The 70,409-nt window shown below is 36.1% G+C and overlaps 9 protein-coding genes across 10 annotated transcripts in view; 5 read left to right on the top strand and 4 right to left on the bottom strand.

Moving 5' to 3' along the window:
* Window positions 1-307, top strand: part of LOC111466934 — a 4,815-nt gene extending 4,508 nt beyond the window's left edge. Inside the window, exon 6 of the mRNA XM_023111621.1 lies at window positions 1-307. This exon is cut by the window's left edge and continues 23 nt beyond it. The gene's annotated coding sequence lies outside the window, so the exon portion shown is untranslated.
* Window positions 308-613: 306 nt separating this feature from the next.
* LOC111466931 (autophagy-related protein 9) lies at window positions 614-8,231 on the bottom strand. 2 transcript variants are annotated; one of them, XM_023111617.1, is made up of 10 exons: window positions 7,804-8,231; window positions 5,655-6,273; window positions 5,232-5,552; window positions 4,823-5,045; window positions 4,390-4,569; window positions 4,099-4,305; window positions 3,489-3,566; window positions 3,345-3,415; window positions 2,401-2,511; window positions 614-1,675 (listed from the first exon to the last, which is right to left on the bottom strand). In XM_023111617.1, exons 2-10 carry the CDS (start codon window positions 6,230-6,232, stop codon window positions 853-855), a joined length of 2,592 nt encoding a protein of 863 aa, XP_022967385.1. In that variant the 5' UTR covers window positions 6,233-6,273; window positions 7,804-8,231; the 3' UTR covers window positions 614-852. The 2 variants fall into 2 exon arrangements, with proteins under 2 accessions (XP_022967385.1, XP_022967386.1); XM_023111618.1 differs by having other exon boundaries at window positions 8,011-8,231.
* A 2,373-nt stretch (window positions 8,232-10,604) lies between these two features.
* Window positions 10,605-14,171, top strand: LOC111466932 (CDT1-like protein b). Its single transcript, XM_023111619.1, has 7 exons — window positions 10,605-10,990; window positions 11,097-11,216; window positions 11,638-11,872; window positions 12,302-13,138; window positions 13,257-13,452; window positions 13,547-13,637; window positions 13,755-14,171. The coding sequence occupies exons 1-7, from the start codon at window positions 10,638-10,640 to the stop codon at window positions 13,810-13,812; spliced, it is 1,890 nt and encodes a 629-aa protein (XP_022967387.1). The 5' UTR covers window positions 10,605-10,637; the 3' UTR covers window positions 13,813-14,171.
* A 2,312-nt stretch (window positions 14,172-16,483) lies between these two features.
* On the top strand, window positions 16,484-18,970 carry LOC111466933 (pentatricopeptide repeat-containing protein At1g06143). Its single transcript, XM_023111620.1, has 2 exons — window positions 16,484-18,539; window positions 18,635-18,970. Exon 1 carries the CDS (start codon window positions 16,619-16,621, stop codon window positions 18,389-18,391), a length of 1,773 nt encoding a protein of 590 aa, XP_022967388.1. The 5' UTR covers window positions 16,484-16,618; the 3' UTR covers window positions 18,392-18,539; window positions 18,635-18,970.
* Window positions 18,971-32,710: 13,740 nt separating this feature from the next.
* LOC111466949 (LOB domain-containing protein 29-like) lies at window positions 32,711-34,425 on the top strand. Its single transcript, XM_023111644.1, has 2 exons — window positions 32,711-33,023; window positions 33,906-34,425. The coding sequence occupies exons 1-2, from the start codon at window positions 32,745-32,747 to the stop codon at window positions 34,341-34,343; spliced, it is 717 nt and encodes a 238-aa protein (XP_022967412.1). The 5' UTR covers window positions 32,711-32,744; the 3' UTR covers window positions 34,344-34,425.
* Window positions 34,426-38,404: 3,979 nt separating this feature from the next.
* LOC111466950 (LOB domain-containing protein 16-like) lies at window positions 38,405-40,422 on the bottom strand. The gene is made up of 2 exons (XM_023111646.1): window positions 40,029-40,422; window positions 38,405-38,882 (listed from the first exon to the last, which is right to left on the bottom strand). The coding sequence occupies exons 1-2, from the start codon at window positions 40,380-40,382 to the stop codon at window positions 38,556-38,558; spliced, it is 681 nt and encodes a 226-aa protein (XP_022967414.1). The 5' UTR covers window positions 40,383-40,422; the 3' UTR covers window positions 38,405-38,555.
* A 3,486-nt stretch (window positions 40,423-43,908) lies between these two features.
* On the bottom strand, window positions 43,909-51,809 carry LOC111466943 (poly [ADP-ribose] polymerase 1). The gene is made up of 20 exons (XM_023111637.1): window positions 51,480-51,809; window positions 50,056-50,105; window positions 49,785-49,968; window positions 49,277-49,463; window positions 48,881-49,181; window positions 48,462-48,657; window positions 48,230-48,391; window positions 48,078-48,138; window positions 47,916-47,979; window positions 47,571-47,822; window positions 47,181-47,418; window positions 46,961-47,073; window positions 46,811-46,887; window positions 46,525-46,685; window positions 46,206-46,397; window positions 46,019-46,127; window positions 45,798-45,880; window positions 45,567-45,704; window positions 45,295-45,477; window positions 43,909-44,212 (listed from the first exon to the last, which is right to left on the bottom strand). The coding sequence occupies exons 1-20, from the start codon at window positions 51,621-51,623 to the stop codon at window positions 44,165-44,167; spliced, it is 2,943 nt and encodes a 980-aa protein (XP_022967405.1). The 5' UTR covers window positions 51,624-51,809; the 3' UTR covers window positions 43,909-44,164.
* Window positions 51,810-54,031: 2,222 nt separating this feature from the next.
* LOC111466952 (bet1-like SNARE 1-1) lies at window positions 54,032-56,604 on the top strand. Its single transcript, XM_023111648.1, has 6 exons — window positions 54,032-54,184; window positions 54,337-54,442; window positions 55,394-55,544; window positions 55,979-56,035; window positions 56,115-56,174; window positions 56,263-56,604. The coding sequence occupies exons 2-6, from the start codon at window positions 54,429-54,431 to the stop codon at window positions 56,350-56,352; spliced, it is 372 nt and encodes a 123-aa protein (XP_022967416.1). The 5' UTR covers window positions 54,032-54,184; window positions 54,337-54,428; the 3' UTR covers window positions 56,353-56,604.
* Window positions 56,605-61,450: 4,846 nt separating this feature from the next.
* Window positions 61,451-62,092, bottom strand: LOC111466951 (transcriptional regulator TAC1-like). Its single transcript, XM_023111647.1, has one exon. It carries the CDS (start codon window positions 62,082-62,084, stop codon window positions 61,536-61,538), a length of 549 nt encoding a protein of 182 aa, XP_022967415.1. The 5' UTR covers window positions 62,085-62,092; the 3' UTR covers window positions 61,451-61,535.
* Between the last annotated feature and the right edge of the window lie 8,317 nt (window positions 62,093-70,409).

The raw sequence follows: 70,409 nt of genomic DNA, 5'->3' as shown, positions 1-70,409 counted from the left end.
GACAAAACGAAGATCATTCGAATTGTATACTGCTCAAGACATTGAAAAGAAACGTTCGGAAAAGAAATGACTAAGATATAATGCACTTTAATGCTTCCCTTTGCATCCACAAAATGTAGCATTGAATGTTCAAGAAATTTGCAGGAAGAGCCTGTTGAAAGGCTCGGGTTCTTAAGCAGAAGGCTGAATTCACGAGGTAGACGATACCACCTTGTAATTGAAAAATTATCTGATGAGGTTGTCACAATGTAGCTTATAGTTTTTCACCATTGATGTATGAATGAAAATATCTTAAATTTATAGCTCATGGTTATTAGGAGACATACATATTTTTTGATCCACAGCTAACCGCTATTACTCAACAAGTGTGAAGTGTCCGAGTGTGATGGGCACAGCTTTCTTGCTATTGGGTTACTACATTTTCATCAGTAAATGCTGCCCTAACTTGCACGAGTTTAGTTTGCTGAGGTTTTCAAGTTTACATGCCGAACCACATGAATATCCCCTCATAGCTCTCTCCAACGATGTGGAATCGACTTGTAAAATTCCAGCGGTGAAGGTAGTAGTATCTATGGCTGCGTGGTTTGTCTAAGCGAGTTTGAAGAGAATGAAATGCTAGGGAAGAATGAATTGGGTGTCATTAATAACTTGAATGTGCCATTACTTGCACATTCGCATGGCCCCAAGAGGCTTCAAACCAAACAGAAGAAGCCTACAAGAATGTTTTGTTTGATGAATTTATGTACAGAAAAAGAATTTAAGGATTCTGCTGTAAAGTTGGCAGAAACATAAAAGAACCCTGAAAATCAATTATGCATCCCTTAGCTTCCACATATAAAGTATAAGCACCTATTACTCGAACCTTGTAGATTCGGGTTTTAGAGCGTCTGGAGTTCCGCTGTACACATCTCCGAAATGAAGATCCAATTCTCCAGTCTCTATGTCTTCTAAGTAGGTGGCTCGGGACAGCTTTCCAAACTCGCTCCATTCCATCTGTTGTCGCTCCTCCGAGCTTCTTTCTGAGATGTTATCGTAGCGACTTTTCATAGTAGTGTGCCTATTGAAATCAGGAGGCTCCATGAAACTTGTTTCGGGTTGATCCCAAGATGCGATATTTCGATCCCACCACTGAGTTTTAGTATCAGGATTTGCACTACTGATAAAATCTTGATGCTGAAATATGCTTTCACGAACGAAGGGAGCTGATGTGGAAGCCCCAAGATGAGATTGTGATCGATCCATGGGATGATCTTCCTTCCAGTAATCTTCGTAGCTCTGTTCTTTTCGAGTGAAGTTGGGTGGCGTCCAATAAACTTTCGAGTTCGGCTCCATTGATTCAGATGGTTCTTCAGGGATGTCTCCCGAGTTACTGGCTTTATCTCGTGGTGCGTTTGTATAATAATGATCAAGTAGGTAAGGAAAGTTTCTATGGTGTTCATCCAGCCATAGAAAATCCATCCAATTAGCAGCTGCTGAATTTGGGCGGGGTAGTTCCCTCGAAAAAACCCTGTTCCTGTCCCGATGACCGATTGAACTGCGACGCCCTTGATATATTTCTTGTGGCTGATATACATGTCCCCGACGCTGCAACATTCTCTCCCGAAAAGTCTGTAGATTTGACAGGAACTGCTTGCCCTGAGCATTTGGTTCCCATGCAGGATAGCTACTACAGAAACTGCAGCAAGAAACACTTCAGAGAAACTAACTTGAATGCAACATTTTCAGGATTCCCACACAAAACACGACACTAATCAAGTTCATGAATGGACAACTGGGCCAGCTAATCTTTAGCAAAACTACATTCTATCTTGTTGGTCGCTCAAATCAAAGCAAGTTGAACGGTTGAAACAAAGAAAGAACAAGAGATGTTTATATCGGAGAAGAAATATCGAGCCAGCTCTCCTTTTATCATTTACATATTTTTCACCCAAATTTATTGTATCAGTCCAAGCCCACATCGGTTGGGGACGAGAATGAAACATTCTTTATAAAAGTGTAGAAACCTCTCCCTAGCAGACACATTTTAAAAACCTCAAGGGAGGAAAATAAAACATTTTTTATAAGGGTGTGGAAACATCTCCCTAGCAGACGCGTTTTAAAAATTTTGAGAGGGGAGAATGAAACATTTTTTATAAGGGTGTGAAAACCTCTTCCTAGCAGACACGTTTTAAAAACCTGAAGGAAAGCTCGAAAAGGAAAGCCCAAATAGGACAATATCTTCTAGTAGTGGGCTTGAGCGGTTACATTTATCCAAACAGCTAAAAGTAAGAACAGGGCGTCAGAAATGCATTTAAATCAGAAGATTTAGGAGAAACAATTCCGAGAATGAAATTTGGCATAACGAAACGATCTGAACGAGCAACGACCACATAAAATGTCCAGAAAAGCTGATGATTGTACCTTAAGAATGATTTCTCCAATTTCCCCTGGGAGCTTCTCTCCGCACCTGGTGCGTTATGTGGTGACCCATAGCTGCTATTTCCATGTTTAGGGAAGTCAAAGGTACTGAAACTGCAGAAGACAAGGAAACATCCAAAAATTATAAGAACCTAAATTTTAGGGGTGGAAAAAAATGTATATCAGAAGCCTGAGCCATATCACATGTAACGATTCTAGCCCACCGCTAGCAGATATTATCCTCTTTGGGCTTTCTCTTTCGAGCTTCCCCTCAAGGTTTTTAAAACATGTCTTCTAGGGAGTGGTTTCCACACCCTTATAAAGAATGCTTCGTTCTCCTCCCCAACCGATGTGGGATCTCACAATCCACCCCCCTTCGAGGCCCAACATCCTCGTTGGCACTCGTTCCCTTCTCCAATCGACGTGGGATCCCCCAATCCACCCCCTTTCAAGGCCCAATGTCCTTGCTGGCACACCGCCTCTTGTCCACCCTCCTTCGGAGCTCAACCTCCTTGCTGGCACCTCGCCCGGTGTTTGGCTCTGATACCATTTGTAATAACCTTAGCCCACCGCTAGCAGACATTGTCCTCTTTGGACTTTCCCTTTCGGGCTTCCCCTCAAGGTTTTTAAAACGCATCTGCTAGCGAGAGGTTTCCACACCCTCATAAAGAATGTCTCCCCAACCGATGTGGGATCTTACAACACATTTCTCAGAGAACGAGATGTAGAGTCGGGCCTCTTAGCAGAGATAGTAACTAACGGGAGGGGTGTATTTAGATGAGTATATAGGAAGTCCGTGAGGACGGTGGACGACATATGCTTATCTTTGAATTTCCCCCCGGCTTTACATCTCTTAAGTCTTTTGAATCTCATTTGACTCTTTCATTCAGGAACAGTTAAATGTAAGGAAAGAGTAAAGATGATGATAATATAAGAAACACAATAACCTGCAAACATGACCAACACCTTCAATATGGACTGTGAAGTCTGCAATGAACTGCAAAATGTCATCCACCCTCTGCAAATATAAAAACATCAGTGACTGAAAGACAGTAAAATGAGCTCTGATATGGTCTGTAAAAGCTGCCAACCTCCGGAACAACAAACACAAGCAAGAATGGGGTGAGAAAAATGGAGACCATCTCCTCAAGTAACATCATTCCTGTATACTGCATCAGAGAAGGACCGTGAGAGAGAAAGAGAGAAGATTACAACCTCAACGACAACAACGAAAAACAAGAAAAGAAAACACTTAGGTGAGGCTTAGATTGTGAGTTCGTAAGTGCAGCGACGTCGGTGACGAAGTCGTGTGATGTAAGAGAGTTTTAAGCAACGGGGAACTAAAAGAATACGAGCAAGAAATTGGGTAACAGAGGTGGTCAGTTATGGAAGAGAAGGAGCTCTTCAACTGTAACAGCCCAAGCCCAAGCCCACCTCTAGTAGATATTGTCCACTTTGGCCCATTTCGTATCGCCATCAGCCTCACGGTTTTAAAATGCGTCTTTTAGGGAGAGGTATCCACACCTATAAAGAATGTTTCATTCCCCTCTCCAACCAATGTGAGATCGGGATCTCACATCAACCCTCCCTGAGTCATACTTAGTTTTATCATAAGATTGGGATGATCTCAAGTGCGAAGTTACCAGTTTTAATTCTCTTACCAGCCACACAGAAAACGAAATGAATCGCTAGCAAGTTTACCTGGAAAAGGGTTTCAAATTCTAGTCGAACATGCTCAGAATTTTCTTTGCCACGCCATCTCTTCGGCATATAATGAGTATGCTGGACGACGATAGACATTGCCCCCTCAGGATCTAGAACTAAAATCTCATCTGTAACAGCAGCCCGACTAATAGCAGTTATCGTTCCAAAAACAGCAGCATACCATAGGAGGTTGCGGCCGAAAATCTGAATGGTAAAAGAATGCATTTAGATCAAAGTGCATAGTGAACACATCATTTCATGGCTAGGAGTAAATGAAATGTATATTACATGGCCTTCCAGTAAAGATTCGTCCAGAAAAGCAATGATAATCAGAATAGCAGCAAAGCCCCCAAAAACAAAGGAAATGAACTTTGCGATTATCGAAATAATCGGTGAGGGAAATTGCTTTAGGTACTCCGAAGCATGAAGCACGCTGCTATTCATCCGGTGCTTGAACAAATGTTCGACCTGCCAAACACATAGCAGCAATAACATTATATGATACATCTTTAAGAATAACGAAAATCTCGTTCTGTTATTTCATAATCATCATATGTTACACGACATATTACAACCTAAATCTCTCCTTTTTTTTACGTCATAATCATCGACTGTCGCAAGTTATAGCCTAAATGCGGTCAGCACAATAGCAGATAGGATAATCGAGCACTTGGATAAAGAGATAAATTTTACTCTTGTAAAATCGAACGAGTCATTGTACCTCATTAAACTCCCTAAATATCCACTTCGACAAATTTGACCACCTTCGAGATGATGCTGTACTCGGGTGGTTATAGAACTGTTCGGCGTGCCTCAGAAAGAGGTATACCAACATGAATATGACAAGAAATGGAGAAAGTAGGAGCATCACTACTCCAACTACCGCAAGCCTTTTCTTTAATGTTCTAGGATTGGATATGAACTCCCTTCTCACACAGTAATTACTGCAACAGGAGTATGTTTCAGTCAGTAGATATTCTACATCACAAGCAGAAAATCGTTAAAATGTTCGAGATCTTATCAACAATCGTTAAAGAACTTGTATCCTTTCGTATTGTTTGATCCATCTAAGACCTAGCCATAGCCATTTTCTAAATAACATAGAGAAATAATTCCAGTAACAAACGTACCGATCGAACATGCTCTGTAGTATGCACCAATTCAACGTCCATTCAAGACTTTTTGTCAACGTTAAACGGTAATGATTTCTGGACAAGTCAAATTTCATAGCTGGGCCAGCACCCGGGACCCATTGCGAGATTGGAAAAGCAAGTACTCCTTTGTTAAGCATCCCAATCAGGTAGTTCTCTTTTCGCATCAAGCGCATGACCACATCATGAGCAGAGAGATCCTTAGCCACACAGAGTTGACGAGTACTTTGGAGCTCGACAACCTTCTCGAGAATTGTTGCCCATGGCATAGTTTTGATTTCATTGTCGGATATGTGAAGACTTCACATAAAGAAAAACTGGTGTCAATATGAATCTAAGAACACTCATAAACTAGGTTAAGTAAAGTCATTTATAAGCATTGGTAAAATTTGTTCAACGAACCTGTTGTAGTAAAAGTGACGGATTCCTAGAATGTCCTTTAGCTGAGCAAAAAACCTTAAAAAGCAAAAGGTCCAATAAACAGAAAATATGCCCAAATATCCAATGATTATAGCTTTCGAAACTGTCATATGGCGTAAGGGGTGCTCGTGAAGAGCTTCCTTGGCAAGATCACATGGTTTAGTTCCAGACTCCACTGCATCCATCCCACACTTGGCATTACGAAGACCGTTCCAATCAACGAATAGTAAGAAAAAAGCTGAGAAACATATGGTAAAACCAAGACTCAAAAGCTCTACTATCCACTTTGTTATGATGCACCAAAGCCCTTTGTCACAGTAATAGCTATAGAGCCTTTCAAAGAATAGGTCCAAGTCAGCTATTGGTTCCACGTTTAAGCGTTCCCCATCGAGAAGCTCGGTAGGGCTCTCACTACCAAGATTTGGCACCCGTCCAAAGGTAGATAGTTCGATCTCTGGCGCCACATCCTTAAGCAACGAAGATGTTAAAGACGATTCACCACGGGCTTTCCATCTAAAAATTCCAGCATTATCTGCATCCCGTGTTCCACTGAGCATCATTCACTAAGATGGACAGTGGGTCGATACAGCAAGTCCATTAACTGAAAGTAGTTGAAAGAGATAGCAATAAGAAAAGCTTGAGCTACCCAGATCAAAATAATAATGTATGACGGAAGATAGTTTAGAGAGGAAAAATATAACAAAATCCAACTATCATGTTGTATTTAACTTCAGATGGTAAGTATAGCCATTCACATAAAACTTGATACCAAAAAAATGGTCATGTCAAAAACACTTTAACTAGCAATTTAATAAGAGTTTAGACAATCTGAACGTGTAAAAATACTTCAAGAAAACGAAGAGGAAGGGTCTTTAGGATGAAGTTCCCGAACGAGTTAATCTTAACTCATTCACCAATTATATCATTTATCCAAGAATCGACAAGGCCGAAAATGGAAGTTAAGAATTACGTAATCATCCTCCAAGAATCCACCCCACCCCCCTCCTTCGGGGCCCAACATCCTTGCTGGCACACCACAACGTGTCGACCCCCTTTCAGGACTTAGCCTCCTCGCTAGCACATCGCCTGGTGTCTGGCTTTGATACCATTTGTAAAGGCCCAAACCCACCGCTAGCAGATATTGTCCTCTTTGGCCTTTCCCTTTCAGGGTTCCCCTCAAGGTTTCTAAAACGCGTCTGCTAGGGGGAGGTTTCCACACTATTATAAAGAATGTTTCGTTCTCCTCCCCAACCGAGGTGGGATCTCACAATCCACCCCTCTTCGGGGCCCAGCATCCTCGCTGGCACTCGTTCCCTTCTCCAATCGATGTGGGACCCTGCAATCCACCCCCTTTCGAGACCCAGCGTCCTTGCTGGCACCCCACAACGTGTCGACCCCCTTCAAGGTTCAACCTTCTCGCTGGCACACCACAACGTGTCGACCCCCTTCAAGGTTCAGCCTTCTCGCTGGCACATCATCCAGTGTCTAGCTCTAATACCATTTGTAACGGCCCAAGCCCACCACTAGTAGATATTGTCCTCTTAAGGCCTTCCCTTTCAAGCTTCCCCTCGATGTTTTTAAAACACGTCTGCTAGGGGAGGCTTCCACACCCTTATAAAAAATACTTCATTCTCCCTCCTCCTCCCCAATCGAGGTGGGATCTCGCAGAAGCAAGCTAGGGAAGCACAAACGAAAGATGGAATACTTGAAAAGTCTGAATATAGACAATTATGCATTTAGAGAAAGGAGTGGAAGGGGGGAAAGAATCCAGATGGTCTTGCAACACGAATCAAAGGCCGAATCCAAATGGTCTTGCAACACGAATCAAAGGCCATAATCAATAGCAAAAAAATACACAAAACCCACAAATCATTGAGAGGGATAAACAGAAAACGCCAGAAATTTGCTGATGAAGAACGCCAGAAAAAGAAATACATGAATCATCAAACCCCATTTTAAGTACAAAAATTTCAATTCTCGTCTACAAATTCAAAAGGAAGCTAGTTCTAAACGCTCCAATTCACAAACATTCAAGCTCAAACAAAGAACATAACATGATAAACACAAACAAATGATATCAAAAAAATCAAAAGGAAGCAAAATAAGGAACAGGGTTAGCCACAAACATTACCTTCAAAAGAAACATGAATGAAGGGATTGAAAGCAGATGAAGATAAGACAAACCCAAGTCAAAATTAGTGGTTCAGATGATCGGGAGAGATTAAAACCCCCAAAAACAGCAGCCGGGAATCAAAGAACTGAAGGAAATCGATAGAAACAAGGCGAAATCAAAGTGGAAAATGAAAGGGGTTGCGTGCAAGGGAAGAAGAAATTTTACAGAATTAATCGGGTGTTATGAGTTGGACTGAGTCGAGAGTTCGATTGTGTGCTTCCAATCTTTACATAGCTCGAATTTCGGATTAAGAAACAAAAAATAAATAAAAATGAGAGTCCCTGAAGAAACGTGAAGTCGGGTCGTCTCTTTGCTTCTCTTCTCGGTAGCCTTAATCGAACAGTCTGCTCATTTGGGTTGCTCCACTTTTTGTATATCACCTTCAAATCATTAGCTTAATTAAAAAATAAGGGCTCACATTCTATAACTCAGATCAGATATTTTCAGTTTAATTTTTTTTTTTAATATTTTATTTATTTAATACGTCTCTAAATTTAAATCTCTTAAATTTTAATTCATTTATTATACATAAAATTAATAGATAATGGAATATTAAATATTTTTTTTACGATTTAAAGACATATGGGTCACATAATTGAAAATTAACATACATATATATTTTTTTTTTAATTTAAGGATAAAATAGTATAACTATTTAAATAGAATCTTTTTTTTTTCAATATATATTTATTATTGTTGTTGTTGTTATTAAAAAGGATTCTTTATATTGAAATTGGGCTGCTATATGGGCTCTGGGCCCAAAGGAACATGCTACAACTTGGTTGGTGAATGGTGAGTGCAAGGCCCAAAACTCATTTGACTTTTTTTTCTGTGGTCAACCCAACCAATGATTATTATAAAAATTAATAATTATTATAAAGATTAAAAATATTTAACGTTCGTAATTAATGTTAGTGATGCGTTGTGACTGATAAATGTTTGATATTTGAATTTTATGAGATTTTAGTTATTAATTTAACGTTTATTGTAGATAAATAGTTTTTTTTTTAAATGGTATTTAAAAAACACCCGACAACCCAATCTGAAAATACAAGGCTCGATTGAGTTGGATTGTGAACTCTATTTGGGTTGCTCTCTCGTTGTTGAACACTCCTATGTTATCATCTCTTTCAATGAATCCACGATGACGACACTCGCCACCATGACCATTCATCTAATTTAAGATCCATATCGACGATGTCTTATAAACACCCAAACTTATTAGTGGTGGTACATGTCTTCAACGTGAGTCACGTACAAGCGACAATGACAACGTGATTTCCTCTCTCTAGCACGTTTCTTTGGAAAAGTGTAATCTTCGATTGAGGTAAAATATAACATCAAGAGAATTTTAAAAGTTCATACAATAATTATTATAACACCACCTTTTCTCGATGTTTTTCTCGACATATGGATTGATATTTTCTCAACATTTAACATCGAAAAATGCGCCAATATATCGAGGAAATCATGACATTCCTTACAATCATTCAAGTTTGTTATTGTGCATAATTATACAACTAGATGAACATATAATTTGCAAGCTCTAATGATACAAAATTAATTAATTAGTCTATTAACTTAAGTTCACTTCCGCCTATGGTTAGGGCTGCACTATTATGCATTGCACAACACATTGTTACAATTTGGGCATCAATAAGGTACATCTTCCGTTTCAATGGTTTAATCATAGGAACTTTATGATTAAGCGTGTTTTGTTGGGTGACCTATTAAGATTTTTCCTAGGATGCACGTGAGTAAGAATAAACCACGTTGGAAGAACTCATGTTAGTTCGTGGGGACATCATTCACTCTAATAAGCAAGGAGTAAGTAACGCATCTATGTTGTAAGGGATGTAGGAGAATGTCAGGGCCACGAGGTGCTGAATCTTAGGCATGAGATGTTATATTATACTTTAAATATCACTGATCTTCTAATAAATAATTTATTGATTATGATCTAACCATAAACTATATTTCTCTTACGTCCGATAACTATTCATTAATATAATATATATATTTATTATTTTATATCCTTTCCATTTTTTCTCCATCAAAACTGATTAGGGATAAAATTTAAATATTATCATAAGCTTTACATTTAAGGCAACAAATAAATTCTAAAATTAGAAAAAAATCGAGTGGTTTTTTTGAAAGAAAAAAAAAAAAAAAACCAATCGTAAAAAAACTATTGAAGTTAAATTATAAATAAAGTGATTTATGAACTTTAAAAAATATAAAATAAATCTAAAAAATTTGAATTTTATATTTAATAAATCGTTAATAAATTTGACATTCTTTAAAAATTAATTGATATATTAGCTATAGATTTAAATACGACACTACATTAAATTTATAATTTTAAAATTAAGTGGGTAATAAATCAACAAAATTATTTAAAAAATTATTCACACAAAATATAATTAAAGAAAATCCAGGCTGGCCCACGTTCCTCAAGATCGAAGGGAATCCAAACAATCAGGATAGACTAATCCATATTCCGAACAAGCCGAAAGAATTTGGCGGGAACCAACGTTCCCTCAAGCTGGCTTATACGTAGTCCCAGTAAATCCGTTCGTAGTCCGGCTATACTAACCCAGCTCCCAAACATCATCGGACATTTGCGCGGGATCGAACGGGCTGTTTTGGCGGGAGACCACGTGGCAGGCCATAGAGCAGCGCTAGCTCCCCATTCCCGCCAAAATTCATTCCATATATAAAAGCTCCTCAGATTTCATACCCTAAATCACCTCTTTCTCTTTGCCCTTTCCCATCTCTTCCAATCGGTAACAATGGACGCCTCCGAGAAGATTTCTTCTCCATCATCATCTTTACCCTTCAAATCGAAGAAAACTTTGCGCTCCAACTCCAAATCCTTACTTCAGGATCAACAATCTTTGAGTTCCAAGACGCCGGAGAAGTCGGCGGAGCTCTCTACCAGAACTAGGAGCCGTAAGGTTGCGCTTTCAATCAAAGAGGTGCGGCGAGCTGCCGAGAGTGTCCGTGAATCTAATCGTCAGCTGCCTCGTGATCTGACCACTGAAGGGAGTAAATCGGTCAGAAGGCAGATAGATTCGTGGTCGAATGAAAGTCCATCTAGTAGATTCAAGACTTCGGTAGATAAGTATAAGAAGTTGCCTGAGAAGTAAGTCTTTCGTTTCTTGATCTTGAATTTGGATTATGATGGCTGGTTGCTTTTAGATCTAGTATCAATGTTTAGTGAATGAATGTTGTTACTTTGGTGTTTGCAGATTTGAATTTCTGAGCAAGTTCTTTGATAGCTTGGACTCTGTAATGCGGTTGTTACGATTTAAAGGTGTGGCATCCAACTTCTCTAATGTGTGTCCCAAGATCGAAGTCCTTACTGATAGGTACTCATTCTGCCTTCTACATTGACTTTTCCTCTCCTTCATCGGATGCCATGGTCAATTTATGTGTTGATACTGTAGATAATTTAGTATTTTGAATCTTACTTAGGTGCCTAAGTAACACTGAAGAAGTTTGTTAGATCCTCTATTGTCAGCTTGTAACAAAATAATGCTTGTTTGTAATGATAATTAATTAAGAAACGACGCCTATGGACTTTGTTCTAAATATATGATTATTTTTTTCGTGAAGTGCAATTGTCTTTGTTCTGATATAGGAAGTTAAGCCTCATAAGATTGATTTCAAAACCTTCATTCGTACTTAATTTTTGGCCATTAGTTATTTGACTTATTTACTACTCATGAGAGCATCTCTAGACCTTGTGTTGTGTTTTCCGATTCTGAACTTTGATGGCTGCGAGTGCAGGAGGTTTTCATATGGTCATTTGGCCCAAATGAAGTTTATTGTACCTGAAGCAATAGAGCTTAAGAAGGTCCTGATCTTTGATGAGCGGACCAGTTGTATGAAACCAGATCTTCACATATCTTTCAATTTTGGCGTGCTAGATAATAAGGATGACGTTGAAACAGGAAACCAGTATATGCAATTGAGAAAGTTGTTCAAGGCACGGCTTTCAGAGTTTGCAAGTTCCCATCCAGAGGTATGCTGCAGTTTCCTTCTCTGATTTGTGGATGTAGTATTTGTTTGTGTTTGTGGTCATGAATCCTAGAATGTTAATTCTCTCTATAGTTACTGGTCTTAAATGTGAACTTGGGATCCCTTTATTATTTGCTAGTGCTTGCTCTGATTTCTAGTTGCTACAGAATGTCTTAAAACAGAATGCATTGATGATGCCTGCTGGATGTGCTTGTCCCAATTTGTGTAGTGTAGGAATTAAGTTGGTGATCATATCAAGGATTGATAGCATTCTGGTCACTGAAGTTTATGGTTATCATTTATTTGATGACCACTCTTGATGGCTTGATTTTTCTTATTCAATTTGGAAGTCAATCTTCTCCTGTAGTATTTTGGAAGTATTGTATCCCACGTCTTCAAATTTTAACATTCTAAGATATGTTTTTATATTCAGATTGATGATGTTCCAAAGGATTTGCTTCCAAAGCCATTCAATTGCTCAAGTCAAGATCTTTTTCCAAAAACCAACTTTTTATCATCTGTCAAGGCACCAATTGAGCAATTGGCCGCTGAGCAACCAGCAATTTCATCAACAAGTGTTGCAGAAGATCATTCAAACGAAAATCAAGGTTTTCGGATAATTAAATCTACCATGACTGTTACTGGCCCAAGTAAACAGAAGGAATTAATGGGGTTATCTCATTTTTCACCATCTTTTACCCGGCGTTTCTCTCAAAAAGGTAGCAGAGAAATGGAGAAAACTGGCCAAGCTTCTAAGCGTTCTGATCAAATTCCATTTGGTTCCGATGCCGAGACAAAAATCGAGACAGAATCTTCATCTATGCTTTTCTCCCCTGTTAAACTACCTTCCAACTCAACCTGCAATTCAAATTGTCCTGAAAACTATGCTTCTCCACTTCGTTCTTCAGCATTTCCCCTTCCCACTACTCCCAGTAATATGGCAGCTAGAGTAGCCATTACAAATGAAGATGAGCCAACTGCAAAAACTAGTGATATAGAATCAACTCCTGCAAAGCTTGTTTCGACCCCCGCTCGTCTGATGGCTAGCACACCTGCAATGGCTCCACCAAAAAGAAGTTCCATGAGTCCCGATGATGATGATTCTTCTCGCTCAGCAAACAAGTTGGTTCGACGTCCTCCCCGCTCTAGATCACTTGTATTTGACACTCCCACAAAGGAAGATAAAAATGATGATCAAAAAGATCTTACAAGATGTGCATCACCTGACGATGACATTTTAGATATTCTACCTCAGAGCCTTGTGCAATCGGTATGACCATTCCCTATCTTATAAGCAATTCTCTCTTATTTTGTGCTTGATTGAAACTTCCATTTGCAGTCAAGCATGGCAATTTATGTTAATAATTTCTCGTGTTCTCAATTTGCAGATCAGAGAGAAAGAAAGGAAGATCAAAGAAGAACAAATGCCGGCAATATCTCAAGCTAAGAGACGACAGAAAATGATTGCCAGCCTACCCAAACTCTTCAATGCTATCTTCTTCTTGTTCCACAAGCGCACAGTTATTACCAGGGAGGAGCTAATATACAAAATAATCGTTGGCAACATGGACATTGTTGACAAAAGTAAGCAAATAACGCACCTATTATAATTACATTCCATTTTATTTTAGCTTGTCTGGAGCTGATTCTGATTCATTTCATATGTTCTTACTTGTAGAGGAAATTGAAGAACAGATAAATTTGTTGCTAGAACTGGTTCCCGAATGGATTTCTGAGAAGTTGGCATCCAGTGGTGATGTATTACTCTGGTAAGCGTTTCTTACATAGTATTGGAAAATTATCATAATAGACCTTCTGCAAAAACTTGATGATTCTCCGACGAGGGGTTACTTAAATGCAAAAACCTGTCTGGTTTCTTATTGCAGCATCGATAAATTATCGAGTGCCGAGACGATACGCGCTCGACTTGCAGAAGCTGAGTGAAGAACTTTGGAGCTGAAAAGTTGCTTGTTGTTGTTGCACGCCAGCGATGGTCCATTTTGTTTCCCAGCATCTAACCTCGTAGTGTAGTGGTTACACAATTCAATTGCCAAGCTCATAGCCTCAGTAATGTAAATTAACCATAAACCTAGAATACGAAAGTCCTAACTTGAATGAACACCTTTTGTTTTGATTGATTCATTACCCTTCACAGAATTGGTGTCACCTCATTGTCTATCTGTGCGGATATATAGCACTAGGAGGGTAGTTTCAAATATTCATGAAAGAAAGTAACATATTATTTATGAACATTCAGTATTGAATTCAAGGAGTATGTACTATTGTAGCATTATAAATCTTTTACATATTCTTTCCAAGAGTCACTTCTAAATATTTTTTTAAGAGTCTTAAGCCATTGTTAGTCGATATTGTTATGTAAAGAATGTTTTGTTCTTCTTTTCAACTAATGGAGATTTCACCATCCACCTTATTTGGGTATGACTGTAGTATCATTGTAACAGTCCAAATTCACCACTAGCAGATATTATCCTCTTTGGACTTTTCCTTTTAGGTTGCTCCTCGAGGTTTTTAAAATGCATTTGTCAAGAAGAGCTTTCTTGTTAAGAATGTTTTGTTCCCCTCTAGGATGTTGCAGATCAGGATTTGGAATGTGTATCCATTACCTAAATGCTCAAACATTCTCTTAGGTTTACTTACGATTACGTTATTTCTTATTTCTAAGAGTAAAAACGGTCTCTCTAGACCAACTTGAGTTCTTTCCATATATTTTTTCTTCGCTCATGCGTCTTTAAAAAATTCTAAGGAGATCAACCTACATAAAATTGCTCGAAAATGAAGATGTATTTTGTATACATATATATTAATTTTCAATTCTTTTAAGTCAAATCATATCTTTAAGATTGCGTTCTTATTCGATATAGTCTCGGTTCATTCATATACTCTTTCTTTACTCGGGTGTCACAATTCTAATACATTTAGCAACGAAACTATAACAATGTACAGCCAAATGAAAACAAGATGTAATGTCTTGTAATACTCACCTCCATTTGGCTCATAATTCTTCTAGCAAAGCAAACAAGCTTCATTTTACGTCTCCAATAAAGAAACTTATCTAAATTTAAAGGCTAATTTGAAGAATCCAATGGAGTTCTTGGAAGTTTGCTCCCATTGATATCTACGAACAAGAAAAAAGACAGACAAAACCAAGATTCTCACTACAAAAACCAACTGAAAATGGTTGGTTGAGTATTGGTGAGTGAAGCAAATGAGGCCCATACTAGAATTTAGAACACCACAACACCCTTCTCTTGGCAAGAACAATTGGGGTGGAGCTTCTCCTTTGCTAGCTAGAAACATACCCCATGAGACTCTTGAACTTAGGTATCTCAAGCTCAACTCCGCTCATACTCGAGACGAAATCTTTCCTCTTCTAGAAGAGGATGAGAATAGCTATTACTTGCCCGTCTCGTACACGCCTCGACTACGACATCTCAAGAAGTCGAGGTACGTGAAAGGGAGTTTGTTTTTGTCGAAGTTGTCTTTACCGTGGAGAGGGAAGAGGAAGACATTGTTGGGATCGAACTCGAAGAAGAAATGGTTCAAGGGATGGGATTATCAAAACCGATGGCCTCAAGGCTGGTGCTAAGGTTCAGTTGATCATCTTATTATACGAACTCATGGAATTCTTGAATCAAATCGAATAGACATCCTTGTTGATATATATAGGCAAAATGATGTTAAATTCAGTAGTTTACACATGGTTAGTTGGGTATTAAAAAAATTATAATTATCCACGATGCTATATTAATAACAAAAATTTAGTAGAACTCAAATATCAAATATTCACATGTCACCAATGCATTACTAATACTAGTGACATCAGTTACAAACGTCAAATATTTTTCATTTTCATAATAATCTTAAAAGTAGGGTAGGGGCAAGGTTCTAACCCTATTTTTAAGTTGTCGGGTTGTTTTTTTTTTTTAATATTACAAAAAATCACACTCATATACAATAAATGTTGCATTAATATTAAAATCTCATAAAGTTTAAATATCAAACGTTCACAAGTCACAACATATCACTAATATTGGTTATACATGTCAAATATTTTTAATTTTTGTAATAATCTTAAAATTAAGGTAAGATTGAGTAATTAGGCTGTAACTGTAATTCTATTTTTGAGTTTAAAAAATATTAATCAGCAAACTGACCTAAATTTTGAGTTTTTCAAAAATTGAATCCAACCCAAATTTAAAATTCTTTTTTTTAGCTCAACTTAGTTTTATATTTTATGTCGGATAGTTCGAGTCAGTTAGATTCTCAACTAATATATGTTGGATGAAAGTCCCACGTCGGCTATTTTAGGGAATGATCATGAGTTTATAATCAAGAATACTATCTTCATTGTTACGAGGCTTTTTAGGAAGCCCGTTTATAATCAAGAATACTATCTCCATTGTTACGAGGCTTTTTGGGAAGTCCAAAACAAAGCAATGAGAGTTTATACTAAAATCGTACCATTGTAGAGAGTGTGTCCATATAAGAATAATATAAGAATAATTAGAAACTAAATGCAACGAAAACAGAAAAAAAAAAAAACTAAAATGGGATTTAAATTCTATTTTGTCCGTTAAAAGGGAAGAGGGCGGGAGATGAGAGAAATTAAGAACAAGGAGGATGGAGTTCGCGTTCACCCACTCCAAAATATACGCAGAAAAGCCGATCTCTCGGCCTCTCTAGTTTCCAGAATGGTTCAGCTAAATGGCGATGGAGAATAGCTGCAGCGATGTTTTCAATCACGCCTACCAACGCTCTTAAACAGATAACAAGAAGCATTAGCAACTTCGTAAGTTCTTCAACCTCAAGAACTCTTCAAGGACCGTATGTTCCTACTTTCAAGCAAACTCTTCTTGATCGAATCAAAAACTGCTCCACAATAAACGAACTGGATGGTATTTATGCTTCAATGATCAAAGCTAATGCAACCCAAGATTGCTTTTTAGTGAATCAGTTTATTAGCGCGTCGTTAACATTCAACTCTGTAGATTACCCTGTTTTGGCCTTTACCCAGATGGAAAATCCTAATGTCTTTGTGTATAATGCGATGATTAGGGGATTTGTATATTGTGGGTATCCATTTCGAGCTATACAATGTTATGTTCATATGCTAGAATCGCAGGTTTTGCCAAGTAGTTATACGTTTTCGTCTTTAGTTAAAGCTTGCACCTGTATGTGTGCACTTGATTTGGGACGGATGATCCATTGTCAAATTTGGACGCATGGGCTGGAATTGGATGTGTTTGTTCAAACTTCTCTGATTGATTTGTACTCAAATTTGGAGAGATTTGGGGATGCGCGAAAGGTGTTTGATGAAATGCGTGAAAGAGATACTTTTGCATGGACTACTATGGTTTCAGCTCTAGCTCGTGCTGGAGATATGGATTCAGCTAGGAAGTTATTTGAGGAAATGCCTGAAAGCAATACTGCAACTTGGAATACCATGATTGATGGCTATGCAAGATTGGGAAATGTGGAGTCTGCAGAGTTTCTCTTCAATCAGATGCCGGCTAGGGATATAATCTCCTGGACAACTATGATCACTTGTTATTCTCAGAACAAGCAATATGAAGAAGCGCTGATGATTTATGGCGACATGAGATTGAATGGGATTATTCCCGACGAGGTAACAATGTCGACTGTTGTTTCAGCTTGTGCCCACGTTGGAGCTCTTGAGCTAGGAAAAGAGATACATCATTACGCAATGTCTCGAGGGCTTAATCTCGATGTTTATATTGGATCTGCATTAGTTGATATGTATGCTAAGTGCGGGAGTTTAGATCGATCACTTTTGGTTTTCTTCAAATTGAAGGATAAAAATTTATATTGCTGGAATGCAGTAATTGAAGGGCTCGCTGTTCATGGATATGCGGAGAAGGCGCTGAGGATGTTTGTTATCATGGAGAGGGAGAAGATCATGCCCAATGGTGTTACCTTTATTAGCATATTAAGCGCTTGCACACATGCTGGATTAGTTGTAGAAGGCCGAAGTAGATTCTTGAGCATGATTCGTGATTACGGTATCCATCCCGAAGTTGAACACTATGGTTGCATGGTTGATATGTTGAGTAAAGCGGGATTGCTCGATGAAGCGTTAGAATTGATTAACGGTATGGAATTTGAACCGAACTCTATCATTTGGGGAGCTTTGTTGAATGGATGCAAGCTTCATGGGAACTCGGAGATTGCGAAAGATGCTGTTCGACGGTTGAATATTTTGGAGCCCAAGAACAGTGGACATTACAATCTTTTGGTTAGCATGTATGCTGAAGAAAAACACTGGATAGAGGTTGCTCATATCCGAGCAATGATGAAAGAAAACGGAGTAGAAAAGAAATATCCCGGGTCAAGTTGGATCGAATTGGAAGGGAGAATTCATCAGTTTTCAGCTTCAGCAGATTGTCACCCCGATTCTGACAAAATATACTTTATACTGACAGAATTAGATGGTCAGCTGAAGCTAGCTGGTAACGTTCTCGAGCCTTCAGTATCCGAAATTTGACTTACATTAATGGAGGGCCTGGTGAGATTGTATGTTATTTGCCTATCAGCCATTTCTGCTCTACTGATTAAGGTAGATTGAAGGGAGAAATCTCAAGGCCAAGTGCTTATTCAGATCAAGGCTCAAATTAGCCTCATTTAGAGCCATGGTAATCTTTGAACTGATGTAAAGCTAGAATCTCTATTCGATCATTATATTTATGCTAGCGGTATATTCACATTCGGTTTGTAATTTTTGCTCCAGTGATCGAAAGAAGAAGGGGCCGTGACTAAATTTATAACTAGAGAACGTACCGCTATCCCACACCCGTAGCAGACTTAGTGAAGTGATTTGATTGAACAACCCCAGCTAATGGATACCCTGTAACAGGTCAGTCATTTTTCCTTCTCTGTACAACACATTCATATATTTCAAACACATATATGGTCATAGTGTCTGCATTATGCGCTTCTTTAGAAACGAGCTAGGTTTGGAGAAGAATTGAAATCAAAACTTACTTAGCATACTCTTCGCATATAATGTCATTCAAGACAATGTGTTTGAATTATGTTATAAGATTTCCAAAACCTCCAACTCGTCCTCCAGATGTTTAAGGTTGGAATGACGTGGGAAAAGAATACTCCTAGTGTAACGGCCCAAGCCCAATGCTAGCAGATATTGTCCTTTTTGGGCTTTCTTTTCTTGACTTCCACTCAAAGTTTTTAAAATGCGTCTGCTAGGGAAAGATTTCCACACCCTTATAAAGAATGTTCAATTCCCCTCTCCAACCGATTTGGGAACTCACAATCTACCGTCCTTTGGGGCCCAGCGTCCTTGTTGAGATTCGTTCCCCTCTCCAATCGACAATCCACCCTCCATTCTTTTGGTAGGACTCGACAATCGTCGTTTTGTATAATTCAAATCTCATACCATCTATGAAACTTTTTCTTGATTTGGAAACTTTAGTGAGGTTAAATAAAACTACAATAAGTAAACTTAACTTGTGAGATCCCGTGTTGCTTGGAGAGGGCAATAAAGCATTCCTTATTATAAGGGTGTGGAAACCCCAACGTAGTAGATTCGTTTTAAAATCGTGAGACTGACGGCGATACGTATCGGACTAAATTGGACAATATTTGCTAGTAGCGGGCTTGAGATGTTACATAACTATTAAAGAATGAAGACTTAAGTTAGTCTAGAGTTCAATTTGATGAAATGAATGGGTGAATATAGAGTTACCATTTAAACTTTATTGCACAAACTTACCATTAGTGGATGAAATAAAGAGTGAGACTTTAAGATGAAAAGCATACACCTCCCAAAGCTTAGGGGTGAAAATTGACCCCACACCATCAATGTGAGATCCCACATTGGTTGGGGAGGAGAACAAAATATTTTTTATAAGGGTGTGAAAATCTCTCTCTTGCAAACGCGTTTTAAAAACCTTGAGGGAAAGCTCGAAAGGGAAAGTCCAAAAAGAACAATATATACTAGTAGTGGGCTTGGACTCTTACAATCAAAGAGAAACAAAACTAACCGAAAGACCGGAATTATGTCGAGTGATCACTGACCATGTTTGGAAAAGAAGAAAGTTTCATAAACTCCTAAGAAAATGATCATTAAAAAAATGACTCTACATCCATTAGGGAGGTGCTTGACCGATCAAAGCTCGAGATCAACATCAACTATATTCATGAAAAAGTCCAAAAAAAGGAAAAAAAAAGAGAGAAAATCTAGACGCCCAACATGTTGATATGGACGTCGCTTGTTGAATGTAGGTGGTAGCATTAGGGTTACCGACAGAGAGGAGACATTGCTCAAACTGGAAGCCATTACTACCTTTTCTTTAAACATTAAAACCCCATCATGCGGCCAAAATTTTAGACTTTTTTTGGGTAAAGAAAGAAACCACAAACAAAAACAAACACGTCTAAAAAAACTGAAAGCCAAACTCAGTTCAAGGATGCAATTTTTAAAAAGGTTTAAACGTTCTTCCTTTTTTCTTTACCTTTTTGAATGGGATACAACCAACTTCTCTGCCTCTAAGTTGTTTGGGAGAGTTTGTGTGGTTCAAAAGTAAAAGTAGTGATAAGAAATTGAGAATAATGCTTCCAAAATGTGTCAGTTTGTGTGCTGAAGCCTGAGGATAGAAAGAGTTTTGTAGGGTTGTGGATTTGTGGGGCTTTCTTGCATCCTCGAAAACCCAGAAAGGTATTCCATTTTCTTAAGAAAAAGAAAACTAAGTTTTTAAGTTATAAAAAATACTATGAAAAGTTTGTCATTTATTTCTAAAATATCTCTATACTTTATCCCACGTCGGTTGGGGAGGAGAATGAAACATTCTTGGTAAGGGTGTGGAAACCTTTCCTAGTAGACACGTTTTAAAGTCTTGAGGGAAAGCCCGTAAAGGAAAGCTAAAAAAGAACAATATCTACTTGTTGTGGGCTTGGGCTATTACAAATGGTATAAGAGCTAGACACCGAGTGATGTGCCACTACAGTAAGGATGCTGGGCTCCAACGAGAGGTGGATTGGGGTGCCCCATATTGATTGGAGAAGGGAACGAGTGCTAGCGAGGACCCTGGGATCCGAATGAGGGTGGATTGTGAGATTCCACGTCGGTTGGGGAGGAGAACGAAACATTCTTTATGAGAGTGTGAAACCTCTCCCTAGCAGACACGTTTTAAAATCTTGAACGAAACCAAAGAGGACAATATTTGCTAGGGGTAGACTTGAGCTGTTACAAATGGTATCAGAACTAGGCATGGGGCGATATGCCAACAAGGACACTGGCCCGAAAGGGAGGTGGATTGGGGTGTCCCACATCGATTGGAGAAGGGAACGAGTGCCAACAAAGACGCCGAGTCCCAAAGGGGGTGGATTGTGAGATCCTCCATCAGTTGGGGAGGAGAACGAAACATTCTTTATGCTAGCCGTGGGCTTGGGCTGTTACATTCTTTCTATAAATGTTCCAAAACTATTATCATTAGAGTTGTGAAGTCCTTTATAATTTGGATATGAAGCACGGTGACAGTGACTTAAGGCAACGTTTGGATCATCACATCGTTCTAGATCACTGCCACACCGTTTCAAGTCCAAACTTTAAGTAATTCTGAAACGTTTATGAAAGAATAATGATAAGAATAGTGTTTGCAAATTTTAAAAGAAAAAAAAAAAATGCAAGAACAGCCTCTAAACATTGACTAGTTCACACGGTGAGACAAAAAGCAAGGCTAGGGGGAAACATGGCGTTATTGCTACAATACAAAGTTAATGTTTTGGTCAAAGCTTGTGTGGTTTGGTCCCTTAGTTTCTCCAAGGTTGTCTCCACCTGTGATTATCTTTCTTCCATTTCAAGCTCATACCACTTTCAAGTATGGCACTAAATGATTGCAATAATCAATGGCTTTGTGGGGTTCGACTTACTTTGTCTTCACCTACTCTTTCTTCCACATATGAAGATCCCGTTTTAGATATCATATCAAATTATTGAATGCACGAAACTATTCATTTATCATTAACTTTATATATGACTCTGTTACTTTTCAGTATGGTTTACCTGATTGCCATTGATATCATCCATATTCTTTCAAAAGTTTCCTTTAACCTTACATAAATGTTTCAAAACTACCGTAACAGTAAACATCTGTTAAAATGTTGGACGAAAATTACGATGTGGAATGGTGTGGCGGTGACTTGAAATAGCGTGACAGACTCGAATTCCATTTCAAGTCACTGTTTCTAATCATAGTTTTTGCTCAACATTATAACGAATTTCTACCCCAAATAGTAATCTTTATAAAATAAAAAAATACTAGGAACTACAGAATGTCTGCAAGAGAGTAGATCATGTGAAAAGGGAATTGTTGGGGAAAATTTTCATTTTTTTTTTTTTTTTTTTTTTTTTGTTAACTTTCTAGTTTTCGTTATTAAGTTTGGTCCATAAAATACACAAAACCCGAAAGGATATGAGATAAAATGAATTAAATCTGAAAGTAAAGAGACCAAAATAATATTTAAACTGAAAACGATGATGATTACATTTGAAAGTCCATTAGTCCGTTCTACTTGATTCTTAAAATATTGGTGTGATTTAAGATCCACCCGGTTTTACATATTCTAATTTTTAATATTATATCATATAAGAAAGTGATTAAAAAAAGCAACATAATTAGAAAAAATAGAAAATTTGATTAAGAAATAATGTTGTAATAATAATTGAAATGACAGCCTTAGAAATGATGATATCAAACTCCCTCATTTCCTGGTTCAAACTTTGAAACATTGCCTCCCTTTCAAACTACACTCAATATTTTTTAAAAATAAATTCTTAATTCTTAAATTTTTATTTATTATTCTTCAATTAAATCTAATTTTCTTATTATGTTTCTCAATCATCATTGACAAATTTCATTCATTTCCATTCTTCTCTTCTCCTTGACCAATCTATAACCCAAACAAAAAAAAAGCACGAGTGAATTTCAAACATCGAGCTGATAAAGAAACTAAGGTCGGTGTCGTAGGCCCATTATTAATTTTTAAAATTAAAATTTATCATATATTTCTAACACAGTGAGAACAAATGTTTATTCAACCTGTAGGGCGAGATTTCCGTGCAAATCTGCCCCAAATGGAGTGGAGGAAGCAAGTGGGGAGATATTTCTCTACGTGAACTAAACATGATCGAGAACATGGATTTTGTGGGGATAAAAATTGAAATAGGTGGCAAGGACAGTGACAGTGACGGTGATGGGGAAGGCTTCTCTGTCCCTGTCTTCGCCCCGTGGACATCTCTAATAGTGAGTAGAAATGTTTATCTAACTTGAAAGACTGGGGTCTCATGAAAACCTGCCCCAAATAAAGTGGAGGAAGCGAGTGGAAAGATATTTCTCTACGTTAACTAAACGGGACTGGGAACAGGGATTTTGTGGGATGAGGATTGAAATAGGTGGTGGATACGCTGTGGGAAAAACTTTCTCGTCCATATCTTCGCCTCGTGAACATCTCTAATAGCGAGACCATACGAATTTTACGATATAACATTTTTTTAACGCTACGACTCCAGAGATTACGTTGGTTAGAAAACATGAATTTTAAATAAGATTTATATTTTTTTAAGGACCTAACTTAAATTAATACTAAAGTATGTACTCTATATCTTAACTTTACTAATATTTATATTAAAATGATAGCTTGGCTTTTGAGATTTTTGTATTTTTTTTAAAACAAATATTTTTCATATTTAATTTGGTCAAAGAACCAAGGGAGACTCAATAAACAGACAATTTCTAATCTTGTTAACAACTTTCAAATTAAATTAAATAATTCCTAATAATTTCTTTAATACATTTTTTTAATAAAAAATATATTTTCATCGTAATAACTTTAATTAAAACTTTATATACATTTAATAATGTAGATTATATTAAAAATAGGAAAAAGAAAAATGATAGTAATCATCCAAACACGTGCGATGGCCCCATGTGCGAAATTAGTGTCGGCTTGACCGGTCTAATTTTGTTTAATTAGCATTAATTTCCAACTAATTAAACACTATTTTATTTCGATTTTTTTTTTTAATTATCAAAGATTAAGCTATTTAATATTTATAAAATTTAATCCCTTTTTTCTTTAATCATGTGGGCTTTGACTAATATTCCTAATCAATTGAAAATCATCAACTAATTAATCTCCTTCTCTTTAATTCCATATGATTGGTCGAAAGTACGACGTTCTTCAATTTTGAGATTTATGTCTATTTGGTTCCTAAACTTTTAAATGTATCAGACATTTATAATAACTTTTCAATTTTATATCCATCAATTTTTAATTTTGGGTCTAATCAGTCCACACAGATCTACTAACACTCGAATTTAAAAGATTAGGGTTTCATTAGATATAAACGTCTAATTTATATTTAACAGATCAAATATTTTTATAAAATTTCAAATATGGTAAGGACTTAACCCCAAGTTGGGTTGGGATAGGTTCGGCGGGGGAAATCCTTTGGACTAACTCGGAATTTCGAGTTGGTTAAATTGATGACCCGAGCAACTTGAATAGAGTTCACAACGCAACCTTTGAATTACTGGGCTGTGTTTTTTTAATTATTTAAAAAATTATACGTATATACAGTACATGTTATATTAATAACTAAAATCTTATAAAACTCAAATATCAAGTATTCACATGTTCGCAAATTATTGACAGAGTTACAAACATCAAATATTCTTTAAAAAAAGTATGATTGGGTTGAGTTGAGTTAGATTAAGTTGTAACTCTATTTTCAGGTTGGTCAAGTTGACCCGATATATATATATATATATAGCACAACTCAATTTTTATAGTTTGGGTTAGGTAGTCTAAGTTGATCGGGTCATAGGGTGAGACGAACAGCTCTACTTATTATACACAAAATTAAACGTTCAAGAATCAAATATACACCGACCTCAAAATTTGTGACGAAATTGGTTATGTCTACCTACTTTATTATATAAAATATTTATTTTATTTTATAATTTTTATTACAATATATTAAACATTTAATAATACAAAAGTAGGTCGGAATTGTACTTCTCAATGCATTTTTTTTTATTAATCCCTTTCCTTTATAACCAATTCCACCATGAATTAAAAATAAAAAAATATGAATATAATCAATTTTTTATTAATTATTTAGAAAATTTTGAAATACAATCCATTTTCCTTCTAATTTTTTTTAATTTATTTAAATTATTTCCATATAAATTTATTTTTCGGTCAAATTTAACATTTATTAAAAACTAATATTTATATATAAACATTATTGAAACATATAATTAAATTTTGAGAAAAGAAATAATTTGGGTGAGCTGCAGCTGACGTGGAAACGGCGGATGGGCCCTCCAAGAATGTTAATTAAAAAATAGTTTATTTCTTGAAAAAAAAATGGTAAAAAGAAAAAGAAATGATCGCTCGTGTGATGTGTCAGAGATGAAATAATCGCACGTGCCCTCTCCTCATCCTTTTCTAATACATATTTCCTTCCGTTCATATTATAAATTTTACTTTCATTAAAACATTAATGTTTTAATCTTACTCGATATTACGTCATTCTTAAATTATAGTAACGTAGTTTATTATAAAAATTATTAATACCGGTAGATATGATAATATTTTAATTGAATGTAACGTCGTGCGCTTGTTTTTAGCATAATAGAAATCGGATAAAAATTTGAACATTAATCTTTCTTCTTCTTTTACTGCTCAGGGAGAGGAAATGAATTAGATTAGCTGCTTTACCTCCGAGTCAAAGAGTGAAAGAGTCATCCTCCATCTCTCGGTTACTGTGAAAGAGTGAAATGGCCTAAAAAATAGGGAATATCGTCAAAGGTTCAGGATCAAAATCAGTTAAAGAATAACTCACACACAATAACTGATGGTAATACTGGTTCAGGAGAAAGAGAAGTTCAATCAGGTTCATAGAATACTTCTCTCGTAGAATACTGATTATTCTAGTCCGCCAATTTCATTTAAGACGTGAAATTGGAATCCTTGTCATTTTTCTTATCTTCAATCATTGATAAGAACAAAAAAGTCAAGATTAATTCAAATTAATCACTTTGACTGATTGTTTTTACGTATATTATAAATAAAAAGGCGGTAGGAACTAGAATGAACAGTGCAGTAGCAATAAATTACAAATGATCTAACCTAATGGCTACAACTTGAACAGAAATGCAACTATCTTAGTTTTGGCAATGATATTGTCATTCGTACAAGGGTGTCTTACCTTTACTTAAAAATAATAGTACATGACTTGAGTATTTTAAGAAATACTTCGTAAGTAACTCCACTATTGGAGGCAATTGCTGGAGGTGAGATGAGGCCTGAGCCGTGGATGTTGGGAAGTTGATTGGGTCAGCTTCAGCAAAATGGGGTGAGTTAACGGGTCGTGAATTGAATACTGGAGTGGGCCGGTGGATATCTTAGGTCGTAAACTAAAACAACCTGTTTGGTTATGTTATCTTCTTTTTATAAATATTTTCAAAATCGAAACAAAATTTTATCATGTCTGAGTTATGCTTAGGTCGATAAAAAAAAAAAAAAACGACTCGCTATCAATCGAGCTTGAGAAATTAATTTTTAACACCAATTTAAATACAGCTCTGTAGTTCAAGATATGCATTCTCGATTAACCCTCCAAAGCTCGAATCCCACCCTTCCATGTTTGTTTTTTTTTTTAAATGAAAAATATAATGAAAAAGAGAAAAAAAGTTTTTATTTTTTATTTTTTATTTTTAGTATAAGCTATGGAGAATTTGATTACTTTATTCCTCAAAATCAGATATGTTAGCTAACCCTAAACCCTAACCCTAACCCTAAACCCTAACTCTATGGATTGGATTTACTATTGAGACAAGCATGCTTGTAAAGAGATTCCCTTAATTATTTACGTGGCATCATGTAATCGGCACGAATTACCACTCCTCTTTTTCTCTTTTAACAAATATCGAGGTTACCATTTGAGACTCGAGATCCAAGTTTAGCCCATAATTATATTACTCGATAATCGAGATTCGAGGTTCAAACCCTCATACCTTCTCATTCTCGGAATTGAAAATAAGTAAAAAGTAAATATCAATCTGGAGAGAAAATGAGATTACAAGAGTTGAATCACACAATCGACTCCTCTGCCGTAAGCTATTGTGTTAAGTTTCACAGTTACCAACCGTTGAGGTTAGAACCCTAAATAGGCTGCCGAATATTGTGTTAGATCATTCATCAAATTTATTAGACACCACGTGTTGGACACAAACGTAATGAAACAGTTGGGTAAAGATTTGGGTAAATGGTATATAAGAATGGAGACTAAATAAAACTAAAAACAGAAATTTGGGGATTAAATATTAGTTTTGGGAGACAAAATGACAGAATAATGTAATGTTCGAAGTTTGAGGAGTAATTAAATCTATAATTTAACCCATCTTATAAGAAGAGAGAGTAAAATAATATGTAATAATTGTAAGTATCAGTGTGACAGTGGTAAGGGATAAATATAAGTAAAGTAATAAAGGGAAGATGATTGGTAACACATTGTTTATTAATGTTGGAAACAATTGGAAGAGTGGATTCAACACATGCTACACACATTCCACTGTTTTCCAAGATGGGTATTAATTAATTATTCATCATGCTCCACATTTTTTTTAATTCATATCAATTGCACGAAAAACGGGACACAAACTAACACAAAACATGTCGACTGTACCAGCTTGAGGTCACTGTTAGTGAACGTTGTCCGTTTTGGTTTGTTACGTATTGTCATCTGTCTCACGATTTTAAAACGCGTCTATTAGGAAGAAGTCTCACACCTTTATAAATAATGTTTCGTTCTTCTCTTCAACCAATGTGAGATCTCATAATCCACGCGTTCTTATTGGCACACTGCTCGATGTCTAGCTTTGATACCATTTGTAACCGTCAAAGTCCACTGCTAATAGATATTGTTCGATTTGACTCGTTATGTATCATCGTCTACTTCATAGTTTTAAAACACGTTTACTAGGGAGAGGTTTCCACACCCTTATAAAGAAGGTTTCGTTCTCTTCTCCAACCAATGTGGGACCTCACATCCACTTCTTTGGGGAATGTCCTCCCTGACATACCGCTCGATGTTTGGTTTTGATATCATTTGTAACAGCCCAAGCCCACTGCTAGCAGATATTGTTCGTTTTGGCCTGTTACGTATCACCATTAGCTTCACAATTTTAAAACACGTCTGTTAGGGAGAAGCTTCCACACTCTTATAAGAAATATTTCGTTTATCTCTTTAATCGATGTTAGATTTCAAAATTTAGGTTGTTACATCAAATACAAAATTGTTCTAAGCAAAACCCACTTAAGTTTGAAATTCCTATTATTAAGCCACTGAAAATGAAGGTGCACAGTATTTATACTAATAGTAGTTTAGATGTGATATCAATTCATTCATGTAACCCGTGTTTTATTCAAGTGTCACACATTTTTTTAAAAAAAGATATATGTAAATTTACAACTTGCAAGATAGGGAGGTTGAAAAACACAAACAATACATTAAAGCTCAACCAGGTGAGTATGACGATGAATTTGATGACAAATGGGCAGTGTGGTAACTGAGTGTCTGACCGACAATTCTATTGAGGATTCTATATTAGAAAGATGAAAAAACATGACAATTTTTATAAGATACATGAGTTACATGTCGGACACATCCGTCTCCGACATTGATTCTTCTCCTTTTCCGAAAAACCCTAATCTAAAACTCTTCGAACTTTTACATGTACATGTTCAATTGAAATAAACGAGCTCCCGAATGAATAAAATACTAAATATTGAGCTACAAATACACGAATTTTGGTGACTATAATTACAATGAAATTATTGAAAATGAATAGAATAAGGTTCATGAGGAACTAATCCCCATGATGAAATCCTCGAAATAATCTACCTTGGTTAACTTAAAATAGTGACTAGGGATAGTACATTACAGTGATAATCCCTACGAAATAGGAATATCCACCTCTACTTATTTACTCTTAATATAATTTACCACTTTGAGGAAACCATTTAATTAAAATAACCACTCTTATTTACTCTCTTATTTTTTTTTTACCTTTTCAATGAAGAAGGTATAATAAGCTCCGCTTATGAATAGGGTGTTCATCTGATTCGACGACTCGAACAACGTAAATTATTCATTTAAATCATAGGATTAAATTAGATTAAATTTTTTTCGATTTGGATTGTGTTGATTTTTTGAAAAAATCGAAAAAATTCAATTCACTAGTATATATATATTTGTTGAAAACTAAAAAATAGGGTTTACGATCCAACGGAACTACATTCTAGTTTTGAGATTATTATGAAAATTAAGAATATTTGACGTTTGTAACTAATGTTAATGACGCGTAGTGACCGGTGAATGTTTCGTAATAGAGTAGATTTTTTAAAAATAGTTTAAAAATAAATAAATTAATTAATAACCCGACTACCTAATCCAACCCAACACGAAAATAAAATGTTGAATTAGGTCGGGTTGTGAACCTTATTAAAGCCATTCGGGTCACTACCCCGACCAGCTTGAAATTTCGGATTTTCATTATAATATAATAAAAGAGTTGGTAAACAATCCTAATGTTTTACATAATCTACAATTTTTTTTTTAACATAAAGTTTTTATGAACATGAAATATTAAAAGAATAAATTAATTAAGAACCTACCGTACACAGCCTTTTTCCATTTTATCCCTATTTATTTATCCCTATTTATTTATCCCTATTTATTCCATCATTTCTACTTTTAAATTAAAAAATAAATAATAATAAAGAATATATATTAAAGTGCCTTTGTGATGCAAAAAAGGCATCCATTGGAAGAATATATATAATTAAAAAAAAACATTTTTTAATTAAAAAAGTAATTAAGAAAGATTAGACAAATGATTATAAGCTAATAGTGTAGTTTTGCTCCTTTTAAGATTAGTTGAACACTCCCATTTTTTAAATAATTAAGTTTGTATTAATTTGGATTAATTTAATTAAACATATTGATGAAATTAGGATGCCCTTCCTTGTCCCATTTCTCCAATATGAAACAATGTTTATTAAATAAAAAATTAAATTAATTAGCTCATGCTTAAGTGGCCAACAAATAAAAATGGGGATGCCTCCCTTTTCCCCCCTTGTGAATTATTTAATTTTCGCTGTCAATAATTCCAACTATTAATTCTTTATTAAATAATTATTTACTAACCCAAAAAAAAAACTACCATCGACCCAACAATCCTGAGCATTTCTTTAAATACTCAAGCCACGTGCTACTACATTGATGTGCAAGCCATGAAAATGAAATACTCAAGCCATGTCCTACTACATTGATGTGCAAGCCATGGAAATGAAATACTCAAGCCACGTGCTACTACATTGATGTGCAAGCCATGGAAATAAAGTCAGGACAGTTGCAGCCCTTAAATTCGATCAGGGCGTTCTCATTTCATTGAAATTATTATTGTTTCGTTTATATCTTTTGAGTTTAGAAAGTGAGAATTTGAACGTTTGAATTTTTTATACCTTTTGATTAATAGTGCATGTCTTAATAACGAGTTGGGCTATGTTCAGTGTTGAAGAACGAGCTGTCGACTCACAAGCAGTGGATTAGTTAAGAGAACCCACTAGAGCTATAACGAAAGCGACAATTGTCATTGCTTATGGACTCGAAACTGGGTGATCTATCCATGACTAGAATGAAACTTGAGTAAGACTAAATAGAGGTCTGAACAGATTTGTAATGGCCCAGATCCACCACCAGATATTGTTCTCTTTGGGGTTTAAAATGTGTATGCTAGGGGAAGTTTCTATACTCTTATAAATGGTGGTTTGTTTTCCTCTTCAACCAATGTGAAACATCACACTGACTGATGTTGAAGAATCCGCGGAGTGAGTGAAATTGTTGGGGTTATAATTAGGGTTGGGGAGCAAGGTCGACATGTTGGTTTGCAAATGAAATAAAAGTGAAAATAAGTAATTATAAATTGGATTAGATAATGATAAGAGTGGAGTTAGTGGTCGACATGTCGTGCCCTCTCAAACTTAAACAATTAAAAGCACCATTTCTATGTCTGATTATTAATTTAATTTGATGAATTAATGTGTGATATTAATTAGTATATAGTTTTAACTGTTGTATTCTCCAGTGTCACCATTCTTTGTTTTCTTCAGCTTTTTTAACCCTCAGAACTTCCATTATCATATGTTTATTGCAAATCCCCATCATTACTCCTTTTCTTCTACTTAAAAACACCACATATTTCAGTTTATTACGGCCTTTTTCAGCCTCAATTTCGACCATTATTAATTCACAAGTTTCAAGTTCGTGTTTAGTAAGCTCCCGAACATATATGGTTGGATACGATTGAATTTTATGTCTAATAGAACCGTTGAGTTTTTAGTAATTTGGTGTTCTATAGGTTCGTGAATCTTTTGAAAAGATGTGGAACAATAAGTTTTTGAACCTATTAGATATATAAAAGTTGAAATTTTAGACCCGTTTGAATATTATTTGATTTTTTAAAAATTGTACTTGTTTTCTCACTGTTTCTATACAATGGGTTTCAATTAAGGAGTAAGTAACGTGAACATGTCGCTGGAAAATGTTGAATCCTTTTTCGAATCGTGGACAAATGTAACAGTCAAAGTTCACTGCTAATAGATATTGTTTGTTTTAGCCCGTTACGTATCGTCGTCAGTCTCACGATTTTAAAACATGTCTACTAAGGAGAAGTTTTCACACTCATATAAGAAATGATTCGTTTCTCTCCTCAACTAATGCAGGATCTCACAATTCAGTCCCTTGGGGCTCAACGTCCTCGCTTGAACATCATCTAGTGTCTAGCTCTGATATTATTTTTAACAGCTGAAGCCCACCACTAACAAATATTGTCCACTTTGGCTCATTACGTATCAGCCTCACAATTTTAAAACAGTCTACTATGGAGAAGTTTCCACACTCACATATAAGGAATGTGGGATCTCACAATTCATCCCCTTAGGAGCCCAACGTCCTCACTTGCACACCACCTAGTGTCTAGCTCTGATACAATTTGTAACAACTGAAGCCCACCTGTTAAGGATATTTAGTAATAAATTATAGTTTACCATATATATTATATTTGATATTTTATTATAAGGCAAATATTAGATATTTGCCTTATTATCATAGGTATCTTTCTATTTATTGTTATTTCTATTTATTACTATTTCCATATTCTTGTAATTTATTTGATTATAAATAAGATAACTTTCACACCATTTAGGTGTGGTGGATTAATGAAACATTCACACCACCGCTAGCAAATATTATCCATTTTGACCCATCATGTATCGTCATCGGCTTCACAATTGTAAAACACTTCTAATAGCCTCTCCAACCAACATAGGATCTCACAACAGAACTCATTACAATTTAAAACTTCCATTAAATACAAACCCAAAAGTATAAAGAATTAAACGTGTAATTTAACCCTGGTTTATCATGTTTAATTAAAGAAATCCAATCATAAAAGAAAGTATATAAAAAAATGGGTTTAATCTACAACGACAACAGCTGATCTTTTGTCGTATGGAGATAATAAAGAGAACCCATCTGAGAGTAATAAAATACTCAAAAATGTCGTCCATTTAGGGAACCTAAACCCATTTCTTATCATTTTAAAATCATCCACTTCTTCCTTCTTCAAGTGTTTATAAACTCGATCATAATCCCTTGACGAGAGAAACCCATCACTCAAGAACAAGAAGGAAACCCCAAAAAAAAACAACAAAAAAACCCCAAAAGATCTCTCCAAGTACCAAAAAAAATGACAGGTTCTGGTTCTCCCTGTGGAGCCTGTAAGTTCTTGAGAAGAAAATGTGTCAGAGGCTGCGTTTTTGCGCCATATTTCTGCCATGAACAAGGCGCTACTCATTTTGCTGCTATTCATAAGGTGTTTGGTGCTAGCAATGTGTCTAAGCTTCTTGCTCGGTTGCCTGTTAGTGAGCGCTGTGAGGCTGCGGTTACTATCTCTTATGAAGCTCAAGCTAGGCTTCAAGATCCTATCTATGGCTGTGTTTCTCATATCTTTGCCCTCCAACAACAGGTGATTCTTCGTCTTTGTGTTTTTCTTTTCAATTCGAATGATGGGTCGCGGGAAAGATTTGAACTTTGACCTTAATTCATTTTCAAATTGGGAGATCCCACGTCGGTTTTGGAGGAGAAGGAAATACCCTTTAATAGGGTGTGGAAACCTCTCCGACGCGTTTTAAAAATATTATTTTTCTTTTCAATTCGAAGAATGGGTCGAGGGAAAGATTCGAACTTTGACCCTAATTAATTCTTAAACTGTGAGATCCCACATCGGTTGGAGAGAAGAATGAAACATTCTTTAGAAGGGTGTAGAAAACTCTCCCTGACAGACACATTTTAAACACTCTTTTTCTTTTCAATTTGAATAATGGGTCGAGGGAAAGATTCGAACTTTGACCTTAATTAATTCTTAAACTGTGAGATCTCACGTCGGTTGGGGAGGAGAAAGAAACATCGGTTGGGGAGGAGAAAGAAACATTATTTATAAGGGTGTGGAAAACTCTCTCTATCAGATGCATTTTAAAATCACTCTTTTTCTTTTCAATTTGAATATGGGTAGAGGGAAAGATTCGAACTTTGACCTTAATTCATTCTCTGAGATTCCATGTCGGTTGAGGAAGATAACAAAACATTCTTTATATGGGTGTGAAAAATTCTCTCTAGCAGACGGGTTTCAAAAACACCCTCTTTCTTTTCAATTCGAATAATGGGTTGTGGGGAAGATTCAAGGAGAACGAAACACTTTTAACAAGGGCGTGAAAAGTCGAAAAAGTCCAAATAAGACAATATCTGTAATAACTAACGTTTGGTCATTACGCATTAAAACCCTAATTCACCTCGTTTGTAAGATTAAATTTACTATAACTCATTAAAGCTTATTTATTTATTTTTTCAGGTTGTGAGTCTTCAAGCACAACTAGCTTCTCTTAAGGAACAAGCAGCAGAAAACATGATGAACGTGTCTGGTAATAGAGGTGAGGCTGAGAAGAATAGCAGAAAGGTTCCTTGTCATCCACAAGATCTCCATAGCTGGTTTCAGTCGGAGCAACCGAACGTAATGCTCGAGTTCAATCCGAATCCGACTCGGAATAATTCGGCATCGAACCCTTATTATGATGAGAATTATAGCATTATGGTTAACTCTCAGTCCAATGAGAACTATGAGCATCACATGGCTAAAATGGAGGAAAGTGGATCATATGGAAGCTTTGAAGAAACCTCAGGCTATTCTATGTATACTCTTGATCACTTGCATTCAAATGTTCAACAATGGAGCTTCAATGAGTCTGCTGATGATTTACAATCAGTTGCTTTTGGTAATAGGCATTGGTAAGAGAGAGAGTGAGAGGAGAGAGAAAGGAATTTGAATTGAATCACAGTTGGAAATTATTAATGGAAGCCCTCTATTTCTTTTATCTCTCATCTCTATAAACAAAATCATTTATTTGGGTACCCAACAGTTGACCTTGAGAACGATAACTTGCTAATTACCTTGAAATATCGGTTTATAATACGACATTCATTTAGGTATCTCGAATCATTGATCTTTAGAACGATAATCTACTAATTGCCTTGAAATACCAATTTATAATACGAGAACGACGTTCATTTGGGTATCTCGAACCATTGATCTTCAGAACCATAACCTACGAGTTCTCTTGAAATACTTGTTTATAATACGAGAATGACATTCATTTGGGTATCTCAAACCATTGATCTTCATAACGATAATCTACTAATTGCACTGAAATACTTGTTTATAATACGAGAACGACATTCATTTGGGTATCTCAAACCATCGATATTCAGAATGATAATCTACTAATTGCCTTAAAATACCTATTTATAATAAGAAAACGACGTTCATTTGGGTATCTCTAACTATCTATCTTTAAAATGATAACCTATAAATTCCCTTGAAATAGCTATTTATAATATAAAAACAACACTCATTTGGGTATCCCAACCATATGTGAGATCCCACGTCGATTGGGGAGGAGAACGAAATATCTTTTATAAGAGTGTCGAAACTTCTCCCTAACAGAGACGTTTTAAAAACCTTGAACTGAAACCTAAAAGAGAAAGTCCAAAGAGGATAATATTTGCTAGTAGTAGGCTGAGCCATTACACGATCAATCTTCAAAACGATAATTTACAAATTGCCTTGAAATACCGGGCACATGTCGGTTAATAGATACGAAGAGCAAATCCTAGAAACTCGAGAAAAACCCATTAAAAAAAATCTGATTTTTCTATTAGATAGGGAAAAAATTTCTTCACTTTGAGCTAATAAAGTATAGAAAAATTTAGGGTTTTGAAGGGGATGGGCTAAGGATTGAAAATCATTCTATTTAAGGAAGAGTAGGATCCAAATAGGCCCATAGGTATGCTTAATTTGACACACATTATTGCTACCACACTCAATAGCTTAGCTTAATTACCTAATAAATGCAGATCCCAACACAATTACATTTCCATGAGCTGCAAAATTGCAGCAAAAGTTTGGAACATCTCTTTCTGTCCTTTTTTCTTGTCTTTTTGGGCAGCTAAAGCTCTCATTTTTTACCTCTTGGTTTTGCCTCTTTGTATATATATATATATATATATTCCCTCGAGTAAGTACTCGTCAGCTTTAAGGTCTCTCTTGTTATGTGGGTCGGGTATAACTACAAGGCAAGATCTCGCACCTGTCGTAGTACTGAGTCCAATGCACAAGTTAAAGTGGCATAGAACTCGATAGTATTGATTGCATCTGAATCTTAAGTGAATTTTATCATACTACATAGATGTTAGGATTGTATATTGAGTCGGCTGGAATTACGAGAAGGGTCTCAGCCGTTTCGAGATATCAATAGTCGGGTCGGGTTCCTCGCCTCGGTATTGAGAAGTTTTTTGGGCTTTCTTAGGATTTTATACTATTTGAGGCCCATTGGGCCTACTTTTGGGATCATCCACAACACTAAATAATTAGATTAATCACCTAAAAGTATCATCATTGGTACCCTCACCATAAGTAGTTGAATCGTTATGCCCCCTACATTAATATTGATGAAATGTGTATGCATATAAATATTACAAATAATAATAATAATAATTAAAAAAAAATAGTCAAGCCCTATATGAATGACAATTTTTTAGTTATCCGAATTTTTGAAAAATGTCTAATAAGTCTCTAAATTTTTAATTTTGTATTGTTTGAATTTACGAACTTATTGGACATAAATAAATTAATCGACAATTAAGAAGTTCAACTAACACGAGTATGATGTTAGTCAGAGTAGCGATTTTCAGGTTAAATATCGATGCCAAAATGGTAACTTTATTTATTTGAGTTGAACGAGATGAATAATTAAACTATTGACCATTGAAATGACAATTGATGTCTTGTCGTCCACTAAACTATGCTCAAATTGACAATCTTAGATGTTTTTAGTTAAACAGTAACAACAATTGAAATCCTAACTAGATTAGTAGCTTATCTAACTAGAATATCACAATACAAGTAAATCAATAGTAAAAGAGTTCAACATATGTTAAAACTATCATTTCTAATATAATTAAGTAATAACTAAAGTCGGGCATAATAGTGGATCAAATGTATTGTTGTATAGATTAACGAGTTCACATGATCGATGGGTAAGAAAAAAATATGTTGGTTACATTTAAATTAAGAAAAACATGTTTAAAAAATGATCGAGAAGGCTTCCCTAATAGAGATAGGTTCGAAGAACAATCGAGGAGGCTTCCCGATTAGGGCAAAGCAAGAGAATAGCTTTTGAGTATGTCTAAATGTATGCCCTTTTGTGTTCTTTGCTATTCTCTAATAAATTCATATCTAATTCTTTCTTGTCCTTATCCTTTTCACTTCTTTAATGCATTATTCAACTTTGATGAGATATCAAATCTTCCCACCCCAATTAAATTAATGGGTTTTTTTTTTTTTTTTTTAAAATAATATATTTTATAATATAAAGTACATGAGAAATAAATCATTTTATTTCATTAGTAATATGAAGGCTTAAGTGTATAATTTAGTGATCAAATGAGATTCCTTGTCTATTAGGTTTGGTGTTGGCCACATTCATGGGATCAAAATCTCAAATAATTAATCATAATTACTTTATGTTAGCTCACTTAGGCTAAAATTATTGGTGCTTTAAATTCCTCTACAATGTATATAGTCAATAATAAAGTTAATAGTGTTGGGATTTTAAATGGTTTTTTTTAGACCGATTAATTCTCTTTCATCTCCCGTGACATGGTTATGTTACAATTCCTCACTTTTTAAGAGTGAACACTATTTCCACAAACTAATATGAGTCCTTTAAGCATGTCATGGCACTCGATGGTTCAGGTATTCTCTTGCATCTCTTGCGACATGGTCACGTTACTATTCCTTGCTTTTTAAAAGTGGACACTATCCCCAAAAACCAATACGAGTCCTCCAAGCATGTTATGATCATGTTACCTACTCCTCGTATTTTAAGAGTGAAGATTATCCCCCACAAACTAATGCAAGTCCTCACTCATATGCATCAAAGGAAAACTCCAACATAGAATTACTGCAAGCAACACACGTTTAACTATAAAGATCGTGTGATTGAGTCACAAAAAAAGAATACATAGTAACTTTCATTTCCTTTAAATCTTTCTTAATTCTTTTGTTCTCATGATCATTTTCATTTAGATTTGGTCTCAGTTCATTTATATACCTCTACTTTACTCGAGTGTTACATGAAATTTGTAAAATTCTATATAATCGTGGTGAAGAGATTAATTATGAGATGTTGCAGATAGAAATGGTTAGAAATGATGCATTCAATCAAGGGGACACTTTGCTTAGTTGTGTGAATACAAAATTATGAGTGATTAGTTTGAAACTTAGTTTAAAGGTTGGGTGCACCTAATTATTACTTAACATGTAAACCCTAAACAACAAGGCTCCACCCCATACCAACCTCCTCCTTTTCTTCAATCCCTGTGTTGGGAACTAACTTTTTTCATAACCCTAAATTCCCACATTTTTCAAACTTTTTTGCCCATCTTCTAAAGATTTTATCGAAGAAAGCCATTCCAAACTGACTCTTATACTATAACATATTCAATTAGAGAGGTTGATATGGTGGGCTATAATCCGTCCCTATCTCTGTCACCTGTTTCGATTTTCATCCTTACTATCTCACCTCGTTTAGCCAACGAAAATCAAAGTTTTCCCATTTCTATTTTGTTCCCGCAAGTTAAATGAATATCTTTGTATTCAACTGGTTTTTCTTAACGACATATAGAGAGGAAAAAAAAAATTATCCATTTAGAAAAAGACAAGAACAAAGCAACCAATCCATGATGTTGAAAGAACATTAGAGAAGGAAATTGGAATTGGTGTTTAGGGTAATAAAAACGTGTGAAATTAGAAAGGAGAATCCATGAGTTTATATATACATAATATATTTAGGGTTCTTAAATGATATTAAGGGGCCTTAAATGAGTATCATCTCTCACAAAACATGAACTTAAATCAGACCCTTTTTTGATTAAGTGAGGAAAATTAGTTTCTCATCATTCTAAGGGCCAAAGCTTGAAGCTCCCCAAGATCACCATGACAAGAAGCTGATCTTCTTCTAGCCAATGTTTGGCTCTCTTGATAATGATTCATGAACATTAATGCTGCATCGTTGTTGGCTGCTGATTCCACTGAGCTCTGTGGGGAAACTGCTGGGTTCATAATTTGAGTCTCATAATTGCTTGGGATTCCATTGGAGAGATTGTTATTGAAGCTTCCTGTCCATTGAAGCTCCATGTTGCCTCCTGAATCCATCAGGGTTTGGGCAAGTTGAGCCTTGGCTTGCATCAATTGTGCTTGTAGGTATGCCACCTTCAAAATCAACAACAACAAACAAAACCCACTTCAAGGATTTTAAAAAGAAGCATATGTACAGGTGTTTGTGGGTTCGGTTGAGTCGGGTTGAGACTTTTAGACCTAATCCAATGGTTAGACTTGTAAATTTTTTCAATCTAAACGAATTTTGTTAAATATTGAACCAAACCCAACCATTAATTTTTTTTTTTTGTTAGGTTAGTTTGAGTCATTGAGGTCATTTATTTAAATTTTTCTTTGCTCAAATACCACCCTTAGTGGATATTGTCTGCTTTGGTTCTTGGACTCATGATTTTAAAACGTGTCTGCTAAGAAAAGGTTTCCAAACACTTAGTGTGAGATCGTACATTGGTTAGAGAGGGGAACGAAGCATTTCTTATAAGGGTGTGGAAACATTTCCCTAATAGACGCGTTTTAAAAGTGTGAGGTTGTCAACGATATGTAACAGATCAAGCGGACAATGTTTGCTAATAGTGGACTAGAGATGTTATAAATGGTACAAAGCCAGACACTGGGCGGTGTGCCAACGAGAACGCTAAACCCCCAAAGATGCGGATTGTGAGATCTCACATCAGTTGGAGAGGGAAACGAACATTTCTTAGAAGGGTGTAGAAACCTCTCCCTAGTCAACACGTTTTAAAGCTATGAGGCTGTCGGCGATACGTAACCATGCCAAATCAGATAATATCTGTTAACGGTCGTCTTGGGATGTTACACTTATAAAAAGAATGCTTGGTTTCCTTCTCTAATTTACGTGTGATCTCACAATCCAACCTTAATAAGATATTTATTTATTTATAAATATTTAATTAACATTGCCACTAACTTCAATATATATTTGAAAAATTACCTTCCAAATAGTTTAAAAAATATTTGGGAGAATAAATAATAAAAAATTAATTTCTTTAAATTAACATAAATACGAGATGATTTGATTCAACTCTATCTAATTTTAGAGAAACTCATGAATCAACTCGGTGAGTAAAATATTCCTCTATTTGAAACTCAACCCAATTCAAATAGTTCAAATAAGTTGAAATAAGTTCGTAATTCAACCCTAAACCGTATAGCTTACCTTGAATTGGGTTAATCACGTTTTGCGAACACTCAAAAACATGATCTTACATTCATATTCAAAATTACCTGTTGTTGGAGAGCAAAAATATGGGCGACACAGCCATAAACAGGGTCAAGAATCCTTGCTTGAGCTTCATAAGCAATAGTAACAACAGCCTCACAGCGATCATGAACAGGGACATGAAGCAGCAACTTAGACACATTACTAGCCCCAAACACTTTATGAACGGCGGCAAATCTTGCAGCCCCTTGTTCCGAGCTAAAGTAAGGAGCAAAAATACACTCAGCCACACATTTCCGCCGCAGAAACTTGCATGCTCCACAAGGAGAGCCACCACCACCACCGCCACCACCACCGCCGCCTCCGCCGCCCGACACGCTACTATTTGCAGTACTAGAAGAAGAAGAAGAAGAAGCCATGGAATAAAAGAAGGTAAGAGCGCACGAGTAGACTAGAAAAGAGTAAAGGGAAAAGGGAGTGGGCGTGCGGGTTGGGTTAAAGGGTTAAGGCTTAATAAAGAAGTGTGAAAGGGAGACATGGAAGGTCTTTGTGTTGGGTCATTAGGGAACATCTCTTTAATAACTCCATATTTCTTCAAAATTCTTCTACTTTCTTGTTCCTCACTCATCAAACAAACATTTAAATCCGGCCCGAACTATTCTCGGTTATGAATTTTCAAGTTTAATTTGAATATGTATCGATAACCCTGATAAGTTATAGACGAATTATGAACTTTCGTCTTTTGTCTATGAGTTTTAAATCTAACCCATTCGACTTTCGTCTATAAACTTTCGACCTTACCTATTCTCAATTATGAGTTTTCATGTTTAATTTGAATATCTACTGATAACCCTGATAAGTTATAGACGAACTATGAACTTTCGAGTTTCATATCGAAAACAAAATTTCGTTGGCTTTGATTTTAATTAGCTTAGTTCAAGTATGTGCTGATAAACCTGATAGGTTATAAACGAACTATGAACTTTCGTTTTTCGTTTATAAGCTATGGTTTCGTCTATGGATAATGAATTTTACTTAAAAAAAAAAAAAAAATCATATTAGTGACTTCATAGGATTGTTTTTGAATGGAAAATAGTTCAAAGTATTTATACTAATATGTTAATACTACGAACAGGGTTTTAAGCTAAATAAGTTAGAGACGAACATCAGGTACCCGACAAACTTAAGGTGAAAAAAAACCATAGCTTATGTTTTGAACGTTTAAAGACTAATAGAACAAACTTTCGACATCTCGATTAAACTAATATCGGGATTAAAAATACATATATAATAATTGTAAATAGAACCCTTATTAAATTTCTTGTTTTTTTATTTAAAAAAAGGAAGAAAAATGTGATAATTTATTTGATTGATGAGTTTTGATAAAATAGTAATTAATTTTTTGTTTTCCGCCGAACGCCGCACCTAAAAATTGCTGCGTTTTTGTCGCTTTCCGCTTTTTTAATTTGTAATTAAATTATGTGTCCCCACGAGCGTTTGGTCCCATCAAACCCTAATTTTTATTATTTTCCTTTTTTTTAAAAAAAAAATATATGTTTTCAATTCTTTCATTATTTTCAAAACATAATAATTAAAAAAAACACGTTATGTTGATGTGTTGTGAAATTAGGTATAAATATATAATCATACACGAAAAAACTCGAGAATAATTTAGTGGATAGAAATTTATTAGAAAATTGATATGTCGAGCCAAACCGTGAATATTCTTATTAGTGAATGATGTATTTGCACTATCATGTTAATACGAGCATGCTTTCAAAACTCTTTGTCCCATTTTTCTAAAACTTTCTTCTTAAATCGGGTCAGAGGCTCAAGCATATGTTGCTTGGTCGTAGGTGACGCAAGGACGAATTGACTTAGCTCACTTGTTGTTGGGAAGTGAGTGCCGCACAATCGCAAGTCCGCTGTCATCAAAAGTGCGACTATGACAAGTGGTATATTAAACCTAATTGAATCAATTCAAGAATGCTCCTATTAACTCGAAAGTTGGTTTAAACATTACTTAATGACTGCACTATCTTAATCTTTATGGAGTTTAGATTTGAATTCTTTTTATATTAGATCGAAAAAATGGTTGTTGATGGTTGAGCGAATCCCTACGAGTCGCTGGAATTCATGTAACCACTCAACCTCTCCCCCTTTGCAAACGATCTATTCCTCCAATCTGTTTAGGATTCTTGTTAGATCCTATATATCGATTGGAGAGGGAAACGAGTACCAACGAAAACAATGGGCCTTAAAAAGGGATGGATTGTGAGATTTCACGTCGGTTGGATTGAAGAATGAAACATTTTTATAAGAGTGTGAAAACTTTTCCTTACCAGACACGTTTTAAAAACCTTAAGGTGAAGCTCGAAAGGGAAAGCACAAAGTGGACAATATCTACTAACTGTAGTCTTGGGATATTACAATATAACCTATAACGACCCTACTTTTCTACTATAATAAAGTCGCTACTACAGCATAAATTAATTAAGATATACAGTAAAGTTTTTAAAAATATTTTAAAATAGTGCCATGGACTTAGATGTTCATAACAAAATCATAAAAAATGAAAAACAATGTCTTAACCTTAAGGGCTACAAATAACATGAGTGCTACTAACGTAGCTACAATCTCATGGCTAAAAACAAGGTCTTGATCTAACCTAAGGGCTACAAATAACATGAGTACTACAATCCTAGCTTTAGTCTCATGTTTAACTGCGTCGTCGCATCCATGCAGAGGTGCTTCAATCTCATGGCTAAAAACAATGTCTTGATCTAACATAAAGGCTACAAATAACAAGAGTACTACTATCCTAGCTTTAGTTTTATGACCATCACTGCGCCGTTGCCATCCGGCAGAGGTGGTTTCAATCTCATAGCTAAAAACAATGTCATGATCTAACCTAAGGTGTGAGATCTCACAACGGTTGAAGAGGAGAACAAAATACCCTTTATAAGGGTGAGGACATCTCTTTCTAGCAGACACGTTTTAAAAACTTTGAGAGAAAATTCAAAAGAGAAAGCCCAAAGAGAACAATATCGGCTAGCGAGCTACAAATAACAAGAATGCTACTATCCTAGCTTCAATTACATGGTCATCACCACGACATCGTCGTCTGTATAGAGGTGTCTTTCCTTACCGAAGTACATGAACGGAAATAATATTTAAAGATAATGAAGTTAGTAGGTTTGAGATTAACATGAAGTTAAAGGGGGAATCTATTGGAGTTGGAGACACTTTGACTTGGGAATCCAAATGAGACACAAAATTCTTTGGTTGGTTTCTAAAAATGCAAAAAAAACTCACAAGGCATTGGAAGTCGAGTCTTTAAGAATGGTCAAACAAATCCAGCAGTGAAGGGTTCACTCATCTCTTGGAGAAACAAAGGGCCATGAAGAGCTTAATGGATCCACCGTCACCAAACTTAAGAAAATGACTGTTTCTTCTCCTTCCCATGTCATTAAACACAGCAGCAGCTATGATTTTCAGAGAAAACAAAGCCTTTAAAGCCTTTGTTTTGTTGGTAATCATAATGGAGTTCCTCTTTTTCTCTTCTACAATTCCCCAGCTTGTTGTAAGCGTATGATATAAGTAGACATTTACCGATGCACATGTCAGCCATGCATAGTGTAACGGTCATGCTTGTCTAAGATATGTTGTCCATGACCGCATGCCCATTACACGCTAAAACCCTTGCCTTGTACTACTTTATCGCTATCTTTTTCTGCTTTCATGCTGCATTATTTCCTCACCTGATAGACATGAAATGCCTCAAAATATAAAAGGATTCTCCCTACCCAAACCCAAAAAGTTATATATTGCTTAAGCCGTTGCGGTTGCCTATTTGCTTGCATACTATTTAATACCGCTCTTTCCAAAACCTCTCTGTCCCTATTTTCTAAAATCATCTTATCAAATCGAAACTCGAGCCTTGAGTAAAGATTTCAATTCAAACACGGTTTTTAGGCAAAAGCAACGTTTACTTTACATAAGTGGAAGCAACGAGAAGATCTCCCTCCTCAATGGGCTACTCAAAATGAGATCATTTCATGGCTTGCACAAAAAAAGGAGTTCAAAATAGCTCAATTCTTTCCCATATTAACAAAACAGAGTGTAGCAGTTTCTGAGCTTATGACAGAACTGGAGGCTGTACAACTTCCCGCCCGTTCGAAAACGTCGTGTTATCTTCTTCTCACCTCTTGTGATGAAACCTCACCTTTAGTAAGAATTGCAGCTTAACCTGTTTAATGACATCCACAACTCTCAGTCAGTCAACTACAGAAATTATCATTGTCTTCACTCCTAGTTCTACCCCAACGACATAATTTAGGAGGGAGTGATTCTGTAATGAGCGAACTTTTGAAAGCCAATTATTGACCTCATGGAATTGCTATCAGTTGTTGAATTTGAGTACATGATTCTTGAATAACTAGTTTGGTATTTTGAGTTCTCGTAACAGCCCAAGCCCAAGCCCAAGCCCAAGCCCAAACCCAAACCCAAGCTCAAGCCCACCGCTGGCATATATTGTCCTATTTGAGCTTTCCCTTCTAGGCTTCCTCTCAAGGTTTTTAAAACGTGTCTGCTAGAGAGAGATTTCCACTCATATAAGAAATGTTTCATTCCTCTCTCTAACCAATGTGAGATCTCATAATCCACACCCCCTCGGGGTGCCGCATCTTTGCTGACTTGCTGGCACAACACCCAGTGTCTAGCTATGATACCATTTGTAATAGCTCAAGCCCACCATTAGCAAATATTGTCCCCTTTGAGTTTTCCCTATTGGGCTTCCCCTCAATGTTTCTAAAATGCGTCTTCTAGGGAGAGGTTTCCACACCCTCATAAAGAAATGCTTCGTTCTTCTCTCCAACCGATGTGGGATCTCACAATCCACCCCCCTTGGGGGCCCAGCATCCTCACTGTCACACCGTCCGGTGTTTGGCTCTGATACCATTCGTAACAGTCCAAGCCCACCGCTAACAGAAATTGTCTTCTTTGGGTTTTCTCTTCTAGGCTTTCCCTCAAGGTTTTTAAAATGCGTCTGTTAGGGAGAGGTTTCCGCACCCTTATAAGACATGCTTCGTTTCCGCACCCTTATAAGACATGCTTCGTTTCCATCTCCAACTAACGTGGGATCTCACCGTTCTACTTAAGATAATTTTGTTTTCTACTTACAGTTCTTCTCATTGATAACAAATTCACATTTTAGAAACATTGATTTGTTTCTCAACATCTCACCTTTTCTTCTTCCACACTACCTATATTAGCCTCCACAACACAACCAGAGTATGCAAAATAAAACCAAAGCCTTTTCTAAAAACTTACTTGAGCCGTATCATACACAATGTACTCATTGTACATCAACTCCGACGCTTTCACGTTCGACGCCACTGGTTTCCCGCAAGGAACCACGACATCCTCCTTCCATTTAACGTGTTCCGATGCTGCTGGCACCTTCTTCCCGAGCCCTTTCGTCGAATGTTTTCCTCGAGGTGGTCTTTCCATATACTAAAACAAATATATGTATATATATCAATTCACTTTTATCTCTTCCAAATTCAACAATAAACAATATTATCATTACAAAATCAACTCACTTCAGCTTTCTTCAGCTCGTACACCTCCCCCAATGCAACTTCACTCAAAAGCATAAAACCAACAGGATTGTTCTTGTCCGTGTAGCAATACTGTGCACTTTTACTCACCAAATCCGCAAAGTATATTCCCTTTCCAAACTGTATTCAATAACGTATTCCCAAACACAAAAACACGCTTCAATCGAAGTATAATTCATATTCCCCGAACCAATATACACTAAATAAGTATACCATATAGCCAGTTGCTGGAGCTTCGGGCGGAGCGATTCTCAATCCCTGGCTAAGTATCCCAACAAAATTCGTCAGCCGTGAACCTACACCATAAAATCATTAACATCAAGTCAACCTAAGTGCCCAACTAGGAAAAGCATTATAACTTCGACCCAAAGGTCAAAGGTCTGAATCATTATAATAGTACATCATTTTCTACATTAAAATATCGGTAGCTTTACCGTGCCACAGCAGCATTTTGTTCTTAAGTTTATGGCGGAATGGGGCAAATTTATCAAACTCCCCTTCTCTCTCGAGTGAAAATACTTCTTCGAGCTCCAGAGCCCAATCCTTCCAAAATGTAAATTAAATGAATATCAGCTATTATTTGTGCAACGTGAAGTGATAGGACACGAGACGTAAACTAACCGTATGAGTTGGGGCATGAGTGGTGAGAAGATACTTTTCAATTAACTTATAATCCACACTTTCGTGCGATATTGGAGCAATATCACAGTGCAGCTTCTTATACTTGTCATCAAGAGATTCATCGCTGTTGTCATCGAACCCAACTAATCTAGAAGCGATCTCGATATCTTGGAGTGCTTCCAGCATTTTCAACTATGAATGACACAAAGTAGTCCAAAGAGGGGAGAAAAAACATGAGGGCTCATAGATAGTTCAAATTGAAACACGAACAAAACAAAAGTTCCCATCTTTTAACGGAATCAGATGCGTCGTTGGTCACCTTCGACTTGAAATCATCCTCATCCCTTATAATGTGCGGATGAATAGAAGGAATCACAGTGAAAAACCGATTGCTAGCGTCGATAATCAAGCTTTCTTTCATAGAAGGATCGTGCACGCTACTGTTTAACAGGTTTTGGATTTCTGTTAAAGCTTCAAAACCTGAAGTAGATGCCAAAGAAAGTAGAATTATAAGGAAACAAAATTTTGAATCAAACAAAAAATGAAAAAAGATAGAAATGTAGTTGGTTTCGTGTATTTGATGAGAGATTCAAGACGTATTTTACCCTTCTGGATGTTTCTTCTGCTTAATTTTCCAAGCGGCATCTCAGCCATATTTATCTCAAACTCCATCATAGCAGCCCTGCAAGGGTTTTACTCAAACAAATGAACAAAAAAAATCATAAAAGCCAATGGGAAAGGTCATTTGGAAAAACCTGTATGTTTCCACGTTGAACAGCATCTTCATTAATTCTGCTAACTGAGGAGCAAGTTTAGTCACTGAATAATTCTTCGGTTTTTTCGTCATATCTTTGTTCACTCCATAATCCTACAAGTTCCAACATCGAGACTCAACTCAAGCATTGAAATTAACATAATGATTAGTAAATGGTGGTAAAGAAGATGATCTGATAATGATGAAGGGAACAGCAGTACGATATCCAGTGGGAAGAATCGGCCAGGTTGCTTTTCGAAGTTTTGTTTCTGTTCCCAGGCCTCCCATGGATTCCCCGTCTTCTCAAGAAACAAACGTTTGAATTCACGGATTGCATCTGGTTTTTGCATCTCTTCAAGTTTGACTCCTCCAATTTTCTCATTTCCCACACGACCCCATTTGCGAAAAACGTAGCAATCTGAACTCTTATCATCTTGAATGATTTGGAGAATATAGTAGCTTCCAATAACAAACATAAATATGTAAGAGACTGCAATGGCAGTTCAAAAGACGTGCACGTTTGCACACACCCTTTGTTTCCTACTGACGAAAAAATTATTGAATGTATGCATAGGGAAACAATTTCGGGTGCCTGGGAGAAATAAGCATACCTATTAATTCCAGTTGACAAATCCGACATATTTAAAGTTGTATTATAGATGCTTTTCTTGTCTTCAAGAATATGACCTGTATCCTGCAAGCCTGAAGATTCGTGCACCGCACTTCGCCCTTTCACCTTTACGGTCACCAAGCTGGTGGACTCGCCAGCGGCTTCAACTTTGTATCTATCATATGGAAGCTTCTTCTGTTTTCTAAAGCAATCTACCAGATACTCTTCCCGAACTATCGGTATCTTCGTCCTCCTGTCCATTGAATCCGGTAACGAAAAGAGAGAGCAACGGGAAATCAATTGATTAAGAAAGATAAAACTAACAACAACTAGAGGGATGTTTTACCTTGCTTTCTTCATTTCTGCATTATATTCATCCATGTCTCCACTCACAACCAAGCAATTAGTATCTGCACTTAGTTGTTGTCATCAAGGACTAAAATAACATATCTGAACGAGTTACATGGTGACGGACCTACGGAGGAGATAAAGACGGTAAAGATGATACCTTTCTTAATTTTGGGATGAACAGCTCCACCTTCACCCTCGATTTTTCTTTTCCATTCTCCCTGCAAGATTCAACACAAAGATTTCAACTATTGCGTTCGGCACGATGAAAGTAATTTAAAGCAGACACAATCTTAAAATGAAAGATCTTACCACGGAATCTGTTAATCCACAGAAGGAAACTCTTAGCTCAGCCAAGCTTTCAGCCTTTGATGATTGTGATTGACTATTAGGACCTTGATTGCCATTGGCACTACTAAAAGACGGTGGGGGCAATAGTCGAATCGGTTTTGCACCTTTTTGTGATTTAAACCACTGCAAGAGACCATTAGATGTGAAATAATGATATATGTCACTTTCATATAAGATTAGTTTTTGCAGAAACCTTGCTAAGATATTGGTTGCTGGTCTCTTCGGGGACTTTCCACTTCCCTGTAAGGCGCTCGGGTTCACGTGTAGAGTAGCTACACTTGCTCCATGCAGACTGATACCCGTGACATCGATACATGCCTCCAGAGTAACGTATTGAACCAGAACAGATCGGGCATTTTGCAAGTGCTCCAAACATCATACCATCCGCGCTAACGAGACATACATCAATTAGGAAATGTGCCAGCATTAAAAGCAACGAAGAACAACGTTTTGGCGTAACAAATAAAACCATGTTCAAGAATTACTATAAGATGCTAGCATAATTGCCATAAAGGAGTAACGCATAGAAGAACGGATACATCGAATACTAGTCTCTCAATAACAATCAATTATAAGAAATGAAGGGGGCAAGGCTTGAAGGGACGAGACTACCAGCGATCACGCAAATCAAGCTCTGATCCTGTTGAATCTTGATCATTAGATTCAAGCATTTCCCGCATCTCTACGGTTGTCACGTTCTTTTTCAAATCATCTTTTAGCTTCCATAGTTCTTTGCTCTGTGCCTCGAGTTTACTCACTAAATCAGATGAATTTTGAGGGTCTGCTGTAACAATAGCATTTTTCATGGACCTGCTCTCAGAAACATCTCCTACAGCCTTAGTAACTTTAGAATCCTGGTCTGTCATAGTGTCTTTTTTACGTTTACCAGCTTTTGAAGTTGCCTGCTTCGCTTCTATAATCCACACGTACGTACGTAACAAAGAGTTAATAAATGAATGAGATTCGAACATCAAAATGCTATTCAGCAAAACTACATGAAGGCCATACCATTTTTGTCAGCAGATGGAGGCTTTTTAACCAAGGCACTAACAGCAGCCTGATCAGAAGATGGGAGGTTTTGCCAACCTGCCAACTTCGAAACTTGGGCAGACGGAGATTGTTCCATGTAGCAGTTTGCATGGTACCAAGCCAGACCCTTGGCCCCTTTCCCATCTAGGGCCGTGGACAAACGAACCTTCGAATTGTAATACAACTAAATCAATAGTTTTTCTTCAACGAGTTCATGACATTGATGATGCAATTGAGAAAAAATAATAGAAGCATGTTCTGCAATGCCCCGCTGTTTTTATTAGTTAAATAACATGCAGAGTTGGGAGATTCAGACCATTGACCTTATGAGTCGAGTATATATGCCCGAACCAATTAAAGTATGCTCAAGTTGATATTAACATTTACAATCTTTTGGTTTAGATTTGAACTTGAATCCGGCTAAGATGTCTACATATATTCAGATTCACAGAATAAGATGTTAAGGGAATATGCGTAAAAAAGTTACCTCTCCTTTCATAATCTTCTGTTTACAGCGCTTGCAAGAAGCACGAGACGTTTGTGAAACTTCAATACCACACTCTACAGGCGTAACAGCCACTGCAGTTGCGGCTGCACTGTCTTCCACATATTGCCTGATCTTCTGCTGATCTTCCCATCTCAATGAGTCAAGTCCTTCAACATCATCAATTCTATCATATGGCAAATTCGAACGAATGAGCAAATTTTCCGGATGTTATACAAGTATCCATATGGTAAAATATCATTAGCACACATACGATTTGATTTGTTTGGCTTTCTTCAATATGCAGGTACCATGATTCCACATCTGGTTCAGAAAAACATGAGCATATCAACATTAAGAATGTTCAATCATAGTTTTATTACAGGTATATACTATGAATTTTAAAGAATGCGTCAAGAAAGATGAACGACATCCAGTTGAGATTGTTGGGAGGGAGTCCCACATTGGCTAATTAAGGGAATGATCATGGGTTTATACGTAAGGAATACATCTCCATTGGTACGAGGCTTTTTGGGGAAGCCCAAAGCAAAGCCATGAGAGCTTATGCTCAAAGTGGACAATATCATACCATTGTGGAGAGTCATGATTCCTAACACAACTTAGATAGATTCAAACTAACAATCAAACACTAAAAGAAATAAGTTAAACGGCATACGTAATTAGGAGAGTTCATTTTCAACCAGCGGAAAATGAACTGAAAAGGCATGATTAGCTAAACAAATTGCAGCCAGAACTGATAATTAAGGAATTTCACAGCGATGCTTCAGCTCTGCACATCGCACAAATTACTCCATTGAAAAAAGAAAAAAAAAAGAACCCTCCAATCCTTTTCCATTTAAAACAAGCATAATTGAAATGTCTCCATAAAAACCGAAAGGTACTGAGTGTCATGGTCATGCTCGTCCAGGGCATGTTGCCAGTGGCCACATGCCCATGCCATGCCGAACTCTTTATGTTATTCCATGTTGTTTTGGTTTACTATTGTATTTTCAGTTTGTACGATAGTTCGACAAAATCATGTCTAGGCCTGCTAGACCTAAATCGCCTCAAAATGCACTATAAGGGTGTGTGACTAGTTGTCAACTCCTCTACCTGATTTTGTATGACCGTTCGGCGAAATCCAGTCTAGGGCCTTCTAGACCTGAATCGCCTCAACATGTATTATAGAGGATGCAACTAGTTGTTAAATTCTCCCTACCCGAAAAGTTATATACGGTTTAAGCCGTTGTTGCATTTTGCTTGCGTGCTATATAACACCATTTTAAATCTCTCACTCAACCTTACTTTCAAATTCTCTTTCAAAATCTCTCAACCCGTTTTCTAAAACATTCTTCTCAAATCAGGGAGAGAGAGGCTTAAGCATACAGATGCAAATACAAATTGGCTTAACTCACTCACTTCTTACTACTAAGAAGTGAGTGCTGGACTGTCGCAAAGTCTACTCCCAAGAAAAGTGTGATTGTGACGAGCACTGACAAATGGAAGCAAATGCATATTTTCCAAACGAACAGTCAAAACAAAATGACAAGGAAAATTTAGAAAATGGGTCAAAAGAGTGATACGAAACAAAGAATAAGAAGAACAAAAACTAGAACATGAAGCTAACAAGAAGAAACCCAACAAAGAGCATCACTCAAAAAAGCAGGAAAACAGCGAAAGTGAGAAATGGGTGAGTACAGGCATGAAGCCGTCGAATTGGGTAGCCTGAACCATCTTGCCAAAGCGGAGATTCTCCTTCTGAATAGGACTTTTGCAGGTCTTGCAAGAGGATCGAGAAGACTTGGCATATTCCACCTTCCATGGCTTCTGGGGATTCTCCATTTTTCACCTGACCTCAACACTGGTATAAGAATGCGCCGAAGAACAGTGGCTGCCCACAATCACAAACATATATATAGGTAAGGAATCTCAGGTGCGACCGAATTTGGGAATCTCTGATTAAAAAATTGCCATCTTGGTTCACTCTCCCGATCGAGAGTGACGAAGAGTCGGAAGCTTCTTCTCGACGCTTCATTTTGGGCCACGTTGACTTTGGGCTCTCAAACTTCTCCGGCAAGGAAAAGTTGCCCTAATATAAAATTCGGCCCAACTACCAAATTACTATATTTTATTTTCTTAATTTATAAAAAATTAAAACGTTTTTTTTTATATAGAAATAACAATTTAGTCCTCGTACTCTCGAGTTTATATATATATATATATATGACCGGTTAACCCAACTAACTCGAACTACTCGGGTGGTTTCTTTTTTCTTTTTTTCAGTTTGGGTTGAGTTGAATTTTTGAAAAATCGAGAATTCGATTCAGTTTACGAGTCAATATTTTTTTGGTTAGGTCAACTCAATCAACTCAAAAATTCAGTTACGACCTAACATAATCCAACCCTGCCCTATTTTTGAAAATATTAAGAATATTTAACATTTGTGATCGATAATAATTATGTGTTGTGACATGTAAATATTTTATATTTAAACTTCATAAGATTTTAGTTATTAATCTAACATGTACAACGGATAAGTAGGATTTTCTTAAAAATTAAAAACAACTTAACATTCCGACCTAACCTAGCTAAAAAAATAAAAAGTTGAGTTGGATTGAGTTGTAAACTTTATTTAAACGGTTCGAGTCACCAACTCAAATGACTCGAAATTTTTTTCAATTCAAACTAACAATACTCAACTCAACCTGTGTACATCCCTGCTCGAGTATATTTTAAGTCTGTATGGGTCTTTTCACTCCTATAATAGGAAAAACCTAACTGAATAGTTAGTGTTAGGATATTTAGTAATAAATTATAGTTTACCATATATATTATATTTGATATTTTATTATAGGGCAAATATTAGATATTTGTCTTATTATCATAGGTATCTTTCCATTTATTGTTATTTCCATTTATTACTATTTCCATATCCTTGTAATTCATTTGATTATAAATAAGATAACTTTCACGTGTGGTGGATTAATCAAACATTCACAGTTAGAGTATCAATCGGGTTTATGATTCGATCGCGTCTCAGACTCTAATTCAATTAGAAATAATAAAAAATAAAAAATAGTGTGGATAGTTTGTGAAGTGAGCGGAGGTCCAACCAACTCCATCCACGTTACCCATTTCTTACCTAATTTTAGTTCTCGATATTTTATCATATTTGACTTGCTTTTAATTCAAGATTTTGTCCAATGTATAATCGACTTAAAAGATGTTGTGACACTCGAGTAAAGGAAGAGTATATAAATGAATCAAAAGAGGATGATCATAAGCATAAAATGACTAAGAAAACTTAAAAAAAGTGAAAGTTATTGCACATGCCAACAAGGTGTGCATTTCTTTTCAGTAAGGACAAAATATGCTGGAAGGACTTATGTTGGTTTGTGGAGATAGTTTTCACTCTTAAGTAACATGACTATGTCGTAGGAGAATGTCGAGAACATTAGGTGTCAAATTCTGATTTCGAATCCTAGGCGTTAGTCGTTACAGATGTTGTCTATTCAAACATGGGTTAGTAGATAGACCCAAATTATCATTCCAAAGGTTGATGGTTCGATCCTCTACTCTCATAATAAATAATGTTACCAGTTTAGTCTCATGCTCAATCCTAGTTGAGGTGAGGAAATGACGATACTCTTTTGTTTGGTGAATCCTAGGTTGAGATCGAGAGAAGGGTGAGATAAGTCCCACTAGATAGTGTTTATGTTGCGAGTCTCGATGACCGAGAGAAGGCTAGTCTTGTGAATATTGGACCATGTTCGAAAAATGGTGAGGTGGGTTGAATGTGAGAGAAGAGTGAGATAAGTCTAAGTAGTTGTTTATGTTGTTAGTCTCGATGACCGATAGAAGGTTTGTCTTGCAAGTCTTGAGCCAAGTCCGAAAGAAGGGTGAGGTAGGTCCAAGGTGGGAGAAAACCGACAACCACTACTCGGTTGTTTATGTTGCGAGTCTCGGTGACCGAAAAAAGGTCTGCCTAGTGAGTCCTAGGGTGAGTCTAAGAGAAACGTGAAGAAGGTCGAAGGTAGGAGATAGTCCACAACCACTTGTGAATAGCAATTGTCTATGTTACTATATCGGTTGGCGATTTAATTCATAGATATTGCACGGTTTTCGTATTCATTCTAAAAACACGACTATTTTTCATAAACATTATGTGTCATAAAATTTATATTTTGTGGGGTTGGTAGAGAATTTAAAAAAATTAAAATTTTAGAAACTAAATTTATTAGGTTGAAAATTTTGATATTCATTACCATTAATGAATGTTTTCAATATATATCTCTTACTCCCTGTCAAGTTTCGCCGATCGTCTCCATTTGTCACCGTTTCCAGTTCAGTCCCTCCGTCGATTCTCGAACTTTCAGGCTTCAGCTATCCAATAATTGGTTCTGGTACGTATCTCTTTCTCCTCCTTCCTCCTGAATCTCTGTAAATTCCCTTGTCAATTTTGATCTTCGAGGTCGGATTGTCGATGCATCTGTTTTTCTTAATTTCACTTGCCTCCGATCAACTTCTACTCTAATAAAGTTCAAATCCTCAACAGGAAAGTGCGTAGGCAACAGATCGAGAAATCTTTGATTCGAATTCAAGAACGCGCAGGGTTGGGCGTGGATTCTGTTTCGTTTCGGGAGAGTCATGAACGCGAGAAGGTTTTTCTTGAATCTTTCAATGCTCCTCTTTTATGTTTCTTTCCTGTTAAGCAATCTGCGAGAGTCGCCAACGTTTTTCATCTACTGGATTTACATTTACGATTCAGGATCCTGTTGCTCTTTTATAGGCTACTGGATCTTTATAGGTCGATGACTTGATGAATTTGAATCTGTATTTGGTAGGAGGGCTTCATTTCTATTGTCTGTATTAGGGTTTTTCATTCATTAGTTTTAAGTGTTGGGACTGCAATCTGCGAAATGTACTGCTTATTTCTTGATGTACCACAAAGATGCAACATCTGAAGAGTACTTTTCTAGCTCATTTTCTTGCACATACTTCCCATATTAACAACATTCATAAGCTCCAGTTTTTTTTTTCTTTTTCTTTTTTCCTTTTTCTTTTTTTCAAGCATTTCTTGATTCTGTTTGCAGACACTTCATACTGATATAGTCTTGAAATTCATGATATGTTCTTTAGACATGTAATATTCAACTCCTTATGTTATGCTATGACTTTCTATGCCTGTACTTGAATTATTCGAACTGTTAAGTGATTTGGCATTAACACCATGTAATTTTTTCGACAATTGGCTGCTGATCCAGAATTGTATAGATTAATCTTGATGGCATGTTTATTTTCGAAATGAATTTCATTTCCTATATCTTAATTGATGTTTGGCAATGATTTTGGTATGCATATTGACATTTACTGATTTTCATTCTTTAGTTTTCAATTTTTATGTTAAACTTCTATTCAAAATACAAATTTCTTTTTCTCATGCTCTTATATGCACCCTTGAAAGTTGAATGGAAGTTCTGAAAGTCCCCTTTTTAACCATAAACGGAAGAGTGTGTGCTTGCAGTAGCAAGTTGATTTTTATCAAATGAATCTTGGGTTGATCTTCCGAAGTGCTCGTCGTTCTACTTGTAATATGATCTCTTGGAGTGCAGGGAATTGCGCAACAATAGGGTTGCTCTCTTCGATGGCATTGAGGAGGGTGGTGTTAGGGCCTCATCTTCATACTCCTCCCATGAAATTGAGGAGCATGATAATGAAGCAGCATTAGGAGGCTTGCAAGACAGAGTCCTCCTGTTGAAGAGGGTATTACTTTCTTACCCGGTTTCATTCACTAATCTTTGATGTTTGAGTGTCAGGCAGGAACAGAGAAAAAATTATTTCCTATAATATGCTGCAATTATTATCGAAAACTAATTTTGCACCTACAATGTGCTTCAATTATTGTCAAGAATGAATTCTGCTGCAATTAATGTCGAAAACGAAATTGGCACATATAATACGTTACATTTATTGTCGATAACAAATTTTGCACCTAGAATATGCTGCAATTATTGTCGAAAACTTAGATGATGAAAATACTTTCTAATGTGTGACTATATATTGTTCAAAAACACACTATGGATTATAACTAAATATATGTGATGAATAGAAAACATAAACTATGCTTATCACATAGTATCTATGTTCATATATATTTTCCCGAATCACATACAAATTGAACGATGTTATTGTGACAGTTGACAGGTGACATAAATGAGGAGGTGGAGAGTCACAACCGCATGCTGGATAGGATGGTACGTCAACTCCAACTGTCTTACGTAGTTCTTGCTGTTATTATTCACGGAGACTAATTCTTGCACGTTATGGTTTTAGGGTAATGATATGGATTCATCAAGAGGAGTGTTGTCGGGCACTATGGATCGATTCAAGACGGTAGGGTCATCTACTCAAGAACAATTCATTCGCACTCTTTTGACAATTCCCTTTTCAGTGTTTTCGACATCAATTTTGATCTGTTTAGGTATTTGATCCCAAGTCAAGACCGAAGATGTTCTCACTAGTCGCACTTTTCGTGGCAATTTTCTTCATTGTGTACTATCTCACAAGGTAATCCTCCTCCTGTCTGGATATTGAACATACTCGAGGTTTGCCCGGAAGACAATGATCGCTATTGCTGCTTAGTTCTACCAGTATTATTACTTGTAAGTTTGGCATAATAGATATTCTGTTGTTGATGCCTGTGTGAATATGTTTCCTTGTACCAAACAAAAGTTGAATGAGTTTATCATGTGCTGCACTACAGTGAGCTGACGTTGATGGGAGATATATAATCAGCAAACCAGTTTGTTAGTTGGGAGTTTTATATCCTCCTTGCCTTGTTTAGATTATCTGAAGCTATCACCATGAAGTTCTTAAGCATGCTGCTGCGATGTAATTTCTGAAGAAGATAGAGTAATGAAAATGGTATATTTTTTCCAGGAAAAATTACAAAATACTCGAATATGTCGGTTAGGATGCTGAACTAAAGGTGGGATGTGAAATGGTACAGTGGTGACTCGAAATGAAAATTGGAACTCAAACGGAATGATATAATTCAATTTAAGAAAGGTTCTAATGAAATTTTGAGAATTCATAATTTCATTTTAGTCGATGAAGATATATACTCTATATAAATAATTATTGGAAAGGAAATAACCCAAGTCTGGACTGTGGCATGGTATTATTCAAACACTAGACCCTCCTGTGTTGATAAAATAAATAAGTTGAAAATAGAAATAGAATTAGTAATATTAATTAAAGGATTGGAAAGGAAAGTGCACCAATCGGGAATTGAACTCGGGCTCTATATCGTGACAGCCCTGTACCATGGTAGGGTACTATTCTACTAGTACACCATCGACCAAGTAATTAAAGGATTGCAAAGGAAAATGCCCTATTCTACCGGTATGACATCTGCACCAGTCGGGATAAGTTTAAAACAGAACTAACTAATTAAAGGATTGGAAAGGAAAATGCACTGGGAATCGAACCCAGGTAAAGAAAATGCACCAGTCAAGAATCAAACCCAAGTTTGTATTGTGACAGGGTACGATACTACCACTAGACCATTGGTGCTACAAGGTTGTAAAATAAATAAGTTAAAAAATAAATGATTAAAGGATTGGAAAAGAAAACGCACCAATTGGAAATCAAACCCGAGTCTATACTGTGGCAAAGTATTATTCTACCACTAAACCATTGGTGCTAGGAGATTGTTAAAATAAATAAGTTTAAAACAGAAATAACTAATTAAAAAACAGAAATAACTAATTAAAGGATTAGAAAGGAAAATGCAACCGCCAGGAATCACACCCAGATTTGTATTGTGGTAGGTATTATTTTACCACTAGACCACTAATGCTCGAAGATAAATAAAATAAATAAGTTTAAAATAGAAATAACTAATTAAAGGATTGGAAAAGAAAATACACCAACCGAGTATCAAACCCACAGGTCTGTACCGTGGAAGAGTACTATTCTACCACAAGACCTAGTGCTTCAAACTTAATATAATACATAAGTTTAAAACAGAACTAACTGAATAAAGGATTGGAAAGGAAAATGCACTAGCCAGGAATCAAACCTGGATCTGTATTGTGGCATAAATAAGTTGAAAACAGAAATAACTGATTAAAGAATTGGAAAGGAAAATCAACAAACGAAGGATCGCTAGACCACTAATGCTACAAGATTAATAAAATAAATAAGGAAAATCAACAAACGAAGGATCGCTAGACCACTAATGCTACAAGATTAATAAAATAAATAAGTTTAAAACAGAAATAACTGATTCACGGATTGAAAAGGGAAAATGCACCAATTGGAAATTGAAACCGAATCTGTATAATGGTAAGGTATTATTCTACCACTAGACCACTGGTGCTAGAAGGTTGATAAAATAAATAAGTTGAAAACAGAAATAACTGATTACAGGATTAGAAAAGAAAATACACCAGTGGTAGGGTACTATTCTACCCCTAAACTACTTGAGCTAGGAGGATGATAAAATAAATAAGTTTAAAACAGAAACAACTCATTAAAGGAATGGAAAGGTAAAAGAATCAGTCTACCACTAGTGCTGCACCAATCGAGAATCGAACACGGGTTTATACCATGGTAGGATACTATTCTACCCCTAAACCACGGGTGCTATGAGTTTGATAATATAAATAAGTTTAAAACATAAATAACTAATTCAAGGATTGGAAAGGAAAATGCACCAACAAGGAATTGTAACTGAGTCTATACCATGACAACGTACAATTCTACCACTAGACCACGAGAGCTAGGAGGTTGATAAAATAAATAAGTTAAAAACAAAAATAACTAATTAAAGAATTGGAAAGGAAAATGCACCAGCCGGGAATCAAACCCGGTCTGCACCGTGGCAGGGTACTATTCTACCACTAGACCACTAGTGCTACAAAGTTGATAAAATAAATAAGTTTAAAACAAAAATAGCTAGTTAAAGGAACCCGGGAAAATTGATTGAAATGGAAAATGCACCTATCGAGAATCGAACCTAGGTTTTAAGTGAGTATTTCTCAGCAGTAATTGATTAATACTCGTTCTTTTAGGTTGATGGTTCATGTAGTGACCCATGCCCAAGATTCATGATATAGAATCAGACACTCACATTATTCTACTTACACATTGCTTCTAAGAGTGAAGATTATTCTCAACAACCAACACGAGGTTTTGTAGCATGTTTTGTTCTCCAACATAGATTACTCTAGCAAAGCACGTTTAACCATAGAATTTCTATAATTGAGTGATCGAAAAGAAAGATGTACCTTGTTGGTATAGGTAGTAACTTTTAATTCTTTTTCTCAGATAACCTTGAGATTTTTCCTCTGCAACCACTCAACACCATCTTCTAAACTACCACACTTTGCATACATGAAAGTGCACTCCCTATTGGAACTTATAGATTAAATCCATACTTAATTGTAGGGGGCATGGATTTGATTACCTTGTTCTAAAGCAGCAAGGCTTGAACATGCTCTCAAGACACTAGCCATAGTTAACTCATTTGGCATGATCCCTTCCATTTGCATTCTACAATACAGAATCAAAGCACGCCTTCCTTTGCATCGCATTCCCCGAAATCATAGTAGCCCAACAAACAGAATTTCTCTCCGGCATTCTGTCGAACACCTCACGTGCATCCAGTAGACACCCAATTTTGCAATACATACTAAGAAGCGAACTGCCAACAAAAACATCATAAAAGCTAGAAGTCTTGATAGCAAGCGCATGGGCCTGTAAACCGCCTAAAGCTTCTTGAAGCAGCCGTGAAAACGCCAGCAAAAGTGTGGGCATTTCGCAGAGTGTTCTCCGCTCTCATTCTCTGATAAAGCTCCATTACAAACGAAGATCCAACGAGACTCTGTTGAGAGGGTTGGAATCACGACTCTCCACAATGGGGCCGACCTGCAAACTTAGGCCAGCTTTTTAGCCCATATTCAATTGGGCCAGACTGCAAACTTCGGCCCGCTTTTTAACCCAAATTCAATTGGGCCTGCCTGCAAACTTCAGTTCGTTTTTCAGCCTACATTAAATTGGGCCGGCATGCAAATTAGGCCCGCTTTTTAGCCCAAATTCAATTAGGCCTGCCTGCAAACTTCAGCTCGCTTTTCAGCCTACATTAAATTGGGCCAGAATCCAAATTAGACCCGCTTTTAAAGCCCCAATTTAATTGCGCCGGCCTGTAAACTTCGGCCCGCTTTATTTAGCCCAAATTAAATTGGGCCGGCCTGCAAATATAGGCCCGCTTTCTTAGCCCATATTCTATAGGTCAGGCCTGCAAACTTCGGCCCGCTTATTTAGTCTAAATTAATTTGGGCCTATCTGCAAACTTCATTTCGTTTTTCAGCCTACCTTTAATTGGGCTGGAATCCAAATTAGGCCCGCTTTTCAAGCCCAAATTTAAGTGCGCCGGCCTGTAAACTTCGGCCCGGTTTTTTAGAACATATTAAATTGGGCCAGACCGCAAACTTCGGCCCGCTTTTTTAACCCAAATTCAATTGGGCCTGCCTGCAAACTTCAGTTCGTTTTTCAGCCTACATTAAATTGGGCCGGCATGCAAATTAGGCCCGCTTTTTAGCCCAAATTCAGTTAGGCCTGCCTGCAAACTTCAGCTCGCTTTTCAGCCTACATTAAATTGGGCCAGAATCCAAATTAGACCCGCTTTTAAAGCCCCAATTTAATTGCGCCGGCCTGTAAACTTCGGCCCGCTTTATTTAGCCCAAATTAAATTGGGCCGGCCTGCAAATATAGGCCCGCTTTCTTAGCCCATATTCTATAGGTCAGGCCTGCAAACTTCGGCCCGTTTATTTAGTCTAAATTAATTTGGGCCTATCTGCAAACTTCATTTCGTTTTTCAGCCTACCTTTAATTGGGCCGGAATCCAAATTAGGCCCGCTTTTCAAGCCCAAATTTAATTGCGCCGGCCTGTAAACTTCGGCCCGGTTTTTTAGAACATATTCAATTGGGCCAGCTGCAAATGTCAGCCCGCTTTTTAGCCCAAATTCAATTGTGCCGGCCTGCAAATTTCGGCTCGATTTAGCAAAAGTTAAGAGACCGAAACCCTACTGGTTCAAACGTCTGTTTTGTTATCTCGTTAATCTTAATTTAATTTAAAATTAAATGGAAAAAAAAAAAAAAAAAAAAAACATGGAGGATTGAAAATGGTAAGATTTGTCCATGAATTTCCAAGAACATTGGCACGCCCACAACATGCAATAATCATCGTACAAAATGTTGTCTAATTAATTACTTCAATTTCACAAAATCTATACAAACTTGTTCATGATAATCATGTCATGTAGAAGCCTTGAGATGCAAAACAACTATGCTCCCATCTACTTTTATTAGCAAGTATTCAAGCTCAAGTTTTTAATTTCATACCAAATTTAAAAATAAAAAATAAAAAATAAAAATCAAATTTACGATCCTACAAAACAAATTGTGTGTTTGGTGACAACAACAAGGACAATAATTGATCAGCTACCATGAATAGACGTTGGCGACATCTCAATTTTCGTACTGTATTTTCTTCCTTTCAAAATGCTAATAGCTATATGCACAAAAATCAAATAATGTTCTCTTCAAGAGGAAAATACAAAGCCCGATGTTTATTCACACAATGAAGACGTAGATATAAAGATTTATATAGATATATGTAACTTCACACACAAATGATATATGGATCGTAATGTAAAAACACTGAATTATATAATATTACTTCTACTACTACCGATCATGGCCGAGTCGAAGCTCCAAATCAAGTTCATCATGATTATCATCATCGTTCTCACCACTGTTGTCATATGATCTCTTGTCTCGACGATCGGTCGAAGAAAGGGCAGGCGACGATTGCGAGGCCAGGCTCATGTTGAAAGCATTCAAATATTGAGGATTGTTGGTGTTGTTCGAGAATTGATGATCATGGGGTGGCGTAGTAGAAGAACCCAAATACCAAGAGGAAGAAGGGGGGAAATAGGTTTGAAAAGGCTGGTGCGAAGGATGGTTATTGAAGAGTTCGGGCTTAGAGGGAGAAGTAGTTTTGGCTTTGACACGATCTTTACGGTGGATATTCATGTGTCCGCCAAGGGCTTGAGCTGTCGTGAATCCTCGTTTGCAAAATACACATTCGTAGGAGCGCCCACTACCCATTTGGTTGCTGATTTGGTCGGTCTCTTCGGTCGTTGTTTTTGAGCTTGGATCTTCATTGGAGGTGGCGGTGGCAGTGGCGGTGGCGGTGACGATGACGGAGGCGGTGGGAATAGGGTTAGGGTTCATAGGGGATGATTTTGCCTACCCCCAACTTTGGTATTGTCTATACCAAGATCTATAAGAAGAACAAATGAGAAAAAGTCTTAGCAAGAATTTTTATTTTATTGTTTTTTTGGTTGTGATGAGACAGCCATTACTTCGCCGGCTCTTGATGTATTCATCTTTTGGAGACAATATTATGTTTTTTTAATCTATTTTTTCTTCTCTAGGTTGTCTTCAAGTAGCTTAGATCTCTTCGTCTTTACCATTTTCTAATAATATACATGTTTTTTTTCTCTTTTTATTTATTTACTAAGATTGGTAAATAATAATAATAAAAAAAAAATATTGTCTCATTTATTTACCATTTTGTTTTAAATTTAACCGAGCAAGAATTATTCAAGAACTGCCTTTGATACAACAATTGATTCAAACGAGGAACTTGTTGTATAGAAACAATAAGGCTAGTCAAGCTCATAATAGTGTCTCATATGCAAGAGGATTATTCAAGAACTACCTTTGATACAACAGATTAATTCAAACGAGAAATTCGTTGTACGGAAACAATAAGGCTAGTCAAGCTCATAATAGTATCTCATATGCTAGAGATGCTATGAACCTCAGCCGAGACACTACCATATAATTGGGCCAAAACTGCAACGGTTCAATAATGCAAGCCATATATCTAGAGGCTCTTTGTTAAGAATGAGATAGAAAATAAAATTGGGAAGATATGTATTATCATTGATATTGATATCCTTTAAATAGAATACAAGAAGTACAAATGAGGAAAATATAAAATATAAATCAAATCATAAATAAGGAATATTATGATATAATATCTAAGATATATTCTATAAATAATATATAGTCTAGATATTATATCTCAATACTCTTAGCGATATGACCCTAGTATCTTTGATGGGTTCTCGAAAATCCCGTCAAAGGTAGAATTGTGGCTATCATCATTAAAGATCATTTATGTTCAAGAGGTGTTGGTGGTGGTTCAATCACTTGGTTAAGAATGTAGTATCACCCAACTATCCCTCGATACAAAAAAAATAGTTAGGATTCATGAACATCCAAGGGAGACAAACAAAGTGGATTTTGAGAGGGAGATCCCGAAACTCCTATGATTTGCTTGAAAACATAGACACAGAGGTCAATAAGGTCGAGAGGATCATCATAGGCCTATTGGATACGATAACTTAGATTCAGTGAAAATTCAAATGAAGGAAATTCTGATTCGATTGTCATCCTCGTGAACGTTGATTTATAGTTCAATTTTCCAACATGTTCTTCTACATTTATTCTTGTTCATTATTCTTTCGTTATCATCACTAATATGGCTTAAGCTAGACAAATATGAGACTATATAAATAAAATTAATAGCATAAAGTCGAAACTACGTCACACAATAATTCTTATACATAAGCATGTGCAATGGTTTCTCTATCAAGAAAGTGACCATTGATTACAAAAATTGCACAAAAATAACGAAACTTTCTATTTCTACGATTATGTTTTGATTCCAAATTCCAATTTTATGGAACCTTAAATGTTGTGTTTATAGTAAATATGATAGTGTTTATATGACCCGAGATGACGTGACTAATAAAAATTATAAAAGTTGGTTATTAAAAATAGTTTATGTTTGTAACCGTTGTTGTTGGTTTGTATATATTTTATATTTGAGTTTTATGAGATTTTAGTTATTAATGTAACATGCAGTGTGAATAAGTAAGATTTTTTGAAAAAAATAAAAAAATGAACAGGTCACCAATCCAATCGATTCTAAATTTTTGATTGGTCTTAAATAATTTTCAACCCAACCCGTGTAACCCATGTAGATATTTTTTCATGACTCATCTGGTCGGTTTTTATAATTTTACATGGTATCTTGTAGTTGTCAATAAAATTAAAAAAAAAAAAAGTACCTTTCATAAAATACAATAAGAAATACACGTTATCATCTTATTATTGTTGACGTAGATTTTTGAAGCATTATTCGATGAATCGTTACAATGTGGCTGACAATATTTTATCCGTGGGATTTTTGAAGAAATACACGTTTTTATAAAATATGTTTCGTTCCTATCTTGAGGGCTTAGCCTTTTTAGGGCCTAGCCTTCTTACTGAACACTATCGGGTGTCTAACTCTGATACGATTTGTAGCAACCCAAATCCACCGCTAGTAAATATGGTCAACTTTGACTTGTTACAGTGTCTAACTCTGATACGATTTGTAGCAGCCCAAATCCACCGCTAGTAAATATTGTCAACTTTGGCCTGTTACGTATTGCCGGACTCATGGTTTTAAAATATATCTACTATACGGAAGTTTCTATGCTATTCTAAAAAATGTTTTGTTTCTTTCTCCAACCAACTCGGATTTCACGTTATAGTTTCTAATTAATTGCAAGTTAATCCCTCAATTGGTTTTTATTTAAATTTATGTAGTCCACAATCTTTCAAAAATATTTAATAAGTCCTTGAATTTTTAATTTTATCTCAAATTGATCTTTGAACTTTTGAATATTTCTAATAAGTCTTTAAACATTTAAATAAATCGTTCAACTACTCATGTATCGACTCATGGTTTACGTGTTTAAACTTTGATCCAATATTGGTTGTAGAGAGAAACAAAACATTATTTTATATCCGCTAGCCTCTAAGGAGGGTGGATTGTGGGATGGTCGTAAAAGGGAATGAAACATTCCTTTATATATGCTAGACGTGCCCAAAGAGGGTGAATTGTGAGATATGTGAGATTATTAAAGTAGGAAACGAAGCATTTTTCAAAATTCACGGATCTATTAAACACAAAATGGAAAGTTTACGGTTTCATTCTTTCATTAGATACAACATTCAAATATATATTAAATACGTCAATTAATTTCTTAAAATATCGAACATGTCAGAACTATTAGTCACAAAATTAAAAGTTCAAATACCTGATAAACTCAAATCTAAGAATTACGCGATCAAAATTTGTAATTTAAGCATTAATATTCGAAAACAAATCTCAAGAAAATGTTAGTTGAATGCAATCAAAATCAAAACCAAAACCAAAACATATCCCCTCAATTCTATACTTGAAAGAATCTTTCCTCAACATCCATGATCTATTCACTTCACCTTTGCTTCTCCACATTTAGCCTTCTTAGACATTGACGTCAAATCAATCTTAATGCATGCCCATGCATCAAAAGTAGAATTATTAAACACCCGAACCAAAAAAAATATCGGTTCACACTTATCGACTAAAAGTGGAGAATGATTATGAGTATATAAATAGGAAATACATATCAATAAATGATATTAACGACAACCCAAAATTTTATATTAGGAGAGTTGAAATATCGCAGCTAACAAAAAATTAATACTAAATTTTGATGAGATTTATCACGGTGGGAATAAGAATTGTAACAAAATTGAAAGTATTTAGATTCAACGTGAAGCTAAATTATTATTAAAATTTAAGAGTATGAAAACAAAATCATTACGATTTAAGATTGAGACTAAGTTATTTACTTTTGTAGAAGTTCTAGAACAAAAGAACCAAAAATTGTTAACAAAAAAAAAAAAAATCCATAAATTTTGTTATTTGTTTAAAAGAAACATATATTCTTTCAAAGTTAAGATATTATTCCTTATAGATCTTTCAAAACTCCTATTAGAAAGGAAGTTCATTAGAATAATGAATAGAAATTGAGACCTAGAACTAGAACACTGTAACCAGATTTTGTCTTATTTGAACTGTCATGTATTTCCGTCAGCCTCACGTTTTAAAAACACGTCTGGCTGACGGTGATACATAACGGGTTAAAGTGGACAATATCTGTCAGTAGTAGACTTGGACAGTTACAAATGATATTAAAACATTGGGCGGTGTGCCAACGAGGACGTCGGGTGAATTATGAGATCCACATTGGTTGGAGTGGAGAACAAAGCATTAACAGTTTGAAAACCGTGAGACTGACAGCAATATGTAATGGGCTAAGACGAACAATCATACTTGTTTTAGATTCTAATTCTTGTTCAACAATTCTAATAAATTTCTAGTTCAAGATAGTTTTGACGAGTAAGAGTATTTTCGAAACACAAATGAGAGTTGTTTTTTTTGTTTAGGCAAAGAAAAAAGAGATGGAACTTAGGGAGAGGAAAGTGATGTGCGCCGACTAGGGAGGGGTAACTTTATCCCATGCCCTTATCTTTCACCAAAACAGTCACATATTGCAGAAACCAGAACCCCAAAAGGATGATCAGTTTCTTATTTGAAAGGCCTTTGTTTTCTTGTGGCCTCATTTTCCAAAGCTAAGAACCCAACATTTTATGGCATTTTTTGGGTGAAATTAGATAGAGAGAGAGAGAGAGAGATGAGAAGTGTAGTGTAGTGTGTTCTTTCTTTCTTTGGTTTCGGACTCAACAAATAATGTGTTTCCATGTTCGGAAAAGCCATCATACTCTGCCTGACACCAAACATTTTGTGGGGAACATGCAATGCAATACCATCACAAAACCCTTATAATTTTCACTCACCAAACTTCGAATCATTACCCCGAACGAATACCATACTCGATTCTGGTAAAGTAGATGAGATTACATTTAAATGAGAGCAATCCTGAAGATATAATATAACACGTAATAAAAACTTTATAAACTTGAAATTTACTATGTATATCTACAAAGAACACATTCCTTCTCGGTGGTTCAGTCATAGAATCTCCAGGTTTAAGCGTGTTTTCGTTGGAGCAATTTTATGTTAGGCGACCTCTTGAGAATTTTTTTTGAGTGAGGACAAAGTATGATGAAAGTACTCGTGTTGGGTTGTGGAGATAGTCTTCACTCTTAGAAGCGAAAGAGTAAGTAATATGGCCATATCGTAAAGGATGGAGAACAATGTCGGGGTTATCAAGTGCTAAACACAAATTCAAATTGTAAAATCCCACGTCGGTTGGAGAGGGGAACGAAACATTCCTTATAAAGGTGTGGAAATCTCTCCCTAACAGACGCGTTTTAAAACCGTGAGACTAACGATGATATGTAACGGGCCAAAGCGGATAATATCTACTCGCGGTGGGCTTGAGTCATTACAAATAGTATCAGAGCCAGACACTGAGCGGTATGCTAACAAGGACATTGGCCCCTCAGTGAGATGGATTGTGAGATCCCACAATCGGTTGGAGTAGAGAACGAAGCATTCCTTATAAATGTGTATAAACCTCTCCCTACGAGACACGTTTTAAAACCGTGAGACTGACGACAATACGTAATGGTTCCAAGCGGACGATATTTGCTATCTATTGTTGAGGACAAAGTATCTTGAAAGAACTTGTATTCGTTTATGGGGATAGTTTTCACTCTTAGAAGCGAAAGAGTAAGTAATGTGACTATATCACAGGAGATGGAGAGGAATGTCGGGAATCGAACTTATAATTTTCCCGAGTTTTTTTTTTTCTTGTAGCTACCTCTCTCACACCATTGATTTTTTTTCAATTTATGTACTATATGAGATCTTAAACTTGACCACATCGATATGATTATATATATTTCTTGGGACTCTTTGATGATCATAACTTCTTCCAAACTAAAAGTCTGAGATTTTGAAAAGAAAAACATACGAAGTTAAAGGTTTTTATTTCTTTTTCTTCTTGTTTTCCAAAACTAAACTAATGGCTGACTCAATTTGTCCTTCAACCAGGGATGATAATTGTCCCCCACAGGCTACTAATGAGGCAACATCAAGCCCCATTTTAAATGGAAGGGGATGGGAAATTGTGTTCCTTTTTCTTCCTTTTGGTTTCATTTTCACCACTTATGATCATGTGAATGCATTAATTTTCTTTTGTCTCACCTCTACCTCAAATGCTTCATAATCCATTCTTTTACTAAACTCATTTCATTGTGATGAGATAAATTTTGTAGTTTCAAGTGATCTCGATCTTGAATATCTTGAAATCTACGTTTTCGAAGCTTTGTGGGTGAAACCAAAAGTAGAACTATAAGAGCTTATAGTTCGACTACTATACACGGTCGATACATGTAACTGCCCAAACTCACCGCTAGTAGATATTGTTCTCTCAAGGTTTTAAAACACGTTTGCTAGGGAAAGTTTTCACACTCTTATAAGAAATGTTTCGTTCCCCCTCTAATCAATGTGAGATATTACAATCTATCCTCCTTGGGAACCCAACGTCCTTGCTGGCACACCACCTGGTGTCTGATTTTGATGCCATTTGTGCTACACCTCCACATGTAGACGCGTGACACTGGTCGGAGTAGGGCTAAACCCTCTCCATAGTAGTCATGTTTTAAACCGTGAGGCTGTCGGTGATACGTAACGAGCCAAAGCAGATAATATCTGCTAACGGTGAGTTATAACTATTTCAATACATATTACAACTTGTTAATTCATACGCCCAAGAACCACCCGATGGAGTTTCGAAGTGTCTTATGAAAAGATTAAAGCATAGAAAGCCTTTCTTTTTAACCCACAAGAATGGGAAGAAAAACTGAAGTTGAGAGAGACACAGAAAATTATGCACTTCTCAGCGTTGATATTACTTTTGTCCATGAAAAGAAAATACTTTGAGTTGCATTTGCTAGAGAACAATCAAAAAAAGATACTCTCTTTAAACTCAAATGTGTACTCTTCCCTCTTTCTCTTATATTTGGGTTTCCTGTTCGGATAGCTATTTAGCTTTTGAAAATTAAACTTATATATATTATCGAGTGATTTTCAAAATTTAAGCTAAGTTTTAAACAATCTTATTTTTTGTTTTTGGAATCTCGGTATGGATTCAGACGTTTATCAAGAAATAAACGAATCAATGCAATAGATTCTTTGAAACCTGAGTAAGAACAATTATCAAACACGATAGAGACTTTCGAATATCTTAAAAGAATGAATCATGACTATACTATGAATGATCATTACATTACGAAAAAAAAAAAAAAAGTAGAGACAAATGAAAAAAAATTGAAGCTGTCTCATGCAAATTCATGTTAAATGATATGATAAGAAGAAGAAAAAAGAAACCCTTTGTTTATTTTATGAGAAACAAGGAGAGGAAATGAAAGTGAAAACACTTCACAATATTTTCCATTTTAGAGTCAAAATAAAACACAGGTGACAGCTGAATAACAGTGGAAGTTCCCATAAAATTAAATCAAACACTCATAAACAAAAAAAAAAGGGTTTATAGATAGAAACACAAATCAAAGATGAAGCTCCAAATCAAGATCTTCATTTGAAGAATCATCTTCCAAATTCCCCATTTTGAGCTCTAAATTCACTAAATTTTTCTTCTTTTTCTTCTTCAAAACATGAAAAACATCATCATGATCATCTTGAGGGCTGAATGAGGGCTTGTAATTGTTCCATGAACAACTCCCAAAAGCTTTCTTCTCCTCTTGAGTATTGGAACACAAAGAGTTGTTGGTATTCAATTTGAAAGTGAAGCAAGAATTAGGGTTAGGGTAAGAATTATCAGCCATCCAAGAAGGCAAAAGCCTCATTCTTGCCCTATCCCTTCTATGAACATTCATATGCCCACCAAGAGCTTGGGCTGACTTGAATTCCCTCTTGCAAAAATTACAAGAATAATTCTTTGCAGGCCATTGAAATTGATTGCTCGAAAAAGTTTCGTCTTTTACGACGAAACCCCATCGTCGTTCTTGTTCCTGTTCTTGTTCTTGATCGTTCGCGATAATCTTCCCATTCTCCATGGCTCCAACTTTTCTTCAAATTCCTGAAAATTAGAACAATGTATATGAAAGGAGAAGGGGTTTAAGAAGAGAAGGAAAGAAAAGAAAGGGTTTTATGAGGTATCAGGTGTACTAACAAGGAGATGTGTGGAGCCATATTTGGATATTACTTAGCCAACACAATTAGGAAAGTTAAGCATGGCAGTGAAGTTCCTTTTTGCCAATTCAAGAGGGAAGGACTGGCAGATGTTATTATTCCTTATTAAATGGTACCTACACACATTCCAAGAAACAAAAAAACAAAGAATCAAGATAGATGCATACATACATTTTATATCACTCTTCACGTTTAGATTTATCAATAATTTAGTCAATTATATGAATGTTAACCATTGTTGGATCCATAATATGTTTTAATTCTTTGTTTTAGTTTGGTAAAGAATTGATTTCCCTTTAAAGTGCTACAAGCTTGCGATTAATATCGAACCCAAATGAACTCCGATGGTAAGACAACATTCATCACAAATCTTATCATAGGGACATTTTTGTAATTTCTTACATCATGTATACCACACTCGTCTTTATAGTCCAACTTGTATTCTAGTCATGCATATTCTTTATCTAGCCCACATAATAGATAAA

Source organism: Cucurbita maxima, unplaced genomic scaffold, assembly GCF_002738345.1.
Source record: "Cucurbita maxima cultivar Rimu unplaced genomic scaffold, Cmax_1.0 Cma_Scf00032, whole genome shotgun sequence".
Taxonomy (NCBI): Eukaryota; Viridiplantae; Streptophyta; class Magnoliopsida; order Cucurbitales; family Cucurbitaceae; genus Cucurbita; species Cucurbita maxima.
Note: the sequence above shows the minus strand (reverse complement) of the source record. Positions and strands in the feature narration are given on the sequence as shown.

Bases quoted from the DNA above. Each gene is read 5' to 3' on its own strand.
- LOC111466931 (XM_023111617.1), bottom strand. From the start codon at position 6,232: ATGATGCTCAGTGGAACACGGGATGCAGATAATGCTGGAATTTTTAGA. The intron at 4,570-4,822 runs GTACAATGACTC...TGTGTTTGGCAG, and splicing joins TATTTAGGGAGTTTAATGAG to GTCGAACATTTGTTCAAGCA. The intron at 1,676-2,400 runs GTACAATCATCA...TTCTTGCTGCAG, and splicing joins TTGGAGAAATCATTCTTAAG to TTTCTGTAGTAGCTATCCTG.
- LOC111466932 (XM_023111619.1), top strand. From the start codon at position 10,638: ATGGACGCCTCCGAGAAGATTTCTTCTCCATCATCATCTTTACCCTTC. The intron at 10,991-11,096 runs GTAAGTCTTTCG...TGGTGTTTGCAG, and splicing joins TATAAGAAGTTGCCTGAGAA to ATTTGAATTTCTGAGCAAGT. The intron at 13,453-13,546 runs GTAAGCAAATAA...TCTTACTTGTAG, and splicing joins CATGGACATTGTTGACAAAA to AGGAAATTGAAGAACAGATA.
- LOC111466933 (XM_023111620.1), top strand. From the start codon at position 16,619: ATGTTTTCAATCACGCCTACCAACGCTCTTAAACAGATAACAAGAAGC.
- LOC111466949 (XM_023111644.1), top strand. From the start codon at position 32,745: ATGACAGGTTCTGGTTCTCCCTGTGGAGCCTGTAAGTTCTTGAGAAGA. The intron at 33,024-33,905 runs GTGATTCTTCGT...TTATTTTTTCAG, and splicing joins TCTTTGCCCTCCAACAACAG to GTTGTGAGTCTTCAAGCACA.
- LOC111466950 (XM_023111646.1), bottom strand. From the start codon at position 40,382: ATGGCTTCTTCTTCTTCTTCTTCTAGTACTGCAAATAGTAGCGTGTCG. The intron at 38,883-40,028 runs GTAATTTTGAAT...TTGATTTTGAAG, and splicing joins TTTTTGCTCTCCAACAACAG to GTGGCATACCTACAAGCACA.
- LOC111466943 (XM_023111637.1), bottom strand. From the start codon at position 51,623: ATGGAGAATCCCCAGAAGCCATGGAAGGTGGAATATGCCAAGTCTTCT. The intron at 48,139-48,229 runs GTAAGATCTTTC...TGAATCTTGCAG, and splicing joins GTGGATTAACAGATTCCGTG to GGAGAATGGAAAAGAAAAAT. The intron at 45,705-45,797 runs GTATACTTATTT...TATTGAATACAG, and splicing joins CTCCAGCAACTGGCTATATG to TTTGGAAAGGGAATATACTT.
- LOC111466952 (XM_023111648.1), top strand. The intron at 55,545-55,978 runs GTATTACTTTCT...TTATTGTGACAG, and splicing joins GAGTCCTCCTGTTGAAGAGG to TTGACAGGTGACATAAATGA. The intron at 56,036-56,114 runs GTACGTCAACTC...TTATGGTTTTAG, and splicing joins ACCGCATGCTGGATAGGATG to GGTAATGATATGGATTCATC.
- LOC111466951 (XM_023111647.1), bottom strand. From the start codon at position 62,084: ATGAACCCTAACCCTATTCCCACCGCCTCCGTCATCGTCACCGCCACC.